At 46.4% G+C, this 60,857-nt stretch overlaps 2 protein-coding genes across 2 annotated transcripts; one reads left to right on the forward strand and one right to left on the reverse strand.

Annotated features, from left to right (window-relative positions):
• Positions 1-13,329: 13,329 nt before the first annotated feature.
• HDGFL2 (HDGF like 2) lies at positions 13,330-41,739 on the forward strand. Its single transcript, XM_043989022.1, has 16 exons — positions 13,330-13,479; positions 16,424-16,500; positions 16,608-16,746; positions 21,478-21,669; positions 28,753-28,869; positions 29,389-29,463; positions 31,056-31,206; positions 31,395-31,470; positions 32,040-32,337; positions 32,525-32,628; positions 33,150-33,220; positions 33,817-33,887; positions 35,030-35,131; positions 37,651-37,864; positions 38,455-38,584; positions 39,279-41,739. Exons 1-16 carry the CDS (start codon positions 13,408-13,410, stop codon positions 39,376-39,378), a joined length of 1,989 nt encoding a protein of 662 aa, XP_043844957.1. The 5' UTR covers positions 13,330-13,407; the 3' UTR covers positions 39,379-41,739.
• Positions 41,719-56,004, reverse strand: PLIN4 (perilipin 4). The gene is made up of 8 exons (XM_043989011.1): positions 55,874-56,004; positions 54,960-55,045; positions 54,293-54,410; positions 51,829-51,881; positions 45,346-50,950; positions 44,401-44,588; positions 43,298-43,390; positions 41,719-43,202 (listed from the first exon to the last, which is right to left on the reverse strand). Exons 2-8 carry the CDS (start codon positions 55,026-55,028, stop codon positions 42,882-42,884), a joined length of 6,447 nt encoding a protein of 2,148 aa, XP_043844946.1. The 5' UTR covers positions 55,029-55,045; positions 55,874-56,004; the 3' UTR covers positions 41,719-42,881.
• Positions 56,005-60,857: the final 4,853 nt, after the last annotated feature.

Raw genomic sequence — 60,857 nt, forward strand, 5'->3', positions numbered from 1 at the left:
AACTATGGAGTCTGAATGCAGATTGAAGCATACCTTTTATTATTTTTTTTCTATCTTGTTTTGTTTGGATTCTTCTTTCACAACATGACTAATGTGGAAATATGTTTAACAGGATTGCACATGTAAAACCTATATCAGATTGCTTGATGTCTTGGGGAAGGGGAGGGGAGGCAGGAGAGAAAAATTTGAAACTCAAAATCTTATAAAAAAAAGAATGTTGATAATGATCTTTACATGTAATTGGGGAGGAAATAAAATACTATTTCCTTCAAAACTCTGATCATAAAGAGAACAGAAGGAAGGCCAGAAGGAAAACACATATACTCCTTTTCTGTTCTACTTTGAATATGGAAATGCTTTGGGGGGTGTTTATTAAAAAAATAATAAAATGTAAAAAACTCAAATCCAACTCTGTTCAAGGGACACCTCCATCAAGCCTTTTCTGATTCTTCCCCCTAGTTATTAGTGTTCTTCTCTCCCCTCTCCCCCAAATAACCTTTTTTTCATTTTGGATTTTTTTTTCATACACATGTTGTCTCCCACATAGAATGCAAATTCCTTGGGCTCTGGCAATGTTTCTTTCTTTTCTTTCTTCCATCCATCCTTCCTTCCTTCCTTCCTTTCCTTCTTTCCACATTATCTAGCATAGCACCTGGAATATCGTTGCTGCTTAATATTTGCGGATTACCTGGTGAAAACTGTAAGTCCCTAATCTAACCTAACCTAGTCCTTTTTGGCTACCCAGCACCCACTAGTTTTCTTTTTTCCAAGGCAATATAGCCTGAAAAGGAGTGAGTAGAAATCGATTCACATCTTGATGCTTCCTACTCCGGGTTTGTAGTGTGTGAGTAATTGCATGCAGAACCAATCATTCTTTTCAGCTACCCTCAGGTATGCTCCCTTGGACCAGAGAACATGTCCTGGAGGACTGAACATCTCAGACTTGGAACTTCTGCTCTGAGGCCCCCTGCTGTCCTTACTGGTGAATGTCTCACATCGTTTACCATATCTAGGTGGCCTAGTCAGTCATGTTTCTTCACCTTATGCCTCAGACATTCTTTTGCCTTGTTGGCACCCCTGCTCCTTTTTGTACTCCAGTACTTAGCCCAGCACTTGAACACTATCTATCTATCATCTATCTATCTATCTATCTATCTATCTATCTATCTATCTATCTATCTATCATGTATCTATAATTTCATCCATACATTCTTTCATCAGCAATTCTTAAGTACCAGCCATATGTAAATAGGCCAGGGTTTCTTGATTCAGTTGGAGATTCAGTGAAGAGTAGGGACTTCTTCATATTTTCCATCCTTTTCAGCTGAGACCTTCATCTCTTACTTTACCAGGACAATAGAAGCCATCTATCCCCAGCTCTCTTCCTCCACTATATTCCTCAAACTCTTCTTCTTTACCCCCATCCTTTGCTCCAGTCTCACATGAAGAGGTGGGTACTCTCTTTGCCAAGACTAACAAACAGTATGCTTATGATCACATTCCCCCCTCCTGAATTCTCCAGGAGCTTGCTCCTTTGCCTCTTTCTCTCATCTTCAGTCTCTCTTTCTACTGGCTTCTTCTCTGCTGCCTATAAACATCCAGAGAACTATAACCAGGATTTCTTTTGCTTTTCTTTTTTTGTCCAGGGCAAACAGTATGAAGCAAGCTTTCAGTTGAGTGGTAGGGAGGGGACAGCAAGAGGATAGAGACAGAGATGCTCAGGCTTGTGGCTCATAGTGCTGGTAGGGAGGCTGCTGTGTAGGATTCAGGATGGATGGTGTTTGGGGAAAAACCTAGCCCACCATTCAATTAACTTCCTATTTTAAGTATTTTTGCTGTTTCTAGTTCCAGCAATAGTATAACCTGCAACAAAGATGCCTGGGCTTTCCTTATCCCTAAAAAACAAACAAAATCCAAATATCACCCCCTCCAAAAAACCCCCACAACACCCTGCACTTGACCCTATTATTTGTTTAAGCTACCATCCAATGTCTTCTCCCTTTCAGTTACCCTTTCAGATTCAAACTCCAAGAAATAGTTGCCCACGCACCTTGGCCTCCATTTTTTCACCTCCCACTCACTTCTCAATCTCTGACAATCTGGCTTCCAAACCACCACTCCAATGAAACTGCTGCTCTCTCCAAGGTTACCAATGATCTCAACTGCTAACTCCAAAAGTCTCTTCTTAATATCATTTTAGTGGACCTTTCTGTAGTTTGGGACACTGTCAATCATCCTTCTCTTTGGACATGCTCTTACCTCTTGGTTTCCACTACACTAAACTCTCCTAGGTTCTCCTTCCTAGATCTCCTTAACCAGATGACTAGATTCACTGTTCCTTTTTACTAGATCATGTCTCTCAATAACTCACTGTGAGTGTCCTATGAAATTCTATCCTAGACCCTCTTGGAGTGTATTGAAAGTTAGACGTCAGGAAGTGCTGGGCTTGAATCCTCCCTCAGACATTTATTATTAGTCTTATGACCCTGTACAGGTCATTTCACCACTCGAGGATTCAGCTTCTGTGTCCATGAAATAAGAAGGGGTTGGGCTTCAGGACCTCTCACCTTTTCAATGCTAAAAAATGATCCTGTGGTTTCATCAGCTCTCTCAGGGTCAATTATTATTTTTATGCAGAGGTTCTCAAATCTAAATATCCAGCCCTAATATTTCTCCTGAAATTCATTACCAAATGCTTGCTGTAGCATCAATAGCTGGTGATCCCCTATTCATCTCAAACTCAATATATCCAAAATGGAATTCATATTTATCCCCAAACTCCCCCTTTCCTCCAGACTCGCTAGTTCATTGATGTCACCACTACCCTTCCAGTCACTCAGGTTCAAAACATTGGGGTCATCCTTGACTTTTCCCTGTTTTCACAACCCCCATATCCAATCCTTTGTGCAGTATTATTGGATCTATCCCCTCCTTTCCACTCACATAGAATCTGCCCTCAGTGGCTTATTTCCTATAAGGGATTATTGAAATGCCTCCTATTTGGTGTCCCTTCTATTAATCTCTCCTCTCATTCAGACCTGCCAGATTGATGTTCCGCATTGCCCAGATCTAGGACCACCATGCCACTTCCTGGATATTTCCATTTCATGCTGCAGTGTGTGTATAATCCCTTTTCTCCTCTCACTTTCCCCCACCTACCCAAGAACAGCAATCAACACTATTATTCTTGAAAAGGGCTTGGCATTCAATTGCTCTGGACTTCTAATTACCATTTCTTCTGACATCCCTATTCAACACCCCCCCCCCCCCCGTTATCTTCGCCTGCATTCAGCATAGGGCCTCACACATAGTGAGCCCTTAATACTTTTTCATTTATTCATTCATATGTTTGTTTGTTGTAGAGCCTGTTAAACTGAAACTGCAATAGTAAACAGTATGTGGTTTCTGTAACCTTTTGTTTTTTTGGTATTTATAGGGATGTATTTGTGTTTTAGAATTTAGTAACTACAAGTAGTATATTTCCTCATGGGGGCAACATAAATGAATTGATGTTGTTTGCTATAGAGCATAAAAATATATGGTAGAAGTTGAATTGGCTCATCAGGGCCATCACAAGGAGTGTGTGCCTGGAGTTTTCCTGGAGACTCCATGTATATGGTGACTCAGTCCTTCGGTCTGATGGATGAGCTTGGCCATGAATTTTCTCAGCTCTGAAGAACATGGGTGTTTTGAAATGATGATGTAATTGCCTTATTGGTTGTTGAGCTGAAGAAGCCGATGACTCTATAAACTTTAAAAAATTTTTAAATTGAGGGTTTGTTTTGTTTTTGGTGAGGTGATTGGGGTTAAATGACTTGCCCAAGGTCACACAGCTAGTAAGTGTCAAGTATCTGAGGCTGGATTTGAACTCAGGTCCTCCTGACTCCAGGGCTGGTGCTCTATCCACTGTGCCACCTAGCTGCCCCTCTTTATAAACTTTTAAAAGGAGAGATGGCTTCCAGGCTGTGTTCTTGCTTTGTTTAGGTGTCAGGTAGTGAGATGTCTCTATATTCCCCACAAGAGGGATGGGCTGGGGCAGCTAGATGGCGCAGTGGTTAAAGCACCGGCCCTGGATTCAGGAGTACCTGAGTTCAAATCTGGCCTCAGACACTTGACACTTACTAGCTGTGTGACCCTGGGCAAGTCACTTAACCCCAATTGCCTCACTAAAAAACAAAAAACAAAACAAAACAAAAAAATACAAAAAAAAAAAGAGGGATGGACTGAACTCTTTCTCCCAATTCAGTTGCCATTCCCAGGTGGAACATGGACTTCCTTGGACAAACTTTCACCTGGGCCTCTGGCTGGCTTTTCCACTTTGTTTTTCCTTTCCTAACTAGGTGATTGAACATCATTCTCAATGTATCCTGGCTTGGAGGTGACTTTGCGAGTTTGAGAGATCTGGAGGTCCTGTGTCTCATTAGATTGCAGTTGACAGTCAAAGTGAAGAGTGTCTGGCAACTCTTTCATTGCTCTAGACCCAAGCCTGGCCCATTTTACCAGAAGGCATGAACCAGGACTTGGTTGGATGGTATAGAACCAAGGTAAATTGTAAAATGGCTAATGAGCAGTCTTGTAAACTGCTTTATGTTCTAATAAAGTTTAAGTGTCAGTGTCCCAAGAGAGTAAGATGGAAGCTATAAATTACTGAATCTTGTTTAAAGTTGTTGTCAATGTGGGCTGTGAGTCTTTTGGGTCCTTTAGTATTTCTTTTGGAAATACCATACCTGCCCTAGACTTGATTTACATTTTATAGTGGCTACCCTCCTTTGGAGAAACTTAGAAATCATCCATAACTTAGGCTTTCAATAACTTGTCCCCAGGGCACCTGGTTGGGTTTAATAAGCCAAAGATTAAGAGAAAGAAGCCTAGAGTGCCTTCTCACTAGAGGCCAGGGTCCCCCGAGACTGAACCTGGTCAGAGCATGTTGTAGGTTCAGATTAGAGGCTTAGGATAAGGGAGTAGGTTTTTTCTAGCCCCTATGGGCTCAGTAGTGGGTCCTTCAACATAAGCCATGCATGTAGACACATGCACAGATACATTTATATGTAACTGTATTAGTGATGTAGACCTTTTCCCCCATTAGGATGTTTGTGTACTTTGAAAAGTTATCTTCTCTCTTATAGTATCCTAGATAACACTCCTATAATAGAATCCTGAAGGGGGAAGGAGAACCCATAGGTAACTCCATAAGGCTTTTGACTTTTGGGGGGTGGGGTGGGGCAATGAGGGTTAAGTGACTTGCCCAGGGTCACAAAGCTAGTGTCAAGTTTGCGTCTGCATTTGAACTCAGGTCCTTCTGAATCCAGGGCCAGTGCTTTATCCACTATGCCACCTAGCTGCCCTTTTTAAAAAATATATTTTTTGTCCTGCCAATTTAAGTGTTTTTGCTTGTTTGTTTGTTTTTGTGGTGAGGCAATTGGGGTTAAGTGACTTGCCCAAGGCATACAGCTAGTAAGTGTCAAGCGTCTGAGTCTGGATTTGAACTCAGGTCCTCCTGACTCTAGGGCCAATGCTTTATCCACTGTGCCACCTAGCTGCCCCAACGCTTTTTATTTTTTATTTGTGAAAATAACCCATGGGCATTCCACTGGCACTTGGCAGATACTTTAAGAGGAACAATTCCTTTGGAAGATTCATGTCTATTATCAATTGGTTAGCATCATTTAAGAGTTTAATTGTGTGGGGCAGCTAGGTGGCTCAGTGGATAAAGCACTGGCCCTGAATTCAGGAGGACCTGAGTTCAAATCCAGCCACAGATACTTGACACTAGCTGTGTGACCCTGGGCAAGTCACTTAATCCTCATTGCCCTGCCAAAAAAAAAAAAAAGAGTTAATTGTGGGGCAGCTAGGTGGCACAGTGGATAGAACACTGGCCCTGGAGTCAGGAGTACCTGAGTTCAAATTTGGCCTCAGACACTTAACACTTACTAGCTGTGTGACCCTGGGCAAGTCACTTAACCCCAACTGCCTCACCCCCCCCCCCAAAAAAAAGAGTTAATTGTTTCTTGTTTTCTTTTGCTTTCATCCCTCAAATCAGCTGAGGTCTCCCACTCTCACCTCAATTATAACTTCTTAGGTAAGTATCCATCTGAAACATAAACAACCCAATAGCAACTGGCATTATGGATAAGATCCTCTACACTGCCTCTTCTCCACCCCCCCCTGTTATCTAGCCTTGATAAATAGGAAGACACTGCAATCTTATACTCTCTTTTTCTTTGAATTTAATGACTGAGCTCAAAGATCCCAAGGCATTGATTTGTAAGGAGGGGCAGCAGATAACACTTCTTTCCCACCAGTTATAAGCTTGGAACCCCAGAAAAAGAAGCATTTCTTACACATGGTGGAGACGGAACTTTTCCTATAGAAAAGGCAAAGGTAGGAAGCCATCTTTGGGAAGAGTTGCCATATATCACATCACCCCAATCTAAACAAAGATTTGGAAGACTGCAGCACCCTGCTCCTGTCTTCTGCCAAGCGTAAAGAAAATCCTTTAATAGATCTCTTTTGGACCCGTAATTCTTGTGTTGGTTTCTTTTTTCCTTCCTTAGTGCAGATGCTGGGTTACCAAAGAATCACTCATTTAGAAAAGCATTAGCTTCCAGGGTTGGAGAAACTGATCAAGTCTCATTTAAAAACAAAAACCAAAAAATATCCTTTAATTCAAGAGCTCTCATTCCAATTGCTGTAGTGAGTGGTCCTAATTTATTATGTCACCCCCTACTCAAAAATCCACAATTACTCTCTATTGTCACTAGAATAAAATGCAAATGCCTCAGCCTGGCATTTAAAATCCTCCACAAGCTGGCTCCCATCAATCTTTCTAGGTTGTTTTAAAAAATATATATATACTCCCCTTCACATGCTCTCTGTTTTAGTCAAACTGACTTGCTCTTCACTAGAAAAGACATTCCATTGCTGACCTCCATGCTTTGCATGATTGTCTTCTATGTCTGGAATGCACATTCCTTACCTCCATCTAGCTTTCTTCAAAGCATGGCTCAGGTGCCACCACCTACACTAGATTTTTTTCCTGACTTCCCTCAGTTGTTAGTACTCTCTTCTCCTGAAACTACTTTGAAATGTCCATATCTGTGTATATGTTGTATCCTTCCAGTGGAATTTGTGGATGCAGCCTGGCACATATTGGACACAATAATCTTTTGCTGAATCAATCTGAATTATTCCAAAGTCATTCAAAAACATTTCTCAAATGCCTGGAACTAGCTACCATTTCTATAGTGCTTTAGGTTTCTTTTTGTTTTGTTTTGTTTTTTTGCGGGGCAATGGGGGTTAAGTGACTTGCCCAGGGTCACACAGCTAGTAAGTGTCAAGTGTCTGAGGCCGGATTTGAACTGAGGTACTCCTGACTCCAGGGCGGGTGCTCTATCCACTGCGTCACCTAGCTGCCCCCGTGCTTTAGGTTTCTAAAGTACTTTCCTCACAAACCCATGAAGTAGGTAACCTATCCTCTTTATTTTATAGATTAGGAAACTGAAGGTCATGTCATGAGTATGATTTTTTCGCAGTAAGTGTTCAAGACAGGATTGAAAGCTAGTTCTCCTGACTCCATGCCTAACTTGCCTTCCACTATATGATAATACCCAACGATGTACAATGTACTACATTTGGGTGCTGTGCCAGCTACAAGATAAATAAACTTTGTAACTACCCACAGGGATCTTACAATCTAGCAAAGATGGAGGGAGGCTGGTAGAAGAATAAAACTTCTGATAAATATACACTGATACACTAAATGTGTGAGAAGGCTATAGAACATTTAAAAGTCAGAGAAGGAAGAGATAAGTGGGTTTCTTTCTTTCTTTCTTTTTTTTTGTGGGGTAAGGAGGATTAAGTGACTTGCCCAGGGTCACACAGCTAGTGATAAGTTGGCTTCTTATAGGAGATAGGGACTTCATTTCTCCTTTCCACAGGATAGTGTGCTGAAACAAACAAACAAAAAAGGTACTAGATGTAGGATAGTGTCAGAAAAGAGTTCGGTTAAACCTTAAACATAGAAATATGAGTTACAATGAGTATTGTACACCATCACCATTGACATTACCCTGCATCCCTATGGTGAAGCTTTCCTTTAGGGAAATGACAACACTTTTAAGAAAAGGACTTTTTGTTTTTGTTTTTAATCAGGAGGTAAGAAGATGAGCATTTTGAAGCACACTTGGTGGAGCTGTGAAGTAGCCCAACTGAACATTTGACTTATTAAATTGGGATTATGCAAGAAAAGTTATTGAACTGTCCAAACCTTTTATTTATTTTTTTAAATTTATTTTTCCTGTCCATGTCTTTTAACTCAGTGATCTCACTGACAAGGAAGTCAAAGACAGAAACAAAGTTCCAATATAGTAAAAGACTGAAACAATGTTCCAATATATACTAACATATTCATAATCAGCCTTCTTTTTGGTAACAAAGAACTGGAAACAAAGTGAGTAGCTATCAATTGGGGAATGCCTGAAGACAAACAACCCTTACATATATGAAGGCAATGCATTATTATTGTGTAGTAAGAAATGACAAATATGAAAAACTCAAGAAACATGGGAAGATTTCTATGAAATGATACAGGGTGAACTAAGCAGAATAAGGAGAACAATACTGCACAATAACTACAGCAATGCAAATGAAAAGATCACTAAAAGAAGGCTGAATGCTGAATAATGGAAAAATCAGTGGCTAATGCCAAGAACAGATGAAATGTACCTCTCTTTTCCCAACAGAGAGGCAAAGAACTCCTAGGGCAGAATGTTATATCAAATGTCAGATACAGTCATGATATTGCATGCTTTCCTTTTTTTTGGCAGGCCAATGAGGGTTAAGTGACTTGCCCAGGGTCACACAGCTAGTAAGTGTCAAGTGTCTGAGGCCAGATAAGAACTCAGGTCCTCCTGAATCCAGGGCCTGTGCTTTATCCACTGTGCCACCTAGCTGCATGCCCCCTTTTTTAATGTCATAAGGGAGGGTTCATTGTACAGGACAGGTTGAAGACTGAAAATATGAAAATGTAATTTTTCTTTTAAAAAGGAAAAGGATAGGAACTATTGATGCCAGTTATTATAGTTTTAGATGAAACTACATATAAGATAGAGGAGTTTATAATGATGGCTGCTTATCCTTTCACAGATGCAAAGAATCTCAGTGCTAGAAGGGACTTAAGAGGCTATCTAGTCTTCTAGGTGGATAGAGCACTAGCCCTAGAGTCAAGAGGACCTGAGTTCAAATTTTACCTCAGACACTAGCTGTGTGACCCTGAGCAAGTCACTTAACCCCAAATGCCTTAAACATATGGGGCCATCTGCAGTCATCCTGATATGTATCTTGCCACTAGCCCCAGATGGTTCAGGAGGAGAGAGTGAGGTTGGTGACCTTGCACAGCCCTGCCTCACTTAAAATCCAATTCAGTGCAAGTCATGACACCCCCCCCCCATGAACAACAAACAGTCTTATAGTTATCTGAAATGGGGACTCCTCCCACATCTCAGAGGCCAGTAATCTGGCCTATGTCTGGAGGCTTCCAGGGATGGGTAACCAAATACTTTCTGAGGTAGCCTATTCTACTTTTGGGAAGTTTTAATTTTTAGGAAGTTTTCCCCTTATACTGAGCCTAGATCTGTCCCTCTACAGTTTTTCCCCGATCGCCCCCATTAGACCCTCTGGGACCAACCAAAACAAACCTAAGACCCCTCACTATAAGGCCGTTCATGTCCTCTCTTTAGGCAAAATATCCTTAGTTCTTTCAAGGAACTCATATGACAGGGTTTCCAGACCCCTCACCATCCTAGCTGTCTTCTGCAATATTGTTGTTCAGTCATTCCAATTGTGCCTCGCTCTCTATGACACCATTTGGGGTTTTCTTGGTAAAGATACTAGAGTGGTTTGCCATTTCCTTCTCCAGTTCATTTTACAGATGAGGAACTGAGTCAAACAGGGTTAAGTGACTTGCCCAGGATCATACAGCTGGTAAGTGTCTGAGACCATATTTGAACTCAGGGAGATGAGTCTTCCTGACTTCAAACCTGAACTCTATCCACTGTACCACCTAGCTGCCTTCTGCCTATCCTATGGGAAAATAATGATTATACTACCTGACTCCTTGGCTGTTGTAAAGAAAGCAATTTGTAGACCTATAGTAGTGCTATAGAAATGTGAATGATTTTCTAATCCTCTTAATTCCAATTCTATTACAACCTTCATAGCCCTCATTTCATCCCAACCTTGAGCTCTGTATAGTCTTTCATTCTCTTCCCTTATTTCCTCTCTAGAACTATAGCCTGTGCTCTTTACTTAAGAACTCCAACCCTGACACTAATGCTTTGTTGGAGTTGTCAACTGATGTAATCATTCTGGAGAACAATTTGGAACTGTGCTGTGACAAGTAAAACTAAATGTGTGGTCGCCTTATTCCTGTCCCAAGTGTAGGGAAAATTAGCTAGGGTTTCTAATATAAATTAGAAGCTTTGGCACCGGTTTTGGGCATTAAGCATTTATTAAAGCATACCAGGTATTAGTAAAGAGACAACATCTGGGTCAGAAAGTTAAGAAAAGGCCTATCTACAGAAAGCTGGGAAACAATTTTGATAGCCAGTACTTCTGATAAAGGCCTCATTTCTAAAATATATTGGGAACTAAATCAAATTTATAAGAATCCAAGTCATTCCCCAATTGAGAAATGGTCAAAGGATATGAACAGGCAGTTTTCTGATGAAGAAATCAAAGCTATCTATTGCCATATGAAAAAATGCTCTAAATCCCTACTGATTAGAGAAATGCAAATTAAAACAACTCTGAGGAACCACCTGACACCTATCAGATTGGCTAACATGACAAAAAAGGACAATAATAAATGTTGGAGAAGCTGTGGAAAAATTGGAATACTAATGCATTGTGAACTGATCTAACCATTCTGGAGAGCAATTTGGAATTATGCCCAAAGGGCTATAAAGCTATGCATACCCTTTGACCCAGCAATACCACTATTGGGTCTTTTCCCCAAAGAGATCATAAAAAAGGGGAAAGGACCCACATGTACAAAAATATTTATAGCTGCTCTTTTTGTGGTGGCAAGGAATTGGAAATTGAGGGGCTGCCCATCAATTGGGGAATGGTTGAACAAGTTGTGGTATATGAATGTAATGGAATTCTATCATGCTGTAAGACATGATGAGAGAAACCTGGAAGGACTTGCATGAACTGATGATGAGTGAGATGAGCAGAACCAGGAGAACATTGTACACAGTATCATCAACATTATGTGTTGATCAACTGTGATAGACTTGATTCTTCTCAGCAATACAATGGTCCAGGATAGTTCCAAAGGACTAATGATGGAAAATACTCTCCAAATCCAGAAAAAAAAAAAAAGAACTGTGGTATATGGATGCAGATTGAACTATGCTATTTCTTTTTTTTTTTTTTTGGTGCTATTGTTTTTCTTTTTTGAGGTTTTTCCTTTTTGCTCTAATTCTTCTCTTATAACTTGACTAATGCAGAAATATGTTCAATGTTATTGTACATATATAACTTATATCAGATTACTTGCTGTCTTGGGGAGGGGCGAGGGGAGGGAGGAAAAAAATTTGAAACTAGAAATCTTATAAAAACAAATGTTGAAAACTATCTCTACATGTAACTGGAAAATAATAAAATACTTTTATAATTAAAAAAAAAAGAAAAGAAAAGGCCTATCTAGCCTAGAGCTCCAGCTTGGTCTGATTCTTCCTCAAGTCCTTCACCAAGAGCCTGTCTGAGCAACACCAATGAACTGCCTAGTAATTGTGGGTCTGGAGGAGAGGCAGTCCTTACACACTGCTTCAAGCTAATTGGCTAGCACCAACCAAATCTATTGGTTCACAGGACTTGAGGGTGGTCCCATGTTGAGGTCAGCATGTTCAAAGGGCAATCAAACCCTTTGCTCCAGTAATACCAACACTAAGTCTGTATACCAAAGAGACCATAAAAAATGTTCCTACACACAGAAAAATATTTATAGCAACTCTTTTTGTGGTGACTAAGAATTGTAAATTGAGGGGATGCCCATGAATTAGGGAATGGTTGAACAAGTTGTGGTATATGAATGTAATGGAATACTATTGTGCTGTAAAAAAGGAGGAGCAGAAGGATTTCAGAAAAATCTGGAAAGACTTACATGAACTGACGAAAAGTGAAGTGAGCAGAACCAGGAAAACATTGTACACAGTAACAACAAAACTGTATGATGATCAACTATGAATGACTTAGATCTTCTCAGCAATACAAAGATCCAAGACAATTCCAAAGTACTCATGAGGAAAAACACAATCTACCTCCAGAGAAAGAACTGATGGAGTCTGAATGCAGATTGGAGCATACTATTTTCACTTTATATTTTCGTGGGTCCCCCTCCCCACCTTTCGATCTATTTCTTTAACGATATGACTAATAATGGAAATGTTTTGCATGATTGCACATATAAACCTGTATATCAAATTACTTACTGTTTGAGGGAGGAGGGAGGGAAGGGAGGGAAAAAATTTGGAACTCAACATTTTAAAATGAATGTTAAAATCTGTCTTTATGCGTACCTGGAAAAAATAAAATACTATTAAAAAAAAGAACTCCAACTCTGACTCCCTTTTCTTCAGAAATCTGGTACTTGGATCCTCCTCCTCTAGATCCCCAGACCAAGCGTCCCCTTCTCCAGATTTCCAGGCCTGGGGTCTCCCTCCTTCAGAGCCCTGGAGTCCCCTTCCCCAGATTTCTAGGCCTGGGGTCTCCCTCCTTCAGAGCCCTGGGGTCCCCTTCCCCAGATTTCTAGGCCTGGGGTCTCCCTTCTCCTTCTCTTCTCCCCAGCCCTATCCTCCGCATTCCTGGATGCTCCCCTCTCCCTCTCCCTCCTTTACCTTTAATAACCCCCTCACCCCAGCCTGCCCCCCACCTCTCTTCTCCCCCGCCCCCACAACGCCTTGGATCACGCCCCCCATTCCCTTCCCCGCTAACCAATCCCGTTACCCCGCTCCGCTCCAGCCTCTCTCTTCATTGGCCTCGGTGCTCCTCTATCCCGCACGTGGCCCTGAGTTACAGAAACCACAGCCCGTGGCCATGCGGGGGCGGGACATCCGGAGTAAGGCGGGCCAATCGCGCTGTTCGGGCCGGCCGCCGCTTTGGCGGAGCTGTCTGTCGCCCTGCCCCCACGCCTCCCTCCCTCCCTTCCTCCTCCCCCACCCCTCCCTCCCTCCCACCCTCCCTCCCGGGTTCGCCTCCTACCTCCAGCCTCCTGCCGCCGCTGCCGCTGCCGCCGCCGCCGCCGCCGCCCGCGGCCTGGGCCTTTCGGCGGCCTCTCCTCCCTCCCGCCCCGGCCCTCCCCTCCCCGCCCCACCCCGCCCGGCCCGGCTCGGCCCGCCGCCCGCCATGCCGCACGCCTTCAAGCCCGGGGACCTGGTGTTCGCCAAGATGAAGGGCTACCCGCACTGGCCGGCCCGGGTGAGGGGCGCGGGGCCGGGGCTGGGGAGGCTTGGGAGTTCTGGGGGGCCGGGGGCGGCTCGGGGGCTCGAGGGCGCGGGAAGGCTCTGGGTGGCTAAGCAGGCGGAGAAGGGTCCAGGGGGACCCCCGGAATGGGCGGGGCTTAGGAAACTGACCCGGACCCCGTCACTGGGGGCATGTGGGGATCCGAGACCCCAATGGGAGGAGGGGAGGGGTCTGGGGCTGTGGAAGCCCTTCGGCGGGAGTGGGCAGAGGGATTGGAGGACCCCACAGAAGATGGAGAAGCCCGAGAACTGGGGCACCTTGGGGATCAGAAGGCTGTGGGGGAACCCCAGGGGATTCTGGGGTTTGGGGGGCTGGGAGGCCTCCGGGAGGTTTGTGACTTAGCCTAGGGAGCTGGGGATGCTCGGAGGCTTGGTGGAGAGGGATCTGGGAACGACCCCAGCGACGGGGGATGCTCTGAAAAGAACCCTGAACGGGTTCAAACACAGGTTCTGCTACTTGTGTGACCTTGGGCAAGTCCCTTTTTTCTCTTTGGGTTTCTGTTTACTCATCCTTAAAATGAGCAGGTTCGACTAGCTGGCCTTTGAGGTCCCTCTCCGCTCAGTCTATGGTCCTATAAACTGGGGGAGCGTGGTGATGAAATAGATTGAGGAATCCAGACCCCCCAGTCTAAAGTGGGGAATGGCAAAGTTGGATGATAAGATAAGAATATGCCTGTAGAATTGAGGACTTTGAAGGACTTGAGGGGTACTGAGGAGCTTATAGGGGAATGAGGGACTGGAGGGGTAAGCTTCCTGGTGGGCGGGAATGTTTTTGTCTCTTTTTGTATCCCGAGGGCTTAGCACAGTGCGGGGCACATAGTAGGTGCTTAATAAATGTTCATTGCTTTGAAGTGAATTGAATTAATGAGGAAAATGGAAGTGCTAGAGGGCCCAAGTTCTGAGGAGTGGGTTGCTGGGAATACTGAAGGACCTGGAAAGGACCAAGAGTTGGATTGGCACCTTATGGCCTGTAGGGGGTAGAGTAGAAATAAAAAAGTACTGATGAAGGATGACACTCTGAAGTAAGGGAAAGTGGCATTTGTAGTGGGTAGTAGGACTCCATTAGAGTGGTTAACCTGTGTCAGGAAATCTAGGGTGTGAAAAAGGGCCAATTCTACAGCCATGCTAAGGCAAGGCCTTTGTTGGATTTCTAGATATAGCGGATTCCTATTCCTCCACCCCCAAGATGGAATTAGGCAGAAGGGCAGTGCACAGTGCTTGGAATGATGGTATGGGAAGCTTGACAGCAGGTGTACTAGAATATAGATTGAATTTATTGGGCATCTGGAGCCAAGTGTTTAGGGGCATTGGGATTCATATACATACATATTCACACATGCATGCATGCATGCATGAATCCATCCATCCATCCATATGAGATATGGTGAAGGAATCTGGGGCTTGTAAATTCATGGAGTTTCGGGCATAATGTACTTTGGAGGGACTGTTAAAGTTTGCTTTGAAATGGTTGTGATTATGGAGCCTAGATGGTAATGAGTCTGGGAATAGAGGGGCGTGTCTTTGATATATATTTGAACTCTTTGAAGAGTTAGGGTATCTGAGTGTGGAGGTAACATTTTTCACTGGTGTTTTGAAGGTTATTGTGTAGGGAAAAATGCTTTGAAGGAAGAGGATTAATTGTGTGCTTTTGAAGGATGAGAGAAATTACAGGAGCAATAGTATCTGTAACTTCTAAGAGGAGGGAGCTACCTGTTGGTATATTTGAAAGAGTTCAGAGGTGAGGGAGGTGCTGACAGCGGCTGGCAAAATGTGCCAAGAATTACAGATGGAAGGGAGACCTGGAGAGCATCTAGTTCAAGCCTTCATTTCACAGATGAGGAGACAGAAATCTTCAGAGGTTAAGCCATTTGTCCAAGGTCACATAGGTAGAAAGTGACAGAACTGGGCTTTGATCTCAGGTCCTTGACTCCAAATCGTTTGTACCATGCTGGTTCCCCTGGTACCTTAATGGATGATTAAATGAGCTAAATGAGATTTCTTTGGGGCCACCAACAGGATGAATGGAATATGACAGGGAGCTAAGGAAATTGGAGGGGGGGGTGATATAAGAGTGGTAGAACTAGGTCTGTGGGGCAGGAAAGATTAGAAAGAAAGGAGTTGTTGGGTTAATCTAGGCTGCTAGCATTGATGCTAGTAACTACAGAGCTCTTACTAAGGGAGATCTGGAGAAATAACTGTTTAGAGAAAATTTCATTCATTTGCCCAATTCCTCTTGCTCACAGCAAGAGCCCTTTTCATTCTCCTCCTCTACAAATTTCCTTCCGTCCCCAAACATTTTCAGGCACCTGATTGGAAACTAAGAGGTTTTTGCCATCTTCCTATTGGGAGGTGATTGACGGTTGCTTCAGCCCATGGGCCTGCAAAGAGAGGGTGGGACTTCCTGGATGCTGAAGTCTGTCTCCTGGAGCCCACTCCCTTCTCCATCCTTGTTGCTTGCCCCCTGCATCGTGGGTTCCTCTGGGACCAGTCCCCAGCCACAATATTTTCAGGCATCCCTTCTCTGGAATGTCTCTTTGAGGAGAGGGACCAGGGTAAAAGGACCTGAAGAATCCCCTGAATCTGTACTTATCATTACCCCAGTCTTGGCTCCAAGGAAGGTATTTGACTTCTTGAAGGTGAAATGTCTGTCCTGGGGATACTGTTCCTAGCTCCTATCTTTGAAGTGAGAGGAACTTACCTGGGTAGGGGAAGTACAGCTCTCTACTTTGAATATTTACCCTCTTGCTCCTTTGATAGGACCCCTCTCCATGGTATCTCTCTTACCAAGATAACCTGGCATTTTTCTTATCATCTGTTTCATGTTGACAGTGTTCACTCTGGGGGGCGTGGAGTGATGATCCTTATCCTTTCTGACCATCCCTACTTTCTGCTCCTTGTAGATTGACGACATTGCAGATGGGGCAGTAAAACCACCCCCCAACAAGTACCCCATCTTCTTCTTTGGCACTCATGAAACGTAAGTATTCCCCTCCTTCACCCAGCCCTCTCAACTCAGACCTTTCCTTGGTACCGTGCTGTGGCTTCTGGGATTATCTGCATCTGTCCTATGATTTATTTCTCCAGAGCCTTCCTGGGACCCAAGGACTTGTTCCCCTATGAAAAATACAAGGACAAGTATGGGAAACCCAACAAGAGAAAAGGTTTCAATGAAGGCCTGTGGGAGATCCAGAATAACCCCCATGCCAGTTACAGTGCTCCACCGGTAAGTACTTTCTCAGAAGCTGATTTGGAGCTCTTTTTCTTTTTCTTTTTTTTTGGATCTTCCTCGGATAATCCCCAAAGAGAGGGCACCAAAGTATATTCTTCTTCTTCTTCTTTAAAAAAAAAAATTGTGCGTGTGTGGTATTTGGAGTTAAGTGACTTGCCCAGGGTCACACAGCTAGTGTCAAGTGTCTGAGACCAGATTTAAACTCTGGTCCTCATGACTCCAAGGCCAGTGCTCTATCCACTGCGCCACCTAGCTTCTCTCGATTCTTCTGTCAATGACCAATCATTCCCCAAACTGTACCATGAAAAACCTGAATAGCCTGAGAGATTTCAGGCTTTTCCAGGTCAATTTGAGGGTCACTTTGCATTTGGTTCTAGAGAAGGTGACTGCTTAGTTGACTGACAGGAAGGGAAGAGTGAGCCTGAAATTAAGGAAAGCCATATAACTTTTATAAACCTTTCATTCTTCCAAGAAGAGATAACATGGTGTAGTGCGTAGTCACTGAGGCAGGTGATCCAGGTCTCCATTCTGTCTCTGCCTCTTAGCCAGCTCTGTGACTGAAAGCAAATTCCCTTCTCTGGGCTTTAGTTTACATATCTATGAAATGGAGACAATAGCACTTATACTACTTGTAGTGAGGAAAGTGCTTCTTAACCTGTCAAGAGCTGAGAGAAGTAAGAGCAGTGGTTCTTTTTACTTCCCCAGAGGTGTCAGACATTGAAAGAGTCTGTGATCAGTTATAGTTAAAAGGTCTCTCTAAGTGGGAGCAGGGATGTCTGTCATCTGGAAGGCAAATGGACAGTAGAGTAGAAGCTAGAGAAGATGGAGAGAGTCAGGAGAAGGGAGGAGAGAATTAGGTCTGGTCTTTGAGTGGGGAGGGGATGAGCTGTCTGTTCATCATGAGTTTTGCTCTTTGCATTTGACCTCTGCTCTTGGGGTTTATGCAGATAAATAAAGGGGTGCAGGAGGATGCCACAGAACTAAGTGAGAGCAAGAGCCTGGCCCAGGAAAGATTTGGAGGCATTCATGGGTAAATTGGGAGACAATATGAGTCATCCACAAGGAATGGGTGGATCCAGGGGACTAGCAGTTGGTTAGGGAAAGGGAAGCTGTCATAGAAGGGAATGACAGGGGGCAGCTAGATGGCGCAGTGGATAAAGCACTGGCCCTGAATTCAGGAGTACCTGAGTTCAAATCCAGCCTCAGACACTTGACACTTACTAGCTGTGTGACCCTGGGCAAGTCACTTAACCCCCATAGCCCCGCAAAAAAAAAATACATAAATAAAGAAGGGGATGACAATTGGCAAGGTCTGAGGAGAGCACACAGATGTTTTTTGATGCTTTTGGTCAAGGTAGTCTCTGGGGTGCAGGGCAGCAGAACCCTGTTCTCCCTCTCCCATGAGTCCATGCCATTGCAAAATTCTGCATCCACAGGCTGAGCACCGGACTCGACCACTCACTACCCTCATCAGCCTTTGGCAGAGCTCTTTCTTTATTTGGTCTCAGTTTCCCCATCTGTACAATGTGGTGGTTGGCATCTGACTCCTTTGCTGTAGTACCAGCCCCTTTTCCTGTTGCTTTGCTTGCTTTGAAATTTGGCTAAATGGTTCAGAATGTGGTTCAGTTTCACCAGCTCCCTTTCTGGCCCTGGCTCAATTTCTCTCTGGTTACATCCTCACTGTGATGCTTCTCGGGGAATCATCAGCACCATTTAATATTTATTGGACACCCACAGCACGCGAAGGTACTACATAAAACAGAGACAAAATACTGGCCCTCGAGGAACCAGAATTGGGAAACGGTGCCCCTCGGGCTGCTCTTCAAGGCCAAACCACTTTGGCGCTGAGCCACATTCACATCTCATAATGTTCACATTTCCAGTTTAAAATAAGTAGGCTTACCACCCAAAACAGAGGGATGTGATTGACTTGGAGGCTGGGAGCCCGAAGGACAGAAGGCTGCGGAGACCTCTCTCATGGAGTGCTGTTGGCAGCTTCCCTTATTCCCTAGAAAGGCAGCATCATAGAGTGGTGACTAGCTGTGTTACCTGGGGCAAGTCGTTTCAGTTTTCTGAGCCTCAGTTTCCTCATCTGAAAAGTGGAGGATGTAATATTTCTATTGCCTGCCATATGGGTTTGGGGTGAGGAAAGGACCTTATATACTCTGGTACTTTGTAATTGTTGTTCTTATTGGAATCAAAATCTTGAGTTGAAGTCTCCACATGGCTCCTTTTTCATGTGACCTTCAGAAAGTTACTCATCTTTCTCCCTGATGCACTCATCTGTAAAATGGGGCTGATAATACTCATACTACTTAACTCACAGGATGGTTGTTATGGGGAAAAATGCTTGGTAAATGCATTCTGGCGATTTGAGCTATTATATTATTCAGGACCTTGGTATTATTGGGAAGCATCAGGTCAAGGCCAAGGCCCAAGAGATAGGGACCATAGGAAGGCAAAGACACCTTGAGGGGGAGACAAAAAAAATGAGGGACTGTATGTAAAAGAATCATGTAAAAAGGGGTAGGTCCTCCCAAGCCTCTCTTGTTGTAGCTGATCTGTAGCTGGAGAAGGAGCGATGGTGCTTACTAGCTGATAGGCCATGCACGCATCACTTAACCTTTCTCTGACTCAATGTCTTCATCCCTAAAATAGGGATAATTCAGAACACACACCTCATAGAATTGTTGTAAGGATCCAGAGAGATTCTATTTGCTAAGAAGCAGCCTGGAAAGAGTCCTGCACTTAGGGCTCCAGGATTTGAATCCCCATCCTGACAGGAAGTGTGTGACTCTGAGTCACAGGCATGTGCTGCCTGAGGCTCAGGTTCTTCATCAGTAAAATGGGTTTTATTACTTGCACTTCTGACCTCCCTGGGTTGTCACGGGGAAAGTCCTTTATAAGGCGTTCAGAAATGCTGTAGAAAAAAGCCAACCACTGCTCTGCATTTGTTGCAAGGATTTCTTTTCCCCAGCTTTTCAAGAGAGATGTGGGGGGATTGTAACAATGACTGTAATGTGGCTCTTTTCCTCCATTCCTCATCACCCTCTCACTCAGCTCTCTGCAGAGAATAGGTTGATATAGCATCTTTTCCAATGATAGAAAGAAAATAAAAGTTACTATACCTCCATGTCAGGCTTTCCCCCCTCTTTTCTCATGTTATAGGATGTATTTCCAGTTCTTTAAGACAGTGCCAGAAATGAAATGCCTGGTTTATGTTAGGGAACTATTTTAGAGGCTTTGAGGTTAATTACTTTTTGGCTCTTTCTGGTTCTCCTCAGTGCCGGTTATCATTTTGGATGATCTAGGCTGGAAAACATTTATGATATCAACAGGAGGTAATGTGATTCTGGCTAAAGCAGCTTTGGTAATCAAGGAGTTTGAGTTCTAGTCCAAAGCCCTGCAATGATTTGTCTGACCATAGGCCAGTCATTTAGCTGCTTCATGCCTCAGTTTTCCTCTCTGAAAAATGGGGGATGATTTTGCCTTACTTATTTGATCACAGGGACATTGCAAAGATAAATAACAACTCATTTTAATGGTGCTTTATAGTTTACAGAATATTCAGTAATTACCTTGTGAATATTATCTTTATTTTGCAGATGGGGATACTGAGGTGAAGTGACTTGCCTAGAATCACATTTCTAGTGAGTGGTAGAGTCAGAATTCAGATTCTAATCTTCTTTTAAGTCCAGTGCTCTTTTCATTGTACTTCATTGAAATTGAAAACTGAAAGGACCATAAACTGAAACAAAGGTAGTATGATTGCCTGAATAAGAGGCAGATGTAAACCAAGCTCCGTTCCTGCTTCTTTGTGTGACTTTGGGAAGGTCTCAGACTCCCTGGTCCTCAGTTTTCCTCTGTACAAGTAAATTTAATTCAGCAAAACTTTATTTAGTGCCTGCCATGTACAAGGCATAAAATGAGGATCATTAATAACTGCTCCCCCTATGTAACTGGGAATGTTGTAAAAAGAAAAAAATAAATGACTTCCGAGCGCTTTCTGGAGGAAAGGTGTGATACCAACTCAAAGTGGCAGCATTACTTTTCTCTCTTAGCTTGTTAGACTTTGGGCCTGACCTACTTAGAGTCAGCCTCTTGAATCTTGTCAAAAGTGATAGAGACAAGGTCATGTTGCATTGACCAAGAGAACTCTGGGCTGTTCCAACCCAAAAAGAGTGGGCATGGGTGAGATATATTAAATTCCTTTTGACTCCCTCTAAAATGAAGATAACCTCTGACATTGTCATTGTTTTTAATAAACAGGAATTCTTTTGTTGCTTCCACCATCAAAATGCATTGACCAATTTTTGATGGAGCCCTTGAGTTCTATAAAAACTATATGTATAAAAACTATAAGGAAGCCCAGGGGTTCTACAGAAGGGTAAAATATGGGGAAGGAAAAGGAGGGAGGGAGAGGGAGCAGGATATTCTGTCCACACTGCTCTGGTTTCAGCGACCCTGTCTGGCCGGGTAAATACTGAAACTGTGTCTCTAGGCCTGACCTTTCCCCCAAGGCCCAGTTGTTTATTTCCATTCAGCTGCTAGACATTTTGAGAGTGTTGAATTAGAAGTTTCCTGCCCACTCTGATTTGCATTGATTCTAAGCAGGTTGGCCCATGTTTTTTTGTGTTTTCTTATCTTCCTGTGAGTGCCGTGGGTGAGTCTTCCTTGGAGGGGCAAGCATTGCCAAGCCTCATGGTCTGTATTTCTGTCCTCTAGCCCGTGAGTTCTTCTGACAGTGAAGTCCCTGAGAATGATCCTATGGCAGGAAGTGACATGGAAGATGAGGCAGGGCTCATGGCTGTTGCATCAGTGACAGCAGCGAGTGCCAGCGAGAAGATGGAAAGTGATGAAGAGTCTGACAAGGGCAGTGAACACAGTGGGATAAAGCGGAAAGCACCACCATTGAAAGTAGGTATGGGGTGAGCCAAGCCTGGAGCCCAGGCCCTTGTGGATGGAGAAGTGGGGTTAGTTCTGAGGCAGCAGAAGAGCTGAGGGAGGGTCCCTGAGGGCCCATGAGCCGGGCCATTCTGGGCCTGCTGTCCTGTTTGTCAGATGCGGGGTTTCCATTGAGGAGAGAGCTCCAGCTTCAGATCTCAACTCCGACACTCATTCATTGTGTGAGCATGAGCAGCTGTTTAACCTTGCTGCTGAACCCCAGCTTCTTTATCTGTAAAAAGGGAATAGTAACAACCTGCTTGAAATAATGACTTAGTTCACGATGTTATTGAGAACCTCAAATAAGAGCTTACCTAATGAGCTACAGTGCTTTGTAAACCTGAGTGGTGGTGGTTACTATTCTGCCACTCACATCCTCAGACTTTACGAATGATTTACGAATGAGCACCAGGGGCACTCTCCTAAGGGAATCCTCATGTTGATCCTTTGGTAAAGGAAGGAGTCCATGTGTGGTGTAAATCTCTGTCCAAGTTGTTTGCCGGTACAATTTTCAAAAATGTAGGTCATCTCTGGGGGACCGGAACACTCCTATCTAATGTCTCCCATCCATAGTTCCTATTTCAGGGCAGTTTTCTTTAATTATTTTGTGTGTGTGTGTGTGGGGGGGGGGGGGTCAATGAGGGTTAAGTGACTTGCCCAGGGTCACACAGCTATCAGGGCAGGTTTCTTTAAACCAAAATGACTGCCAAGGCATCTGAGTCAGGATTTTATCACTTGCATACGGTTTCCTGAGTAATCAAGGCCCCTTTTTATTAGTCTCTTGGGAAAGGTTGCTATGGGTTCCCTGATTCCTCCTTTTCCTCTCATGCCAGATTCTCTGAAGAAACCCTAGAGGATCAGAGGAATTCCTGCATGACTGGAATATAGTGCTTTGCATATGTTTTCTGATTTGATCCTCACATTAAGCCTGTGGGCTGGGCAGTGCAAATATTGTCCTGATTCTACAGATAAGGAAACTGAGGATCCAAGAAATTAACTGTTTCTTTTAAGTCTTCTAAGTGGTAGAGTTGGGGACTCCCAGCACTCTTTAAAAAGTGTCCAATTGTCATTGATCCATTTTGTTTTAAGACAGCAGACACATGCAGTAAACCCCCAGGCAATCCCAGTACTTTCCCCTAAAACAGTTGAGCAAAACTGCTTGTTGGAGTGACTGCCCAATGGTGTGTGCTGCTTGTTTGGTGAATCATTGGGTACTTAGTCGATGCTACCTGTGTGCCGGGCATTATGTCGGGGCTGGGAAGAGAACAGCAAAAATGAAGAGTCCCTGCCCTCAAGGAGTTCATATTCTTTTGGGTGGGAAACAGCACATAGCCATGTAAATAAATACAAACTCTCTGCCAAGTAAATACAGTGGAATGGGAGTGGGAGGCCTCAGAAACTTGAGGAGGGCAGCAAAGGGCTTGTGTGGGAGGTGCCTCTTAGGCTACTTCGAAGGCAGCCAGGGCTCCGGAAAGGCCCAGGCCGGGAGGGAGGGCAGTTCTGGCACAGGGGACAGCCTGTGCTGTCCCCACGCAGTGGGGAGGTGGAATGTCACAGAGGAAGAACAGCAGGTAGGCCAATTGGAATAGGAATGTCGAATTCTTGAGGGGGAATAATGTGTAATCAACCTTCAAAGGTAAACTAGAGTCAGATTGTTAAGAGCCTTAAAAAAAATTATTGCTATATTTTGTTTTTACATCATCTACATTTCCCAGTGTATTCCTCCCTTTTCCCCCTCCCAAAGGGCCATCCCTTATAACAAAGAATAAAAAAGAGGAGGAAAAAAAATTCAAGGAACTCAGACAACATATTGAAAAACTCTCTAGTTTATGCCCACAGACCCATACCGGTGCAAAGAAATAAAGGGAAGTGGGTAAAGAGCTTTCAATGCCAAACAGAGAAGTTTATCTTGTATTTACTTTGGAGCCTGGCTTCTTAAACTGTGGCATATGGGGTTACGTAACTGAATGTGGGGGTCGCAAAAAACTTGGCAACAGTAAAAGTTTATGTATGCCTATTTTATATACCTGTATACCTGGGGTCATGTAAAAATTTCTTGGGCGAAAAGGGGTCATGAGTGGAAAAAGTTTAAGAAGTCCTGTTCTAGAATGACAAGTCTTTATTTGGGGTTTGTAAACTTATTTAACATGTTGATAACTGTATCAATATAATTAGTTTCCTTTGTAATCCTATGTATTTTATGCATTTAAAAACATTAGCCTGAGAAGGGATCCAAAGGTTTTACCAGATGTACTGCCAAAGGGGTCCAGGACACAAAAAGTTTAGAACCCCTGCTTTGGAGGAACAGGGAGCTGCTGGAACTTTTTGACTAGGAGAGTGATATTGGTCAGGTCTATATTTTTTGGAAAATCACTTTGGCTGCATATAGACATTGGATTGCAGAGGGGACCAGATGAGGTATTTGAGACAGAAAAATCAATTATTACCCCATTGTGATAGTCCAGGTGAGAGGTGAGAGGATGTTGTTGGGGGAGTAGAATTGATAAGAGTTAACAGTTGATTGGATATGTATAGTGAGGTAGAATGAAGAGTTTTGTATGACTTTGAGATTGTTAACATGAGTGACTGGAAGGATAGGGGTACCTTTAACACAAACAAGGAAATTAGGAAGAAGGTGGATTTTGGGGGAAATACCAGTTTTTGGTCATATTAGTTCAATATACCTCTGGAACATCCATCCAGTTGGAAATATGCAATAGGTAGGTAGAGATTTACATCTCTACAGCTGAGTCTTTTTTTTTCTTCATAAAAGTATTTTATTATTGTCCAGTTACATGTAGAGATAGTTTTCAACATTTGTTTTTATAAGATTTCTAGTTTCAAATTTTTCTCCCTCCTCCCCTCCCCCCCAAGATAGCAAGTAATCTGATATAGGTTATATATGTACAATAACATTAAACATATTTCTGCATTAGTCATGCTGTGAAAGAAGAATTAGAGCAAAAAGGAAAAACCTCAAAAAAGAAAATCAATAACAAAAACAATAGAAATAGTATGGTTCAATCTGCACCTAGATTCTATAGTTCTTTTTTTCTGGATTTGGAGAGCATTTTCCATCATGAGTCCTTTGGAACTATCTTGGACCATTGTATTGCTGAGCATCAGTTCATGTAAATCCTTCCAGGTTTCTCTGAAATCTGCTTGGTCATCGTTTCTTACTGCACAATAGTATTCCATTACATTCATATACCACAACTTGTTCAGCCAGTTCCCAGTTGATGGGCATCCCCTCAGTTTCCAATTCTTTGCCACCACAAAAAGAGCAGCTATAAATATTTTTGTACACGTGGGTCCTTTTCCTTTTTTTATGATCTCTTTGGGAAAAAGACCCAATAGTGGTATTGTCTACAGCTGAGTCTTGAAGGAAGCTGGGAAAGCCAGGAAGTGGAGGTGTGTGGAGGAAGAGAATTTAGGACCTCGGGAACAGCCAGAGCAAAGACAAAGAATCAGTGAATGGGGTGTCTGGTTTGAGGAAGAGGAAGAAAGTCAGTGTTGCTTGATCATAGAGTATGTGGAGGCGGGGAGTAAAATGTAAGAAGACTGAAAAAAGGTAGGAGAGGCCAGATTATGAAGAACTTTAAAAGCTGAACAGAGGATTTAAAAATTTGATCTTGGAAGTAATAGGGTGTTTATTGAATGGGGAGAAGGGCAGACGTGTATGACATGTTCAGATCCCATGCTTTAGGAAGATTATTTTGGCTTCTAAGTGGAGGATGAATTGGAATGGGGAGAGAATTGAGGCTGGGAGACCAACTAGCAGACTATTGCAATAGTCCAGGCATGAGGTGATGAGGACCTGCACCGGAATAGTTGCTTGTGGAGACTGGAGAGAAGGGGGTGTATGTGAGAGATGTTGGAAAGTGATGAGATTTGATGTGGGTTGAATGAAGAGCTGAGGAGAACATTGGATGTGAGCTTCTCTGTTATCCTCTAGAAGGATGGTGGTGCCCTTAAGAATACCAGGGAAGCGAGGAGAGGGGAGGGCTTTGGGGGAAAGAGCACAAGATCCATTTTGGCCATGTGGAGTCTGAGATGTCCAGTAGGCAGTTGGTGACCCAAGACTGGATGTCAGGAGAGAGTTAGACTGGATGACTAGATCTCATAATTGTCTGCATAGAGATTATAGTTGAATCTATGGCAGCCCATGCGATCCCCAAGGGATATAATACGGAGAGGGAAGAAGAGGACTAATGGTAGACCTCAATTACATGTGGCTTCTCAAGGAGTTTAGCTACAGAAGGGAGGAGTGGATCAAGTGTGGGTTTTTGGAGGAAGGGGAAGCCATGGAGGCAATAGGGAGTGAGCCCACAGACAGGAAGAGGCTGCAGAGTAGTCAGAGTGACAGAGGGGACACTTGTCTGGAGAAGACAGGATGAAATGGGATCAGTGGGATCAGATTCCCTTCCTGTCTTCAGATTGTAGCCTCAGTTATCCCCTTTTTCTCTCCAAGCTTCATCCTCTCCCCATGTCCTGGTTTTTTTCTGCTGCCTTTAAAGATACACCCAAGTCTTTCCCATCTAAAAACAAACAAACAAAAAACCTTTCACTATACCCTACCTACTCCTTATGCAATTGCCTTATAGCTCTTCTTCCCTTCTTCAGCTAAACACCTTAAAAAACATCTGTCTTCATTCTCTCCTCCACTTCCTCTCCTCAGGCTTTTGCTCTCTCGATTCTGACCTTGTTGCTTAAGTGACACTGCACTCTACAAAGTTCTCGTGGTCTTCTTCTTCTTTTTTTTTTTTAGTGAGGCAATTGGGGTTAAGTGACTTGCCCAGGGTCACACAGCTAGTTAAGTATTAAGTGTCTGAGGCTGGATTTGAACTCAGGTACTCCTGAGTGGTCTTCTAATGGCCACGCCTTATGGTCTTTTCCCAGTCCTCATTCCTTTCAGCCTCTCTGCTGCATTTGATGCTATTGACCACTCTTTCTTTTCTGGTGCTCTTCCTCACCTGTCTCCCTGCTTTCCTCTATCTCCTTTGCTGGTTTTAGATCACTCTTCCCCAGAGTCCTGTCAAAGGCCCTTTTCTCTCTTCCCTCTATACTCTGTCTTGGTAACCTCATCAGCTGCTGTGAATCGAACACAGATGACTATGTCGATTTATATGGCCAGCCCTTGTGTCTTCTGAGTTCAGTTCCACATCCCCATTTACCTACTGGATATTTCAAATTATGTCTTAGAGACATCTCGAATTCAATGTACCCATAACTGAACTCTTTATCTTCTCCCTAAACAGCTTCCTCTTTGAAACTTCCCTATTTGTGTCAAAGGCATCATCATCTTTCTATTCTCCCAGTTTCATAACCTTGGTATCATCCTTGGCTCCTCATTCTACTCATCCTGTTTCCAAGCATAGATACTGGTTCCATGTCCACAAGATCTCTCATATCCAACTCCTTCTCTATATTCACATAGTTTCCCCCTTAGTTCAGCCCCATATCACTTCTTGTGTGGGTGATTGTAAGGCTCTCACAGTTCTTTCCTTCTTACACATCGCTACCAAATTTTCCTTAAGTGTAGATCTGACGATCTAACTTACATTTTTAATCAACTCCAGAGGCTTTCTCTTGCTTCTAGGATAAAATGTCAACTCTGTTTAGCTTGTAAAGCTTTTCATAACCTAGCCCAATCTGTCTTTCCAACCTCATTGAACTGTATTTCCCCCTCTTGCAGTCTGTGATCCAACCAAACTGGTTTTCTCTCAGTTCTTCCCCCATCACCTTCCATCTCCTGTCAGTGCTTTTGCGCAGACCTCATGCCTGGGATGGACTCCTTCCTTACGACCACTTTAAGATACAGCTCATGTTTCTAGATCCTCCCATTGCTGGTGCTTTCACTCCCAAATCACCGTGTATTGAACATCTTTGTATATAGTTGTATTTATTCATTTTTTATGTTGAACATAATTATATCATATTTGTTTCCCTCATTAGAATTAAGCTTCTTATAGGATAGAGATGGTTTCATTCTTTCTGCTCATATCCTCAGCACCAAATACAGTTTCTGACACGCAGGAGGCACTTAATAAAATGCTTGTTGACCGACTGATTATTACATGCCAGTGTAAAAGCTGGGGGTGCAAAGACAATGGTGAAACAGCTCCTGTCCTCAAAGAGCTTGCATTCTCATGGAGGAGACAAGATGTACATATATAAATACATACAAAGAGAGAGAAAGTGAATTTGGGAGGGGGAGGCACTGTCAGCTGGAGTGGGGATCAGAAAAGGTCTCATGGAGAAGTGGGGCTCAAACTGAGCCCTCCACAGGCAATCAGAAAGGAAGAAGATGTCCCTGATGCAAGTCAGTTCCCAAGAAGGATGCAGGCTAAGGCATGGCCACTGAATTTGGCAATTAGGAGATCCTTGGAAACTTTGTAGAGCTAAAGATGATCTGTGCCTTAACATGAATCCGAGGATACCACCATTGTCCTGTCTTTGATCTGACCCTCTTGGCCTTTTTGTTAATGTCTTTAGAATTTTCATTGTAGTGATTGTATGAATTGGTATATTGTCCTGTTGGCTTTGTTTTCCTCACCCTGCATCACTTTGTGTGACTTTTTGTTTGTTCAAATTCTTCCTTTTTGCTATTCCTTAAGTCTTCTTTCTACTACGTGATAGTGCCCTCTCTAAAGTAGGAAAGTGGATTTGGGGTGCTGCTTGATATTGATAATCCCTGGGCCTACAATCCAAAATGGGCAATCATTCCAGGACTTTTTTCTAGCCAAAAGCAGCTCTTGGTTTATGTGAACTTAAGGAAGTGAAAGCTGAGGACTAGTATAAGTTTTTCTTGACACTTTTTTTTAAACCTCTTCCATTGTGTTCCATTCTAGTGACCAAGAAGCCTTGCCTTACGTTGATGGCTTCCCATACTGGATGCCTCTTAGTTAGGTTTAAAGTGTACTCGGGGCCCTCCTCTACTCTAAGTAGGTAGCAGGCAGGGCCTCCTGGGAGTGGTGGTAAAGACTAGTGGCAGAATCATAGTGGGAGCAGTAGCTGTTTCAATCACTGGTATGCATGTGCCTTTTCTTTTTCCAGATGCCAGTGTCTAAACGGGCACGACAAGCTTCCAGTGACCTAGACCTGGCCAGTGCATCTCCTTCAGAAGATGAAAACTCAGAAAGCTCATCAGAATCAGAAAAGAACAGTGATCAGGTCAGTGTGGGTTTGGGTCTTTGGTGGGGAGGAGAGAAATTGATCAGGTCAGGGGGAGTTGTGTAGGAAAAGAGCAGAATCTCTTCCAATTCCATTTTATTCAAATTTTTCTGGATTTGGGATTTTGCAAAACATGGTGGGAAGGGAGCTTAGAGATCTCCCAGTGTAGGCTCTTCTTCCGACAGGAGATAAGTAAATCCCAGTGGAAAATGGAATTTCCTAGGGTCCCATAGCAAGTGATTGGTGGATATAGGAATTGAACCCCCGTCTCCTAACTCACTGTCTCCTCCCTGCCCCTTGGTCTGTAACTGAACACTAGGTTTGGGCACTTTGCTGATCATGTGGGCTTCTGTGCTTCTGCGGTTTTGGTCCTACTTCGGATTCCCTGCAGGTTCCATTAAATCTGAGACAAGGCGGTTTTGTGAGATGGTTGCACAGGGTGACTGAGGTCAGAGTGGGTCTGGTGTCTGGCTTGGCACGATACTCAGTGTCCTGCCCACTTTCTCTTGTTCCACTTAGGATTTCACTCCAGAGAAGAAAACCGTGGCCCGGGCCCCACGGAGGGGCCCAGTGGGAGGAAGGAAAAAAAAGGTGGTAAGTCCTTGTACCTGTTCTTTGCCCTTGGAGATTCTTTTGGGGCTTCTTGGTCATTGACTGTAGCCTTGACAAATGGATTGGGATGAAGAAAAGAAAACTCGACGGTCTCTTATTTATACGACTGATAATTACCGGGCACCTGCCCTTGGTATAGAATGGCAGTTCAGATGGCTATAGTAGCTAATCTGTCAAGTTGGACATGTCCACTAGGCAGGTGGAGATGCACAGCCAGAGTCTAGGAGGGAGACTTAGGCCAGGCTTAGAGTTCGGATAAGGGAAGCCATGAGGAATTGCCGAGGGAGTGTGTGGAAAGCAACGAGAAGAGGGCTGAGGACAGAGCCCCACTGACTTGTACTGACTTGTAGTGCCCAGAGGGGCAGCAGTTCCCTTTCTGACCTCTCTACAGCCTTCATTTCTAGCCTCCCAGTTCACTATGGATTCTCCAGTTAATATTGTCCCCCATTCCCTTGTACTTACTTATTTTGTAGATACATATAGGTATAGGGACTGTTTCATTTTTAACTTTGTACACAGTCCCTGCCTTATATAGTAGGTACTCACTACATCCTTGCTGGTTGTTCCCCAACATACCTTCTCTTTTCCAGCTGAACTGTGACCAGGTGCTGGGCTTTCCTGCCTCTCTGCCCTTGTCCACACCATCCCTTGGATCTTCGATGACCTTCCTGCTGTCTTAATTTCCTTGGCCTCTCTCTCTGTCTTTCACAATCAGAGGGATCAGTTCCTTTAGAAAGCTTTCCCTGGTTCCTGTCCCCTACTCCCCACCATCAGGAGTATGCTCACACTCATCTGAACTGCCCAAGTGCTCTTCATCGCTCTTAGACACTTATTTATTCTTATTTTGTGTTATAGTCATCTGTGTTTCCACTTGAAGTCATCTGCTGGATTGTTAGATCCCCGAGGGCACAGAGCATGTCTGTCTTTATGTCTCTGGCTGTGCTTAGCACAGAATGAGTGCTCAGTAGTTATGAAATGGTTGGAGTTTGGTCCTTGAAGGAGCTTATTTTCTCTAGATGGGGAAAGAAGACAGACATAGATATATGAAAAAATACACAGGGTACTATGGAACAAAAGCAACATGCGTTTATTAATTGCCCAATGTATTAATGTGATTGGATACCCATTGAATTGCACATAATTCCTGGAAAGGATAAGTTAGTGGTTTGTTTTTTTTTAAAGTGAGGCAATTGGGGTTAAGTGACTTGCCCAGGGTCACACAGCTAGTAAGTGTTAAGTGTCTGAGGCTGGATTTGAACTCAGGTACTCCTGACTCCAGGGCCAGTGCTCTATCCATTGCGCCACCAAGCTACCCCCAAGTTAGTGGAAAAGGCTTGGTGGAGGAGAATGGCTCTTTTTCAGGACCTTGAGGGATGAGGAGAAATTGGGGAAACTGAAGGGAGGGAGACCGTCTGGCTGAGGTGGAAGATTTGTCCTGGGGAACAGAGGGAGGTGAGATTGGAAGGAGTTTTGAACTGGCCTCTTGGCCCTGTGTGCAGCCTTATGTTTTGGCTGCTTGTGTTCCTCCTCTTTACCTGCCTTCTGTAATGTTGCTGCTTGTCTTCTCTTGCTAGAAGGTAGACTCTGCTTCTGACTCTGACTCCAAGGCCGATTCAGAAGAAGCTCATAACAAATCGATGGGTGCGACAAAATCAGACTCCGACTCGGACTCGGACTCGGACTCTGACGTCTCTGTCAAGAAGCCTCTCCGTGGCAGAAAACCAGGTAGAGCCACAGGCCCTCTCGTTCCACTTTATCCCCCTGAAACTCTCCTGTTGCCCCCTCACCCTGCTCTTCAAGGAGCCTGTTTCCTGAGGGTCCTGCCTCTTACTAAGGCTCCCTCGAGTCTTTGGAGTTTCTCCAGAGGGCTGAGAGGGGCAGCAGGTGGACACGCCATCATTTCTGTCCTCTAGCTGAGAAGCCCCCTCCAAAACCTCGTGGAAGAAAACCAAAGGTGGAACGTGTTCCCAGCAGCTCCAGCAGTGACAGGTGAGTGTGGTGCAGGCCTGGTGCCTCAGCTGGGGGGACAGACTGGGACAGATTGGGAACTTAGGCCATGGACTCCCAAACACTGTCATGCTAACATTGGGCCCTTTTGTGCCAGCCAGAAAGGAGGAAATATGGAATCTCCCTCACCAGTTGTCTCTGTGCCCTTCTATTGAGAAGGAGGAAAGCTTTTCTGTTCTCTTCAATCCTCTTTTTTGTTATCATCTTATTTTTACAAGCAATTTTAGATCAATTTGCCTAATGGGTGGCTCCCCTCTGAGGGACAATTTATTGATTTATTTATTTTTGGTGAGGCAATTGGGGTTAAGTGACTTGCCCAGGGTCACACAGCTAGTAAGTGTTAAGTGTCTGAGGCCAGATTTGAACTCAGGTCCTCCTGACTCCAGGGCCGGTGCTCTATCCACTGCGCCATCTAGCTGCCCCAAGAAGGAGGAAATCTTTAAGCCACAGACATACCTGGGATAGGGGGAGCGAGTGGACATCTAGTGCGTGTTCCTTTTCCTTTGCTGTCTTGCTGATTCTTTTTCCTTGTTGGCCTTCCCACCCCACAGTGACAGTGATAGCGAAGTGGACCGCATCAGTGAATGGAAGCGAAGAGATGAGGAGCGGCGTCGGGAGCTGGAAGAGAAACGGAAGCGGGAGCAGGAAGAGGAGCTGCGCCGACTGCGGGAACAAGAGAAGGAGGAAAAAGAGCGGAAGAAAGAAAAGGTCGAGAGGGATGAGACGCACCCCAACAGCGACAGCAGTGAGCCTGAGCTCAAAGATGAGGAACCCATCAAGAAGAGGGGCAAGAAAGGTCGTGGCCGAGCCCCTTCATCTTCTGACTCAGAGCCAGAGCCGGAGAAGGAGGTGAGGGCCTAGGACTTCCTGGATGTGGTCCTTGTCTGTTGTGTGTCAGCCGTTGTGCGTGGCTTCCAAGGAGGAGGTGGTGAAGGGTCGTGAGCGCTCTCTCCCTGGTGCTAAGAGGAGGCCGACCTGGAACTCTGGGGCTGCTGTTTCCCAACTTTCTGACTGCTGTCCCCTGTGCTCGTTCTAGGTGAAGAAGCCGGCGAAGAAGCCACAGTCTCAGTCCTTAGAGCCATCGAAGAAACCGAACCAGAAGGAGAAAAGAAGCCGCCCTGAGGAGAAGTCCCGAGCCAAGTTAGCACCAAGCTCTAGTCCTGGCCCCCTTCCTCTCCCTCTGTGGGAATGAGCTCTTGGAGGTCCCATCCTTGTGCTTTCTGGATCCTCCTAGGGGTATCTTCACAACAGCTCTTGAACTATGTCTTGGAGCCTGGTGGAATTGAGTTTCCCTTTTCCTGGGTGCCCATCAGGCTGTGTGAGAGCTGCTATCCAAGGGGAGCAACTGAGAAATCTGTTCTCCCAGATCCTGATTAAGGATGGGGTTGGGAATACCTTTCAGAGGTGGATGGGTTCTGTTGCATCCCACAGGTTTGGAGATCTCAACATTTTCTTTCATAAGCTTGTCTGCTAGGGCTGTTGGTTAGGTAGTTTTCATTTTGAAGCTGGGACATGCTGGTATAGTCCTGGAGGGAGTCTTTATCCCCCCACCCTCCAGTTACTGTGACAACACGAATATTTAGAGGATTGTGGTAGTTATATGGGGCACTAGCCCAGCATTAGCTTTGGTTGTGAGGGTAATAGTGCCCAACTCTCTGCAGGCCTGTGAAAGTGGAGCGAGCCAGGAAGAAGTCGGAGGTGCTTCCAGAGAGGAGGGTTGAGAAGAAGAAAGGTGAGAAGTAGGGCTTCTCAGTGAGGGTACAGCCAATTGTGGGGCCCTCAGTGCTTGCGAGTGGGTGGGGGAGAAGGAGATGGTGCTGTCTCCTGATGCTGAAAAGCCCCGTGACGACATAATGATCATGTTTCCGTGACAAATGTCTTTGCCTCTTTGATCATCATCAAGACAAAGTGGGTGAGATTGCCCCTAACCCTTCCAGTGATTTTTTCCCCTCTTTTATGCATGCCCTTTATTTTAGGTGGGCTTTTTTGTGGGGGAACATAGAGCCCATAGTATAATGCTAGGCAAATCACTTAACTTTCCTGAGCCTCAGTTTCCTCATCTGAAAAATGGATATGACAGGGACTGTATGTTGACTCACCTCTCTGGATAGTTGTGAGGATCAAATAAGGCAATGCATTAAACTGCTTTGCAAACTTTAAAGTACTATGTAAGCATCAGCTTGTCATTCATCCAGTAATCCTTTGTTAAGTGTGCCCGTTATGTGCAAGTTAATTTGGAGGACTTTGTCTTAGTAACAGGATGCCTGCTCTTACTGGCTTGAGTCTTCCTCTTACTTTGGGGTGGGAATATTCTCTTCTGCTTAACAGAGCCGTCTGTGGAAGAGAGGCTGCAGAAGTTGCACAGTGAGATCAAGTTTGCACTGAAGGTTGACAATCCGGTAAGAGCCGCATGCTAGGGCTCCCCCCCTCCCTGCAATGTTCACCTCTGCTCCAGAGGTCCAGGCTCCAGAGATACTCTCCACTCCTGTGTCTTCCACTGTAGAGCTCTGTCTTCCATGCGATCCTGTCTCTGGAGTCTTCCTCAGATGCCTCCTGGTAGTTTGGAGGTGGCCCTGAGTTCTTGAAAGCTGTACACCAGGGGAGCCCAAACTCTGGCAGGCCTGTTGTCCAAGGACCGGTCTCTCCATGTGTGGAGAGGCTCTTTGCTTACAAGTTGGCCACCACTTATGTTTGACAACAGGGCTTGAGGTCATCTTAGGGTGCATCAAAGAGAGGCTACAGTCTGCCTAGGTATATGTGGAGAGCCGGGATCAGTGGAATCTTCTGAATGATGAAAGTGAATTCAGTGCTTTTCTCTTATTCTTGCATCAAAACTCTGTGGCAGCCAGGGCTGTTTGATGAGCAGACCGGGCCAAGAGAGGGCCAGGGGCTCATCCTGGGGCACAGAATGAATCAGGCCGGAGCTGCTCTGGAGCTGGGTTTTCAGCTGCACCCTTCTGCATAGAGCCAGGCCTCTGTCTGCTGCACAGTCCTCTCTTTTCCTCTCATTTCTCTTGTGCTTGGCTGCCATTCGGGTGCTATAACTTCCACAAATTTGGGGCCTAACACTGAGAAGCCTGGTAGCATCAGGGCTGCTTTAGTAGGTCAAATAATGTTTGTTCTAGAGGCAGTCCAGCCTTGAAATAGTAGTGCCAAGTCTCACCACAGGGTGGTGCCCAAACAGCAATCTTGGGACATTTTCCCCAGGCTTCTCCTCCACCCATCAGTCCTTCTCCACCAGCCTACCTGTTCTTTGTGACTGTCTTAGTTTTCCTAGTCAATCAGTCAACACATACTTGTTAAAAAGGCTCCCCCTGTGTCAGGCACTGTGCTGCATGCTGGCGATACAAAGCAGCAGTTGGGCTGGGCTGTTTAAAGCCTGGCAGAGAACTGCTAGGCTCCCCACGTTTAAATTGTTGCCTTACTGGGTTCTGTAAAGACCAGCTCTCTTTCAGTCTCCCCACTAGGATTTCTACGGTAGTAGGGCCTAGGCTCTGTACTTCAGTGATCACATGGCTTCCCCTTCTGTCTCAACCTACAGGATATAAAAAGATGCCTCAGTGCTCTGGAGGAGCTGGGGACCCTGCAGGTGACCTCCCAGATCCTCCAGAAGAACACAGATGTGGTAGCCACATTAAAAAAGGTACAGTAGGAACTGCAGGGCTGGGAGAGGGGGGGAGTGGCATGAAGGCAGGACACAGGCAAGATAGGTCTGGTCTGAGGACAGGGCTGTAACACATAATGTCCATGTCTTTGGGCAAGACCTCTGAGGACGGTGGGCTGGAGATTGTTGGAGGCATTGCAGTTCAGTAGAGGAGCCTGACAGTAGAGGTTTAGTTACTGGGAAGGATGAGACACAACTTTGTGAGGACAGTTGCTCCGGTAGAAGGGAACTACAAAAGGACTTATGTCTTTCATTTGTGCTTAAAAAGTCACAGGTTGTGGGGTAGCTAGGTGGTGCAGTGGATAGAGCACTGGTCCTGGATTCAGGAGGACCTGAGTTCAAATCTGGACTTAGACACTTAACACTTACTAGTTGTGTGACCCTGGGCAAGTCACTTAACCCCAATTGCTTCATCAAAAAAAAAAAAGTCACAGGTTGTGTGTGAGAGAGACATGGCTATAAGCTGTCATAGAGCAACAAGTAATGAGGAAAATACCTGGGGTGGGGGGTGGTATTTCATGGATTGACCACAAGCTTGATACCAATCAGCAATACGATGCAGTGGCTGAAAATGCTAATGTGTTCTCAGGTGACACTCATAGAGACAGTATGGACAGGAACAGGAATTGAGGGTCAGTGCCTTCCTCTGCCCAGATTAGAGGATGTGTGCCATTTGAGGGGCAGGGGCCAGAACTGTAGAGGAGAAAACTTAGGGTCGTGATCATTGTTGTTAAATCTGTGGAGGATTGTCATGTGGAAAACTATATTAGTTCTGCTTGATTAAGAGGGGAGAACCAAAAGCAACAAAGGGGAGAATGATGGGGAAGCAAATGTCAACTCACCTGCAGGGAGAATTTCTGAAGAGCTGTCTAAGAGTACTACGGACTGCCTGCAAGGCTTCAGTTGGAAGCTGGGCGACTTCAGGTCTGTTGTAGTGGAGAGTCATGTTTTATTGGGGAACTGACCTTTGAGGTCCCCTCTTTTTTTAAATTCAATTTTATTTTACTTTTAGTTACAAATTCTTTCCCTCTCTCTGCCCTCCCCCACCCATTGAGAAGGCAAGAAATACAGTACCCATTATCCATATGAAGTCCTGCAAAATATATTTATGCATTAGCCATGTTTAAAAAAAATGAGAAAAAGAAAGAAAGATGCTTTAGTTTATATTCTAGGTCCATCAGTTCTCTGTCTGGAGGTAGATAGCATTTTTCATTATGAGTCCTTTGGAATTGTGACGAGTCACTGTATTGATCAGATCCATTAAGTCTTTCATAGTTGATTATCTTTACAATATTGCTTACTCTGTAAATTGTTCTTTTGGTTCTGCTTACTGCACTTTGCATCAGTTCATATAAATTTTCCCAGGTTTTTCTGAAACCATCTTCTTTATCATGTCTTATAGTACAATAGCATTTCATCACATTCATTTACCATAACTTTTTTAGCCATTTCCCAATTGATAGGCATCCCTTCAGTTTTCAATTCTTTGTTATAACGAAAAAGGCCACTATCAATATTTTTTTGTACATATGAGTCCTTTTCCTTTGATCCCTTTGGGGTTTAAGTCTAGTAGTAATGTTGCTGGGTCAAAGGATGGGCATCGTTGTTTTTTGGGGGTTTTTTTTTTTTTGGTGGGGCAATGGGGGTTAAGTGACTTGCCCAGGGTCATACAGTAAGTGTCACGTGTCTGAGGCCGGATTTGAACTCAGGTCCTCCTGAATCCAGGGCTGGTGCTTTATCCACTGTGCCACCTAGCTGCCCCCATTTAAAATTTTTTTCACAATTACTATTTTTTTTTTTTTAAGTGAGGCAATTGGGGTTAAGTGACTTGCCCAGGGTCACACAGCTAGTAAGTGTTAAGTGTCAGGCCAGATTTGAACTCAGGTACTCCTGACTTCAGGCCCGGTGCTCTTTCCATTGCACCATTTAGTGGGCATCGTTTTATTGCCCTTTAGGCATAGTTCCAAATTGTTCTACAATCACATCCCTTCCAGCATTTGTCGTTTTCTTTTTCTGTCATGTTAGCCAATTTAATGAGTATGAGGTAGTACTTCAGAATTGTTTTAATTTGTATTTCTCTAATTATTAGTGATTTAGAGCACTTTTTCATTTGATCTGATAGCTTTGATTTCTTCCTCTGAAAACTGCCTTTTCATATCCCTTGACCATTTATGAATTGGGGAATAGCTCTTTTTTTTTATAAATAAATTTGACTCGGTTTCATATGTTTAAGAAATAAGACCTTTATGAGAGAAACTTACCATAAGGTCCTCCCCTCCCACCCCCCAAGTTTCCTGCTTTTATTCTAATTTTGGCTACATTGATTTTGTTTGTGCAAAAACTTCTTATGTAATCAAAATTATGAGGTCCCTTCCCATTGCCAGGTGACTAGATCTTAGTGTGGAAAAGGCTATTGTAGGCATTAATCAGATTGAGGGAAGGGAGAGTGGTGAACTGGAATTTTTTTCTCATCCTGAGGAGGGATATTTTGCACCCAGATTCGCCGTTATAAAGCCAACCAGGAAGTGATGGAGAAAGCAGCAGAAGTTTACACTAGGCTCAAATCAAGGGTCCTGGGACCAAAGGTTGAAGCAAACCAGAAAGCTAATAAACCTGCCTTGGAGAAGGTCAAAGCAGAGGTGGAGAAGAGTGAAGATCAGTTGGCAGGAGGGGAGGCCCCCAAGGAGAAGACAGAGGAGGAGCCCAGTGCTGGTAAGGGGATAGTGCTCTGCTTTGACCCCCATTCCTTTTAAGGCAAGTGGGAAGTTAGAACTCCTTACTCTTTTTGTACCATTGATGTTCTGGGAGATGAGTTCCTAGAAAGACTAGAGAAAGCTCCTGTCCAGAGCTCCCTGGGCATCTCAGGAATGTTGCCAGGGAGACTCATGGGGGCAGTATCACTTCTCCTATCCTACACTAAACTGAGTTAGCTCTTGGCTTGTCCTGATGAGGACAGTGTTCACCCCGAGGAGCATAAAAGTCAGTCAGCAGGATCGGATCAGGGCAGAGAAGGTGTAAAGGGAGCCTTGCAAACAGGACAAACCCTCAATTTCTGTCCAGTGGCATTATGTGATTCAAGTTCTTTTGTTAGGCAATGATGTGTCCATGTTCCTTAGTGTTCTTTCCCACAATTTAGTTTTCTGGCTGTTTGAAATATATTTGTCAGGCTCTCTGTGGTAGGTACAAAAAAGACCCGTGAAGGGATGCATGACCAGGTTGAAGTTGGTTTTTGTAGTGAGAAGGCATAGCACCAACAGTCCAACGTGGAGTTAGTTTCTCTTGGTTCTCTCTTCCTGGCTCAGATCTCTCAGCTCCGGTAAATGGTGAGTCCACAACCCAGAAGGGGGAGAGTGGTGAAGACAAAGAACAAGAGGAGGGACAGAATATGGAAGAGGGGCAAAGATGTGGCTCATCTGAAGATCTGCACAACGAGTGAGCATTGTGATGGGCCTTTGGGGTCAGAGAGGGGAATGGGCTTCTTTGGAGAGAAGGAAAAAGGGGGTGGCATACTCAGGCTATTGTTGGGCCCTGTCTGTAAGAGTGCCATGACTTGCTCTTGATCAGGTGACTTGAATCTTTAAGCCAATATTTTCTCATCAGAGTTAGGAGGGACCTTAGGAATCCCCTCACTTTACGGATGAGGAGGGGAAACCCAAGATCCAGAGAACTTCAGTGGCTTGCCCAAGGTCACACAGGTAGTAGAGAGAGTCAGAAGCCGAGTGCTTCAGTGTGAGCCTTTAGGTAGGCCTTTCAGCACACGTGTTTCTCTGAGATGGGGATCTAAAGGCCCTGCTGGGGAGAGGGAAGCTGCTAAGGTGGGCCTCTGCTAAGAGGGGATCCTAGGACAACTGTTGCCCTAGTTTATTGCTATTACTCAAGTTGGAGTTCTCACTGATTTGGGAAGGTCACTTAAACTTAGTCAGCTCACCTATAGCCCTTGTGGCTGCTGCTGACTACTGGCTGTAGCTTACCTGCTTGTTAGCAGTAAGTGGCCTTGCACAAGAAGGGATGCCCCTGCCACCACTGCTTCATTGTTCACCTGCAGTTACTCTTCCAGCATTGTCTTTGGAGTCTAGACTTGGCCACTGACATCTGACCCCTCTTCTCCCACCTTGCTCCCCCCCAGCAACATTCAAGAGGATCCACAACTGGACAGGCCAGGGAACGACCGACAGGAAAGAGAGAGGGTTCGGATGGACTCGGAGTCCCTTGATGAGGAGAGCTGAGGTCCTGGGGCGTGCTGCTCCTGGCCTCTGCCTGGCCCTGGGTTTGAACCCCTTCACTAAGTTACACAGTAGATGATGTATAGGTCTTGTTCCCCTCCTGTCCCCAGCCTCCTGGGAAAGCTGAGAACTTTGGGGAGACGCTGTGCTCTTCAGTTGTATTTGTCCCCTGGGTTTTTTCCCTCACCTAATTTCTGTGATTTCAAAACAACATGAAATGAATATAAAGGGTTTTTTTTTAATGAAAAAAAATTCATTTTTATTGGCTTGGTTTTCTAATGTTGTTGGCTGCAGTGGAGACTGAAGCTGAGAGCTTGGCCAGTTTGGTGCGGGACAGGAGAAGCAGCACTGCCCCCATTAGCAGTGGACGGCAGCTTTGAACCGGCAGTGTTTCCAGCCTAGAGCCTGGCAGAGGTGACTGAAACAGGACTGGGGACAGGAGCCTGTGATCTAGGGGCCTGAGACTGCGGGGCTTGGATTCCCTGGCTCTGCTCACAGTTGGAAAAGTTCATCTTCACAAAAAAAGAAGAAAGAAAATAAAAATCTAAACTTGATGGCTCAAATGAGGCTGTGGTTTGAATCTTCTCCCACTGAACGGCCCAGTGGCCAGGCCAGCCAATGTCAGCCTTTGGGCAGATCTCGGGGACCGAGCTGCATAGGACATGCAGAGCACGAACCACTGCTCTTGGACTCAGCCTTACTTTTCAGGTGGAGCCCCAGGCCACTATGTTGTAGTATTAAAGGGGGAGATTAGGCCTGGGGGGAATGCCGTTGTGAGCCTCTGAGGCTCTTGGAGCCAAATGCTGAGTGAGGGGACATTGGGCCCCTCGATGTAAAGACTGGAGCTGTTTCCTGTCCGCCAGGATGGAGGCGGGGGTGCCTCTACCTGCAGAGATCTGGGTCACGACACTTGGCAGGACGCGCGACCCGAGCCAGGGGCTCCTCTTCACAGCCCCGGACGCCAGCTTGGGTTTGTAACCTAGGCCCAGAAGGCTTGTGGCAGGTAGTTCCTTTCAGCTGTTCTTCCTCCTGCCTGTGGTAGGTGAGGGGGCCTGGGGCTTAGTGAATGAATTCCATGCTGCTGGGGGAAGGTATTTTCTGGAAGCCAGCTCCATAATGAGGAAGGATTTAGCTGGAATGGAGGTCTGATTGCCGGGTGGATCTATGGGGACAGTGGGGTGTGCCAGTGACAGGCTTGAACTTAGGGCCGTTTTGCCCTACTTGAAGTTGGGAGTGTGTATGTTGGGGCAGAAAAGGGGAAATAGTAAGGCCTGCCACTGAGAAGGTGTGTGAGAGGTTATTTGCAGGGCACAGATGAAACATCCCAAGCAGTACCACCTGCTTGTTCATCTAACTCCTTTCATGCTGGGTGCCAGCTTCCCCAGCTTTGCTGTGCCAGTTTTCTCCTAGGTCCCATCCAGCTCCAGGTAACTCGAGCAGGTAAACGTGGCTTTAGGTGGCAGATTCTCCTGTTCATCTCTCAGGAGCTCAGAGGATTTAACCAGATCCCTTTTAATCTCCTCAGTAGCCCTAGAAGCAGGAAGACTGGAATGGACTAAAATCCATCTCCCTGCAGGGGACACTGAGGTTAGGGGCACCAGATTTGTTAAAAGGTGCTTCTGTACCTGTTAATGGGGCAACTTAACAGGGCCCAGGACAGTACATTCTGCACTAGTTAGCTGCCTCTGGCCTGAGCAGTGTTTGAAGATTTAGCAGAGAAATTAATGAAGCTTCTCTGCCTATTAACATTGCAGCTCATCCAGGAGGGTCACACTGAGGTTGAATTGGAGGTGGGAAGCGCAAGTTATTAGCACAAAGCTTTCTCCAGGAGGATCCTTCCCCAAGGGAAGATTAAGCATACCTGTCTCTTGTTGGTTCTGGATCCCCTTCTGGGAATCAGTTGACTCAGCTCTTGCAGCCCCTGTTGGCAGAGGTGTGTAACCTGTGTCATTGATATTTAGGAAGATGGGGCCAGTCAGAAGAGGGAGCTTCACCTCCAGGGGGGTTGGGGAGGGGGCATGAGCTTGAGCTGCTAAGCAATGAGCAGAATAAGCGTGAAGTTCCTTACCTGGTAAACAAAACCTGTTTAAATGATGGCACCTGTGGAGATTTGGGTAGCCTCAGCACTCATTTTGTAGCCCTATGGCACAAGTCCACAGGACAGACTGAGAAATCTGACTAGACAGCCTGGAGGAGACAGGATGAGTGGAATCCATGTACTAGGCAGGACCAGAGAGGTTAGGGGGACCCTCTGTGATGACCCTCTAGCCCCTCAGGAAGGGCAACATCAAATCCATGCTCTTGTGGTCAACACTCAGGGATTATTTTGAATGTTTTGAAGGAGACCCACCCTGAAGGTCACTAAGCAGAGGTTGGGGGGCGACCCTCTGATTGGACATGTAATGAGGATTCTCGGCATGAATCCAAATCCAGAATTCTGTGACTGTCTCACCCTGTCCTTGGGGTTGCAGTTCAGAGACTGAGAGGTCTTACATGGGTCTGACCATGAGAAGTGGAGGGAAACATGGGAGAGAACACATCATAGAGGAAGGCACTGGATTTCAAATCAGGACTTGGGTTCTAATCTCAGCCTTGTTAATTAACTCCCTGTCTGATCTTGGCCTCCAGTTTCTTTAAAATGGGAGTACTCATTATATAGTCTACCTCACAGGGTTGTCATAAGGAGATAATGTTTGTAAAGTGCTTTGTAAAGTGAAAAATGCTATACAGATGTATACTATCACTAGTTTTTGTTACTTGGAAGCCTGAGCTGATGGGAGCCTGGGAGGGTAGATTTATCTCTGTGTGGCCAGCAGAGACTAAGGGGCCCTGTCTCCCTCACTTTGCACCCAGCTGACTTCTTGATCTCAAAGGCTTCTGCTTAGGAGATCTAATACAAAATACCTAGCAATAAGAGACATGCAAAAGTGGAATGGGTGGCCCAGGAACGGAGTAAGTTTCCCATCCTTGGAGGTCCTCAATGGAGGCTGAAGGACTCCTTGTCAGAGGATAGTGTAAAAGGGTAGAGGTTGAACTAGATGATGCCTCCTGAAATTCTGTGTGTCTGAGACCCTTGGCCCAGAGTTCTCTGACTTGCCCTTTTCACCCCTAGCTCCTAGGGCAGGGGATTGCTCTGGTGCCTCAAAGGAGGCTGTGGGATGGGAGATGTTTGTGAGGAGGAAGGGAAGGAGCATGGGGCAAGCCTCTGTGCTGGAGCGTTGCCCAGACTAAGTTTAGCTTGGGAGGGCGTTCTCTTCAGCAGCTGCTCCCCAATGCCAGCATGGCCCTGACCTAAGCCCAGGCCTCAGCTTCAGCCTGTAGTGGGGCGGGGCCAGGCCCTGGGCAACTGGCCAGAGGAGAAGGAAGGCCTCTGAGGGTAAGAGGGCTAGGGAGGAGTTGGGAAGGAGTGAGATTCAGGGAAGGTCAGCCGGTCCTTAAAGCACAGCATGGGTTTACTCCCAAGCTCAGCACTTGGGGAGGGGAAAAGAGCAGCTCCTCCTGGCATTCTACTCCTTAATGAGGGGGAAGGGCCCCATCAGCCAGGTGAGTGGGGGCACACGTGCCAGGCCCGCCATCAGCCCCTCTAGCCCCTGCCACGTCTGATTCAGGCTGTCGCGACTCTGGGCCAGCTCAATGGCAGACAAGTCCCCGAAGGAGCGAGCGATGGCAAGGAGACCGTGAAGCTCTCCAACACTGTGGCGTGCCTGCCGAATCCCCTGCTGAAACTCAGTGGGGAGGCCCTGCAGGCTGGTGGCCAGGGTCCCGTAGCTGGCATGGAGCTGTTGGACTAGGCTTCGAGCCCTGGGGAGAAGCCTGCACTCTGGTAGCTGCAGGAGGAGGAGAGAAGTGAGCGAGAGAGACAGCTTAGAGCTCCAGTCCTCCCCTCCCCCCGCCCTGGGTACAAGGGTAGTGCCCGTCATACCTCCATTGGTTCAGTTTCCTCCTGGCACTGCCTCCCACCCAGCCCCTCTTTGCAGGCATGGCTCTCCTCTGTGTCCCGTTTGGCCTCTTCGATCTGAAGGAGAGCAAAAGGAAGTGGGGCTCCTCTCAAGCCAGGGCAGCTGGGAGCTCATAAAACCCTTAGGGGCATGGGATTTTAAAGCTCAGTTGGAATCCTTTTGTAGATGAGGAAACTAAGGGGCAGATGGGGAGTGAATAAGTTGACACATTATTTAAACCCAGGTTTTCGGTGTCCATGTCTAGAGTTCATTATATTAAGTAGTCACTGGTCTGGAGACCTGGCTCTTTAACCTCACAGCATCCTTCTTTTTTGGAGCAATGGCTACTCCAGAGGGCCACCTTTATGGTAAGCGGCTGCTAACTGTATTAGTATAAACATTGGCTTCCCATACCCTAAAATAAGAGATTTGAAAGGGGGAAAAAACACCCGACCCAACAACACAGTTGTATCTTGAAAGATAACTGCTAATAAGGCACACACGGATTTTATACAGGCCAGATTTAGGAAAGCGAAATATCTGGACCAGTGCTGTATGCAGTGTCATTTAAGGATCTCGGGGATGTCCCCTCTTTTCCAAACACTGCACTCTGCCTAAAATTCCACTCATTCAATAGCTTATTAAAAAAAATACAAGTATCCTTTGAAGGAATATGTTAGCTACTCTGCAGACCGAGGAGGTGAGAATTTAGGGGAAGGACGAAGAAAAGTTTTGGAGCTCAGGGTCCTTGATGGGGGCTGGGAGAGGTGTGGTCTTGAGGTTGGAGTGGAGCTGGAGGGATCTTTGGAAGGTAGAAGGTTGGAGAGGGGAGGGGGTAGCTGTTGGGAAGAGCACAGAAGAGAAAAGAGCAAAGGCATTTATTTCATCCCTCCGTGCCGGTGCCTCTGCTGGGAGTGATGTAAAGCACTTAGAGATCTATAGAGGAAAGGAGTGATGTGGTCAGGGGAAAGGTCCCCTAACCTCGGGTAATGTAGCTTGACCCTTATTGGGATGAGCTGCCCCAGTGGTGTAAGTTCAGCTGGAGGAAGGATGAGAGGGCTTGGGAGCTGGAGGAGGGTTTTCTTACTAGTCTGAGGGTCTCCTGCAGCTGGACCAGGGTCCCTGAGGCTTGCTCCTTGCTCTGCTGGAGTTTGTTTAGAGTGTGCTCATAGGCCCGCTGGCGCAGGCTGGCAGACAGGTTTCCCAGTTGCACAAAGTAGTTCTTCTGGTCTGTGGACAGCATCTTTGGCCCAAGATCAGAGGCAGCCAGTTGAGCTGCAGGATGGAAAATGGGGAGAGGAGTAAATCTAGGGAGGTCCTTGGATGAAGCCCCTTCTCCCTTCCTCATGGTTATTTTAGTATTTATTAAGCATCTACGATGTGCTGGGTACTGGAAGGAAGGTCCCCTTTCCATGGAACCTCCAGTGGATCAGTAGGATAATAAATGTATAGCAATTATTAACCAAAATAATTATTATAAAATAGCCTTTTGTTCATGGACTTTTTACATCAAAGTACTGGGATTTTTTTTTGGGGGGGGGCAGGGCAATGAGGGTTAAGTGACTTGCCCAGGGTCACACGGCTAGTTGTCAAGTGTCTGAGGTTAGATTTGAACTCAGGTCTTCCTGAATGCAGGGCTGGTGCTTTATCCACTGTGCCACCTAGCTGCCCAAGTGGGAATTGTGTTTTAAACATTTTCACCTTTGAGTTTTCCCTAGATACCTTTTCACTGAAAGAGGGAAATCATTACTTATTAGCTATAATGAAACTGAAGGTACTGAGTGAAAGGAGAGGTTAGGGTTGAACTTGAAAGATCAGATAAGAGCCCCAGAGGTAACCCTTCAAACCAAGTTTTTAAGGTTCTCTAGGAACACTGAAAGTTGATGGTCAGCTTAATTTGGGGCTGTGGGAGTGACCCAAGACTAGAGTATAAGCAATAGAGGATGATGGGAATAGAGGATGAATACTGAAGCCTACCCCATCTCCCTACTTGTTCTATACCTTGTCTATCTTCTTGAAGACATTTACTCACCTTGTTCTTCTTCATTCATGGGGAGGAAGGCAGCCAACTGCTCCTCTGACTTGGGCACTAGGTTTTCCATGTTGCCTGCCACCCCATGGGTGACACCAGACTCTTCTCCTAGGCTGGGGCTGTCAGGTGCATTTACTTCTCTCTGGATGACTCCTTTAGCAAAACCCATCACACTGGAGGCCAGGCCCTTGGTGCCTGTTGTGGCTGCCTTGGTGTTTTCTAAATCACTATAGACAGCTCTCTTTGCCAAGTCCACTGCACTGGAGACTTCTCTAGACAGAGCATCGTTGTTGACAGTGGTGACTGATTGGGTGGTGTCCAACCCAGTGTGAATGGTGCCTTTGGCCACATGCACTGCATCAATCACACCACTGCAGATGGAGTCCTTGGTTCCAGTCACAATGGATTTTGTGGTGTCCAGTCCTCCCTGGATAACACTTTCAGTCACATTCAATGCACCTGTGACTCCAGTGCAAACAGTGTCCTTAGTGCCAATTGCTGTATCTTGTGTAATATTCAAGCCACTCTGAACAGTTCCTTTGGTCACATTCATGGCACTGGTCAAACCACTGTAAACAGGGTCCTTGGTTCCACTTAAGACTGATTTTGAGGTGTCTAGACCTCCTTGGACAGCTCCTTTGGCCACATTCATGGCTCCAGTGACTCCAGTGCAAAGAGTGTCCTTAGTGCCTGTTGCTATTTTTTGTGTGGTGTCCAAGCCTGTTTGGAGGGCTCCCTTGGCTACATTTGCAGCACCAGTGACACCAGATAAGACGGTATCCTTGGTTCCCCCTAAAACTGATTTTGAGGTATCTAGACCTCCTTGGATAACTCCTTTGGCTGCATTCATTATGCCAGTCACACCAGTGCAGACAGTATCTTTAGCACCAGTTGCTATGTTTTGTGTGGTGTCCAAGCCTGTTTGGAGGGCTCCCTTGGCTACATTTGCAGCACCAGTGACACCAGACAAGACGGTGTCCTTGGTTCCACCTAAGACTGACTTTGTAGTGTCCAGACCTCCTTGGACAGCTCCTTTGGCCACATTCATGGCTCCAGTGACTCCAGTGCAAAGAGTGTCCTTAGTGCCTGTTGCTGTTTTTTGTGTGGTGTCCAAACCTGTTTGGAGGGCTCCCTTGGCTACATTTGCAGCACCAGTGACACCAGACAAGATGGTGTCCTTGGTTCCACCTAAGAATGATTTTGAAGTGTCTAGACCTCCCTGGATAACTCCCTTGGCAACATTCATTGTTCCAGTCATGCCACTGCAAACAGAGTCCTTAGTGCCTGTTGCTATCTTTTGTGTGGTGTCCAATCCAGTCTGGAGGGCTCCTTTGGCTACGTTTGTAGCACCCATCACACCAGACAAAACTGTGTCCTTGGTTCCACCTAAAACTGATTTTGAGGTATCTAGACCTCCCTGGATAACTCCCTTGGCTACATTCATTGTGCCAGTCATGCCACTGCAAACAGTGTCTTTAGTGCCTGTTGCTATCTTTTGTGTGGTGTCCAGTCCAGTCTGGAGGGCTCCCTTGGCTACATTTGTAGCACCCGTGACACCAGACAAAACTGTGTCTTTGGTTCCACCTAAGACTGACTTTGTAGTGTCCAGACCTCCTTGGACAGCTCCTTTGGCCACATTCATGGCTCCAGTGACTCCAGTGCAAACAGAGTCTTTAGTGCCTGTTGCTATTTTTTGTGTGGTGTCCAAGCCTGTTTGGAGGGCTCCCTTGGCTACATTTGTGGCACCAGTAACACTTGTTAAAACAGTGTCCTTGGTTCCACCTAAGACTGACTTTGTGGTGTCCAGACCTCCTTGGACAGCTCCTTTGGCCACATTCATGGCTCCAGTGACTCCAGTGCAAAGAGTGTCCTTAGTGCCTGTTGCTATTTTTTGTGTGGTGTCCAAACCTGTTTGGAGGGCTCCCTTGGCTACATTTGCAGCACCAGTGACACCAGATAAGACGGTATCCTTGGTTCCCCCTAAAACTGATTTTGAGGTATCTAGACCTCCTTGGATAACTCCTTTGGCTGCATTCATTGTGCCAGTCACACCAGTGCAGACAGTATCTTTAGTACCAGTTGCTATGTTTTGTGTGGTGTCCAAGCCTGTTTGGAGGGCTCCCTTGGCTACATTTGCAGCACCAGTGACACCAGACAAGACGGTGTCCTTGGTTCCACCTAAGACTGATTTTGTAGTGTCCAGACCTCCTTGGACAGCTCCTTTGGCCACATTCATGGCTCCAGTGACTCCAGTGCAAAGAGTGTCCTTAGTGCCTGTTGCTGTTTTTTGTGTGGTGTCCAAACCTGTTTGGAGGGCTCCCTTGGCTACATTTGCAGCACCAGTGACACCAGACAAGATGGTGTCCTTGGTTCCACCTAAGAATGATTTTGAAGTGTCTAGACCTCCCTGGATAACTCCCTTGGCAACATTCATTGTTCCAGTCATGCCACTGCAAACAGAGTCCTTAGTGCCTGTTGCTATCTTTTGTGTGGTGTCCAATCCAGTCTGGAGGGCTCCTTTGGCTACGTTTGTAGCACCCATCACACCAGACAAAACTGTGTCCTTGGTTCCACCTAAAACTGATTTTGAGGTATCTAGACCTCCCTGGATAACTCCCTTGGCTACATTCATTGTGCCAGTCATGCCACTGCAAACAGTGTCTTTAGTGCCTGTTGCTATCTTTTGTGTGGTGTCCAGTCCAGTCTGGAGGGCTCCCTTGGCTACATTTGTAGCACCCGTGACACCAGACAAAACTGTGTCCTTGGTTCCACCTAAGACTGACTTTGTAGTGTCCAGACCTCCTTGGACAGCTCCTTTGGCCACATTCATGGCTCCGGTGACTCCAGTGCAAACAGAGTCTTTAGTGCCTGTTGCTATTTTTTGTGTGGTGTCCAAACCTGTTTGGAGGGCTCCCTTGGCTACATTTGTGGCACCAGTAACACTTGTTAAAACAGTGTCCTTGGTTCCACCTAAGACTGACTTTGTAGTGTCCAGACCTCCTTGGACAGTTCCTTTGGCCACATTCATGGCACCAGTGACTCCAGTGCAGAGAGTGTCCTTAGTGCCTGTTGCTATCTTTTGTGTGGTGTCCAATCCAGTCTGGAGGGCTCCCTTGGCTACATTTGTGGCACCAGTAACACCAGTCAAGACAGTGTCTTTGGCTCCACTTAAGACTGACTTTGTAGTGTCCAGTCCTCCTTGGACAGCTCCTTTGGCCACATTCATGGCTCCAGTGACTCCAGTGCAAAGAGTGTCCTTAGTTCCTGTTGCTATTTTTTGTGTGGTGTCCAAGCCTGTTTGGAGGGCTCCCTTGGCTACATTTGTGGCACCAGTAACACTTGTTAAGACAGTGTCCTTGGTTCCACCTAAGACTGACTTTGTGGTGTCCAGACCTCCTTGGACAACTCCTTTGGCCACGTTCACGGCACCAGTGACTCCAGTGCAAAGAGTGTCCTTAGTGCCTGTTGCTATCTTTTGTGTGGTGTCCAATCCAGTCTGGAGGGCTCCCTTGGCTACATTTGTAGCACCCGTGACACTAGACAAAACAGTGTCCTTGGTTCCACCTAAGACTGACTTTGTGGTGTCCAGACCTCCTTGGACAGCTCCTTTGGCCACATTCATGGCTCCAGTGACTCCAGTGCAAAGAGTGTCCTTAGTGCCTGTTGCTCTTTTTTGTGTGGTGTCCAAGCCTGTTTGGAGGGCTCCCTTGGCTACATTTGTAGCACCGGTGACACCAGAAAAAAACGTGTCCTTGGTTCCACTTAAGACTGACTTTGTAGTGTCCACACCTCCTTGAACAACTCCTTTAGCCACATTCACAGCACCAGTGACTCCAGTGCAAACAGAGTCTTTAGTGCCTGTTGCTATTTTTTGTGTGGTGTCCAAGCCTGTTTGGAGAGCTCCCTTGGCTACATTTGCAGCACCAGTGACACCAGACAAGACGGTGTCCTTGGTTCCACCTAAAACTGATTTTGAGGTATCTAGACCTCCCTGGATAACTCCCTTGGCTACATTCATTGTGCCAGTCATGCCACTGCAAACAGTGTCTTTAGTGCCTGTTGCTATCTTTTGTGTGGTGTCCAGTCCAGTCTGGAGGGCTCCCTTGGCTACATTTGTAGCACCCGTGACACCAGACAAAACTGTGTCCTTGGTTCCACCTAAGACTGACTTTGTAGTGTCCAGACCTCCTTGGACAGCTCCTTTGGCCACATTCATGGCTCCAGTGACTCCAGTGCAAAGAGTGTCCTTAGTCCCAGTTGCTATGTTTTGTGTAGTATTTAAGCCACTCTGGACGGCTCCTTTAGCCACATTCATGGCTCCAGTGACTCCAGTGCAAACAGAGTCCTTGGTTCCAGTCACAACTGACTTTGTGGTGTCTAGACCTCCCTGGATAGCTCCTTTGGCCACATTCATGGCGCCAGTGACTCCAGTGCATACAGTGTCCTTTGTGCCAGTTGCTATCTTTTGTGTGGCGTCCAATCCAGTCTGGAGGGCTCCCTTGGCTACATTTGTAGCACCCGTGACACCAGACAAAACTGTGTCCTTGGTTCCACCTAAGACTGACTTTGTGGTGTCCAGACCTCCTTGGACAGCTCCTTTGGCCACATTCACGGCTCCAGTGACTCCAGTGCAAACAGAGTCTTTAGTGCCTGTTGCTATTTTTTGTGTGGTGTCCAAGCCTGTTTGGAGGGCTCCCTTGGCTACATTTGCAGCACCAGTGACACCAGACAAGACGGTGTCCTTGGTTCCACCTAAAACTGATTTTGAGGTATCTAGACCTCCTTGGATAACTCCCTTGGCTACATTCATTGTGCCAGCCACGCCACTGCAGACAGTGTCTTTAGTGCCTGTTGCTATCTTTTGTGTGGTGTCCAATCCAGTCTGGAGGGCTCCTTTGGCTACTTTTGTGGCACCAGTGACACCAGACAAAACTGTGTCCTTGGTCCCACCTAAGACTGACTTTGTAGTGTCCAGACCTCCTTGGACAGCTCCTTTGGCCACATTCATGGCTCCAGTGACTCCAGTGCAAAGAGTGTCCTTAGTCCCAGTTGCTATGTTTTGTGTAGTATTTAAGCCACTCTGGACGGCTCCTTTAGCCACATTCATGGCTCCAGTGACTCCAGTGCAAACAGAGTCCTTGGTTCCAGTCACTACTGACTTTGTGGTGTCTAGACCTCCCTGGACAGCTCCTTTGGCCACATTCACTGCTGCAGTGACTCCAGTGCAAACAGTGTCCTTTGTGCCAGTTGCTATGTTTTTTGTAGTATCCAAGCCACTCTGGACAGCTCCTTTAGCCACATTCACTGCACTTGTTACTCCACTGCACACCAAGTCCTTAGTTCCAGACATAGCCGTTTTTGTAGTGTTCACACCTCCCTCGATGACCCCTGTTGCAAAAGCTTGGGTGGCCCCTTTTGCTGTGTCCATAGCACCAGTGACTCCCTTGCAGACAGTGTTCTTGGTGCTGCTCACAATTGATTTGGTGGCGTCTAGACTCCCTTGAACCATACCCTTGGCCATATCCACCATATTGGCCACCCCAGGAGTGATTGTGTCTTTTCCCCCAGTCACCTGTGAGCATACCTCCTTTGCCTCAGACATTTCCTGGTGGACAGAGAGATTGGAGGTCAGGGAAGGGCTTGGAAAGTCTCATTTCACTTCTTCCTTTATTCTCTATTACTGTTACCTTTTTTTTAATGGTATAATCACAACATCTCAGAGTTGGAATGGACATCAAAGGTCCTTGAATCCAACTTATACCTGAATAAGAATCCCCTTTCCAACTTTCCTGACCAATGGTCACCCAGCCTTCACTTGAAAACTTCCAGAGAAGGGGAATTCACTTTTTCCTGTTGCAGCCCATCCTATTTTAGCCTCAAATCTTCCCCTGGTCAAGGGATTTGGGAGATTGCTTAACCATGAGGGGACCTTGTTACTTTCATGTTTATTTTGAGTTCCCCCCTAGAGCAAAGTGGCAAGGACATTCACTCAATCAAGTAGTCTACCTGTAAGCATTTAGCAAGTAATGATTAAAAGTTGGGCTCTGTGATTGACTATGCTATGGGAAAGGCCAAAGAAGAAGACTTGGGTTCTAACCTTGGATAACTCCACATCAAATTGGGCATATAAAGTTTATGTGTAGGAAAAGATGACTGATCATTCAAGACCATGTGTACTTAGGGTCCAACAGGTGGTCTAACTAGTAATGTCTGTAGACAATTCAAGGAGGAAGGGGCCAGAGGATGGAGGGTCTTGAATGCTAAGCTCAGGTAATGAGCCTGTAGGGAATGAGGAACCATGGAAAGTTTCTGAGTGGGGAGTCACATGATGGAAACAGGATTCAAGGAAGATTAAGCTGGTGGCAAATATGGCATTCTTCACCGCCATTCACAAAGTCCCCAGATACCAGTTGATTCCCCATGCCCACACCCAGGGATCATAGTCTTATTTTCCCTGATCTTTCTCCCTTCTACCCTTCTTACCTTTCCTGGTTGTTTCTCCTCCAGCCTGGGCAGGTTTCCAGAGGTGTGTTCATCTGCAGGGAGATATGGGGAAACAAGCTACTTAGAGACCAGAGGAAGGGTATGCAGAGAGTAAAGCCAAATTAAGAGCCATGGGAATCTAGCCAAGGCTAGAGGGCAGGACAGACAGAGCAACGTGGCACATCCACTTGTGAATCCAGCACGAGGTGCTTGAATACTCTAAAGCTCCCCAAATCAAGCCAATCTAGACAATCAGGTGTGCTCAGCCATCAGAAACTTGAGTGGTCATTCAATCCAATCAGATATAGGGAAGACTCCAGTAAAGGTCATTCATTCTTTTTGTTTCCCCTTTACCATATCCAGCCTCCCAGCCTACATCTGGCTAAACAAGGGCTGGGTGTCCATGACCAGAGGGGTAGTGTCTGTCAGGGGCTATGGAGCATCCCCCACCCCACCACACACCTCCCCACTTCACCTAAGTTGGGGCTAAGGCATTGTTCCCAACGTTCAGTAAGGGCTTTGACTGTGCCAGGGATTTCTCTGAAAGCCCATTTCTTCCCATTTAACCTTTTTGCCCCCTCACCAGCTCTCTATAAACCCTAAAAGACTGGGAGACCACTAAAACAGAGGCAGGGGCCGAGGAAGTAGGTGGGAAGAGTTGAAATGGCGTTGACAGTGAGGCATGTCTGGAGAGTGAGGCTTAGGGATGGGGGAGGTCTTTGATTTTGGGTAACATGCTGCCCTTGAAGTAAGGACACAGAAACTTAACCCATCAGAGCGTTCCCTTCTCCCTCCACTCTCCTTGGCTTTGGGCTCTGATGGGGCCCCTGGGAGGGGTTTACAGGAAGTGGTGGTGAGGCTACCCTCCCGGGGCACAACATCCCCCTCTTCTTCGTGACCCCTTAGGAGTTTTCCTTGACCCTCTGAGGGCCTGGTTCTGTCTGAACCTTTGAAGCAATGTACTGGCTACAGCTTTCTAGCTGGGTCAGGGCGGAGGCCTCAAGGTTCAGAATAGGCGGCATCCCAGAGCCTCCCTCCAGCCCCCCTTTGGTGCTGAACCTCCAGAGGCAGGGAGCCAGAGGGCGGCTCCTCTCCCTGCTGCCAGCCCACCCTGTGCTCTGAATTGGCAGCTATGACTCCCCTAGCTGAGGTATGTGGGACAGGAGTCAGATAGCTGAGGCGGCGCAGGGGCCAGTCCTCAGATGGTTGGGGAGCCAGGAAGGGTGTGGGGGAGAAGGGAGGAGTCAGTTTGTGGGGGAGGGAGTGTCTGGCCTAGCGCTAGGCTAGATTCACAGACTCTTAGAGTTACAAGAGACCTTAGAAGTCATTGAGTTCCATCTGTGCCTCATCAGCAATTCCTTCTGTCCCCACTTGGATAGTCACCCAGCCTCTGCTTGAAGACCCCCACAGTGGAGGGCTCACCATCCCCTGAGGCAGCCCATTGCATTTTGGGACAGGGCTGATGGTTAGGAAACTTCTCCTCCCCCCCCCACCCCATCAAGCACAAATCCCCCTTTGATTCTTCTCTTTTGATAGCTTCATCCCCAATTCCCACTATCTGACCAAATGACTCGCACACATCCCTCCCCTTTCCCAACACCCTCTGACAGTCTCTTACACAAGGACCTTTCCCAAGAGCCCCATGGGAAGTTCGGGCCGGCCTAGGGAAAAACACAGAGCTGGGGAGTGTCGGGAGAAGGTGGACTCAACAATGGGGACTGGCCCACAGAGGAAGATTCCCCTTCTTCCCTAAGTGATAAAACGAAGTGATGAGCCTCTTCTGATCTTTGTCTCTGTTTCCCTTTCCCTCACACACATATGGCCATGAAGTAGCTGTACAGAATACTAAGGGTTGATTTCTGGGGCTGGTGTGGCAAGGGAGGAAGCTGGCAGTAAATCAGCTTCCAGAGGCAGCCTTAGGGGTCAGAGAAGATTCTTGTCTGCTCTGCTATTGCTTGCCTAGGTGGCTTTGGGAAAGTAGCAGCCTCTCTGAGCTTTGGTTTTCTCAAAAGTAAAATGCAAGAGTTGGATTAGATACCCCCACCCCAACTCCTATCAGCTCTAATTCCTGTGATCCTATGAATCACATATCTAGAGATGGAGACTGGGAGAAGCACTTCTTTAGGAGAAGCTTCATCAAGCCCTCACTCCCAAGGGGATGCTAGGTAGCCAAGTGGAGCAGTGAATAGAATTTTGGGCTTGAGTCAGGAAGACTTGAGTTCAAATTCAGCCCAGACACTTATTTGCTTGACCTCTTTGCCTCAGTTTCCTCATCTGTAAAATGGAAATAATAATGCCACCTACCTCCTAGAGTTTTTGCAACATAATCACACATGTATGGTGTTTTGCAAACCTTAAAGTGCTATATAAATGTTACCTGTTATTGTTGTTGCTGTTGTTATGCCAGGGGGCTACCAGACCCTCCCCTGTCCCCCAGGTCCCCTTCCTCCCAACACACACTCACTCTGTTGGGCATTAGGCCCTGACTTGATGTTCCCACGAGCCTCTTTCGATGAGCTAGAAGAAAATAGGTTTCGTGCTGGGCCAAAGAGGGGCAAGTTTCCTAGAAAGCTGCCCAGAGTCTGCAAAGAGAGGAGATTGATTTAGAGGGGTGAGGCAGCGAAAGGTGGTTGGGACTACCCTTGGCCCCACTCCCTTTTGTGGTCACTGGGTGACTGACTATAAAGCTTATATAGAGGGAAGAGCTCAGGCTTCTAGTCCTGCCTCCGCCACTGATTTGCTGTGTCCTTGGGACAAGTTATTGTTTCTTCCTGGGCCTCAGTTTCCTTGTCTATCAAATAGGGATAATGCCCCTGCCCTGGCTATCTCCCAAACTCTCAGTACTGTTGTTAGCTTTGGATGAAAAACCAGACAGGACAGCCACTTTAGAAACAGAAATAGTGCTTTGAACAGTTAGGGGGTATGGACATCATCAGCCGGCATCCCACCTGTTTTTCCTCTAAGGCATCTCATCCTCATCTCCCATGTTCCCAGAGTAGGCCCTTGGTTCCTCTCCCCCACTCCCCAGTTTATTCCCCAGCTTCCTTTGGACTAATGTAGATCATGCTGCAAGGGGAACACAGTGGGGTGGAGGGACAGCCACTGATGTGTAGGGACCCCATCTAGCCTACCTGGGACTTAGACTTGGGCTCTTGACCCCGGTTTGGGGCTGCAGCTGCTCCTTCCTCTCCAGTCGACATAGTAATAGTGGGGGTAACTGAAGGAGAAGAAGGAGTGAGCAGGACCCCAAGGCAGTGAGAACCTCCCACCATCCCACACATCCTTTTGCTACTTCCCCTCACCACCTCACAGAGAATGGCTATGGTGCCTTGGAAAGGCATTAGACTCTGCAGTCAGGACCTCGTTTTTTAGTTCTGGCTTTGTCTGTCACTAGCTGTGCCCTGGGGCTGTTACTGAGCTGAGCCTGAAATGGAGGGCTTGAACTGGTTCATGTGGAAAGTTCCTTCCAGCATTAAACCTGTGAGCCTTCAGAGCCCTTTGCCTGTTCCCTTCCACAGCTTGCTGCCCCTTCTCCCTCAGATGCTCCCAACTTGCCGCCCCATCTCCTTCAGATGCCCCCAACTTGCCACCCCATCTCCCTCAGATGCCCCCAACTTGCTGCCCCATCTCTCTCAGATGCCCCCCAACTTGCTGCTCCATCTCCCTCAGATGACCCCCCAACTTGCCCCATCTCTCTCAGACCTGCCCTCCCTCAGCTTGCTGCCCCATCTCCCTCAGATGCCCCGCAACTTGCTGCCCCATCTCTCCAAGATTTCTTTTCCTTTACACTCTACCATTTCTTAGTCCCCCTCCCTTCATTCCACAGCCTTCCTTATCTTCCTCTGCCACATCTGGGAGCAAGACCGAAGAAGGTCAGAACAACTCCAAGAGCCAGGCGGTCAGGCCCCAGGCTTGGTGGGCTCTCTTTCTGTGGAAAAGGCCAGTAGGGCCGGCTCCCACAGATTGGTCCTTCCCTTCCAACTATCTATGCTGCCTTTAGGGAATCTGGAATCTTAGTGGAGGCTCAGAGCCCATGCTCACTGACCTGGACTGAGTTGGGAAGTTGTTGGGTCTTTGATCTCAAAGATTGGGTATCTGCTGGGTGGGAGCTGTGGCCTCCCAGCCTGGACCAAAGTCTCTGAGTACCTGCCCTCTACCAGCTACCCTGGTCCTTATAGCAAGGGAGAGGGCAGGCAGGCCACCTGACAGCCTGGGGTGGGAGGGAGGAGCAAATCTGGGCTGGGGAGGGACCCAAAGCCTAGTGGGACAGTCCATGGGGGATCACATGTTGCCTCTTCCCCTCCCCACCCCCATCCATGCTGGGCTCTGTGCCCTGCCCAAACTGGAGGGCCAGCTGATGACACCTTTGTTCCATTTCCAGAGGCCCTGGAGGAAGGGAGGAATGGGGGGGGGGAAGGGCACCATCAACTCCCACCCTCCACAATCCCTCCTCCTCAAGCCCCTCCTCCACCATCTGGGACAGAGGGAACAGTAGATAAACAGTATATTAGGTGACTCACCATTTGGGTAGGGGAAAGAGTGTCTAGGGCAGGGAGGAGCCCAGTGGGACAACTCAGGGATTTGGGGTCCCCATCCGCTCCAGAAGCCATAGTGATAACTTCATTCTATACCTCCCTTTTCTGGTCTATGAACTGGACTGGACAAGGTGAGCTTCATACCCAGGGTAGAACACATTGGAGTGAAGGAGGCAATCGTACGACTCCTGGATAGTATAACATCATGGAGCTGGCTAGAGGGGGTCACGTAGAGGGGCCCCTCAGTCCAAATAATGACACCTGCCACTCCTTCCAGCTGCTAGCTCCCTCTGACCCCAAGGGCCTGGGCCCCTGGCTTGGTGGATAGGCTCTCAGGACATGGAACATAGAATGTCAGAGCTCCAAGGGACTTTAGAATATGGAATAATAACACCTGGGAAGACTCTTGGAACAGAGAACAAAGTCTATCAGAGTTGGAAGAGATCTCAGAATAGAGGATGGAGACTATTGGTGGTGGAGAACACAGAGGGAAGGTAGGGTAAAGGCTGGTCTCCCCAGGGAAAATGTCTTGTGGCTCACCCAGACCCTCGTGTGTGTATATATGTGTGTGCTGCAAATCAAGGAAGTGCCAGTCTTTCCATCAACAAAAATGGCAGTTCCCGTACTTGGGAGTCTTGCACTATGCTCAGCTGCCCTGTGCTGGAGACTGAAGACTAAACTGAGTTCCCCATGTCTGTAGGGAGCCAGGTTGCCCAGGTAAGCAGAGAGAGGTCACAATCCCAGGCCACTTGAAGGGACAAAGAGTTGGGGCTGGAGGAGTCCTGGAACCTTCCAGGAGGTAGCATTTGAGCCCAGTGAAGGAGAGCTATGGTTTGAAGGGGTGGTAGGGGCATTCCAGCTAGGTCTAGTCGCAGCAAAGTTGCTGCCTGTCAGAGGGCAAGGGGACCCTTCACCCACTGACTTGCTCTGTCTGGACAATGAGGGTGAATCACCTTGTGTCTCCCTGTGTCGTGGGTCGATGTCAAGTGTCCCATCTTTGAGGCAAAAGATCATATGGTTTCCACAGCCTGATTTGGACTGAGTCTGCATGGCAGAGGGTGGGGTTGAACTAGGATGTCCAGCCTGGGGGGCAAGGGCAGCTGCCCTCAAAGGTTTTGGTTTCCTTGTCTCCAGGCTTGTTTACTAAACAGTCTGGGGCTCAGTGTCCTTATTCCCCATTTCTCCACGCTCCCTTCCTCCCCCCGCCATCCCCAGCCAAACCTCTCTCATCCCAACAAGGCCAAGGCTTGTCAAGGGTGAAGGGGGTGTCCAGCTTGGTCCACCCAGGCATCACCTCCTCCCTGGATTTGTGGGTGTGGACATTTACTAGCCAGAACACAGAAAGGCAGATTCCTATGGCGGGGGTGGGGGGAGGAAGGAAGGCAGGGAAGAGGGGGGTCATGAGTCACAGAATCTGAGTTGGAAGGGACCTTAGAGGTCATCTAGTCCACCCTCTCATTTTACAGGTGAAGAAACTGAGGCCCAGAGAAGTTAAATGGTTTGCTCAATATCATACAATAGTGTCAGAGCCAGAATTTGAATTCAGGTCCTCTGATTCCCAATCCAGCATTTTTCCCACAGTGTACAACACCATGCCTCCCTGCCACACCTACTTTGCCAATTAGAGAGCACCCATCTGTCTTTCCTTCCCCAAAGGGCTCCTCCCCTTTCAGGAATAGAGAACAACCTAGTATATTAGAGCCCTGGCTGGGCAAGTCACTCCCTTCTCTGGGCCTCAGTTTCCCCATCTATAAAATAGATTGGTGTCTAAGATCCCTTCTAGCTTTAGCATGGACACTTATTTGTAATTTGACTTTTTGTGTTTGTTTTTTGTGGGGCAATGGGGGTTAAGGGACTTTCCCAGGGTCACGCAGCTAACAAGTGTCAAGTGTCTGAGGCTGGATTTAAACTCAGGTCCGCCTGAATCCAGGGCCCATGCTTTATTCACTGTACCATCTAGCTGCCCCTTGTAATTTATTTATTCTTTGGCAGGGCAATAAGGGTTAAGTGACTTGCCTAGGGTCACACAGCTAGTAAGTGTCAAGTATCTGAGGCCGGATTTGAACTCAGGTCCTCCTGAATGCAGGGTTAGTGCTTTATCCACTGTCCCACCTAGCTGCCCCTTGTAATTTAACTTTTAAGCCTCATTGTAAATAGGGATGATTCTATCTACAGATCACAGGCTAGTTTCTAGGAAATCAACTTTTAATTAAAATTTTTTTTTTTTTTTTTGCGGGGCAATGGGGGTTAAGTGACTTGCCCAGGGTCACACAGCTAGTAAGTGTCAAGTGTCTGAGGCCGGATTTGAACTCAGGTACTCCTAAATCCAGGGCCGGTGCTTTATCCACTGTGCCACCTAGCCGCCCCTGAAAGTAACTTTTAAAAGTTTATAAAGTCTTAGCTAACAACCCTGTCCTACTAACTCTGCTGTGTGACCTTGAAATCATTTTCCACTCTGGACCTCTTTTTCTATAAAGTGAGGCCATGGTTTAGATCAGGGGTTCTAAACCTGGCATCTAGTAACCCCTTTTTTTGATGGCTAGATTTTGGAGGGTCTATGAACTTGAATGGGAAGAAAAAGGTCTCTTTGTTTCAAATTAGAATTAGTTTCTTTTGTAATCTTGAGTATTTTTTGTGCATTTAAAAGCAGTCTTTGAGAAGGGGTTCCTAAACGCCATACTTCCAAAAAAGGACCATGACCCAAAGAAGGTTAAGAACCCCTGTTCTAGACAGCATCCGGAGTCCCTTCACAGCTCTTCTAGTTCGTGTTCTGAGAGCCCTTCCCATGTCTTAATTATTCCATGACTTTCTCTCTGGTTTGTCAGTGTCTCAGCCTTGCCCCACTCCTAGGGGAGCATCCTCTACCACCCCATGGTCTGATAATTAAAACCCCAGCATTGACGTTTCCTTGCATGCCAGAGCACATTGCTTGAATACTTCAGGGATTTCTCCTTTTGTTGGTGTTGGCTCCACTGAGGCAGATTGAAGCCATGCTCTAACTTAGTTGATAGTCTTTGGAGACTTGCTTGGTAGAGAAATGAATTTCTTCTTCATGGACAAATTGGCGACCAGAGGATGTTAGGGACCCTAGATTTTGAGCTGGAAGGTACCTTGGGGCAATCTAGTTTCACCCCCTGATTTTATAGATGAGTAAAACAAGGCTCACAGAGATTCACTAACACAGAGGTGAACTTCACTGAACTTTTTTTTTCTTTTGGTGAGGCAATTGGGGTTAAGTGACTTGCTCAGGGTCACACAGCTAGTAAGTGTCAAGTGTCTGAGGACAGATTTGAACTCAGGTCCTCCTGAATCCAGGGCCATGCTCTATCCACTGCGCCACCTAGCTGCCCCTAACTTCACTGAACTCTGGTCACCTCAGACCTTCCCTTTTCTCCTATCTCCTTCCCTTGTCTGTCTTCCCTTCCCCTCTTCTCCCTATTATGTGCTAGGCACTGTGCTAAGCACTGGGGATATGAAGAAGACAAAGGCACTCGCAGTCTAATGGGGGAGACAACAGGCAGACAATTATATACCAACCCATTCTATCCAGGATAAGTAGGAAATAATCAATAGAGAGTAAGACACTTGGAGTTGTTTGTCTTTCATTTTCGAAGAGGACCATGACATTGGCAGGTGATGTCATGACTTTCAGTGAATTGGATTTAAGAGAGGGCTGTGCAGTCACCAACCTCAATTTCTTGCCATCTGGGCCCAGTAGTAAGATATACCTCAGGACATCTGGAGGTGGCTCTGGATGTTTAAGGCAATTGTGTGACGATTAAGTGACTTGCCCAGGGTCACACAGCTACTCAGTGTCTGAATAAAGATTTGAACTCAGGCCCTCCCAACTTCAGGGCCAGTGCTCTATCCACTGTGCCACCTAGCTTCCCCAGAGGGGAAGGCACTAGGCTGAAGAGGGATTGAAAAAGACTGATTTTGTCTGGAACTTGGAAGGAGCCACGGAAGCCAGAAGGTGGAGATGAGGAGGGACAGGGCCTTCAAGAGTCAAGGGTTACCTCCACACTGGGATGAAATAGAAGCATGGGACTGCAGGGGAGGAAGACACCTCACTGTTTACACAACCTTTGCCCGCCCATAAGAGCCCATGATCTTCACAATAGTCTTAGGCTAGAGGCCAAGCAGGTGTCTTATTTCAACACTTCACAGGTGAGGAAATAACAGAGAGGGGAAGGGGACTTGGTCAAGGTCACACAATGAGTCAGTGGCAAGAGTCAAGATTGGGACAAGTATATTTTCCCCTAGGTTCTGGGCAGAAGAGTTGGTATTTGCGGCAGCTCAGGCCCCCTAGTGGCCAGTTCTCTAGCCTCCTTGAGAAGAAAAAGGGAAGCGTAACCCATATTCCTCCATCCGGGTCCTGGGCTTCCTTGGCACAACCTCTCCATCAGGCACTAGACTTGGAGTCAGGAAGAACTTCATTAGAATCCTGACTCTGACACTTACTAGCTATGTGACCCTGGGCAAGTCTTTTTTTTT

Source organism: Dromiciops gliroides, chromosome 1 (genome assembly GCF_019393635.1).
Source record: "Dromiciops gliroides isolate mDroGli1 chromosome 1, mDroGli1.pri, whole genome shotgun sequence".
Lineage (NCBI taxonomy): Eukaryota > Metazoa > Chordata > Mammalia > Microbiotheria > Microbiotheriidae > Dromiciops > Dromiciops gliroides.

Excerpts from the sequence above, each read along its gene's own strand:
- HDGFL2 (XM_043989022.1), top strand. The coding sequence starts at position 13,408 with ATGCCGCACGCCTTCAAGCCCGGGGACCTGGTGTTCGCCAAGATGAAG. Across the intron at positions 13,480-16,423 it reads ACCCGCACTGGCCGGCCCGG|ATTGACGACATTGCAGATGG; the intron begins GTGAGGGGCGCG and ends TGCTCCTTGTAG. Across the intron at positions 21,670-28,752 it reads GGAAAGCACCACCATTGAAA|ATGCCAGTGTCTAAACGGGC; the intron begins GTAGGTATGGGG and ends TTCTTTTTCCAG.
- PLIN4 (XM_043989011.1), bottom strand. The coding sequence starts at position 55,028 with ATGTCGACTGGAGAGGAAGGAGCAGCTGCAGCCCCAAACCGGGGTCAA. Across the intron at positions 43,391-44,400 it reads TGCAGGAGACCCTCAGACTA|ATCGAAGAGGCCAAACGGGA; the intron begins GTAAGAAAACCC and ends GCTCTCCTTCAG. Across the intron at positions 43,203-43,297 it reads AGGAAACTGAACCAATGGAG|CTACCAGAGTGCAGGCTTCT; the intron begins GTATGACGGGCA and ends CTCCTCCTGCAG.